This window comes from Oncorhynchus masou, chromosome 5 (assembly GCF_036934945.1).
Source record: "Oncorhynchus masou masou isolate Uvic2021 chromosome 5, UVic_Omas_1.1, whole genome shotgun sequence".
Classification (NCBI taxonomy): domain Eukaryota; kingdom Metazoa; phylum Chordata; class Actinopteri; order Salmoniformes; family Salmonidae; genus Oncorhynchus; species Oncorhynchus masou.
In genome coordinates this window covers 81,714,494-81,777,600 of record NC_088216.1, presented here as the reverse complement: position 1 = coordinate 81,777,600, position 63,107 = coordinate 81,714,494, and the positions used below count along the sequence as shown (strand labels likewise).

Below are 63,107 nucleotides of genomic sequence, written 5' to 3'. Positions count from 1 at the left end.
TGGCCCAAGCAAATATCTTCTTAATATTGGTGTCCTTTAGTAGTGGTTTCTTTGCAGCAATTTGACCATGGAGGCCTGATTCACGCAGTCTCCACTGAACAGTTAATGTTGAGATGTGTCTGTTACTTGAACTCTGTGAAGCATTTATCTGGGCTGCAATCTGAGGTGTAGTTAACTAGTGAACTTATCCTCTGCAGCAGAGGTAACTTTGGGTCTTCCTTTCCTGTGGCGGTCCTCATGAGAGCCAGTTTCATCATTTTGCTTGATGGTTTTTGTGACTGCACTTGAAAACTTTGAAAGTTATTGAATGTTTTGCATTGACTGACCTTCATGTCTTAAAGTAATGATGGACTGTCGTTTCACTTTGCATATTTGAGCTGTTCTTGCCATAATATGGACTTGGTCTTTTAGCAAATAGGGCTATCTTCTGTATACCACCCCTGTATACCACCCCTTCCACAAATGAACTTTCAACAAAGCATCCCTTATTATTGAAATGCATTCCAGGTGACTTCCTCATGAAGCTAGTTGAGAGAATGCCAAGAGTGTGCAAAGCTGTCATCAAGGCAAAGGGTGGCTACTTTGAATAATCTGTTTAACACTGTTTTGGTTACGGCATGATTCCATTTATGTTATTTTATAGTTGATGTTTTTCACTACTGGGCAATCGCACACAAAAAAATCCGTAGGCTATTATAGTCCTCCCTAGTAGAATACCTAAATATGTAATATAATTTAAAATTAGAGTAGGCCTAGATAATGGTGATGTTATACCTTACAGGTATGTTTGATTAGGCTACATGTTATGTTGTGCATATACACACAGCACACAAGCCCTTTATTGAAAACATAAACGATGCAGTATATGTCTTCTGTCTGATGCCATTATTTTTACAGTCTATGGTCGAATCCTTTTAACGACGCTGAGAGAAGTAGCCGAACACGGAACCCAAACCGGCTGCACGCGTGCACATCGTGCGCTATCGTGCATAAATGTATTTTGTCACACCAAACGCAAGCACTATTGTAAAGTGGCTGTTCCACTGGATGTCAGAAGGTGAATTCACCAATTTGTAAGTCGCTCTGGATAAGAGCGTCTGCTAAATGACTTAAATGTAAATGTAAATCACGACACGCAGGTTAAAATATCAAAACAAACTCTGAACCAATGAAATTAATTTGGGGACAGGTCGAAAAGCATTAAACATGTATGGCAATTTAGCTAGTTAGCTTGCACTTGCTAGCTAATTTATCCTGGGATATAAACATTGAGTTGTTATTTTATCTGAAATGCACAAGGTCCTTTACTCTGACAATTAATCCAGTCATTCTAGTCATCTCTCCTCCTGCCTTTTGTTCTTAATTGGTCCTGAATGTGTCCACCAGAGGGAGCCACCTGATAAATCAGGCCTTTTGGCTCCTACACATTCCCTTTGGACCTTTTTATGATTAGTATTTTTTTTTTTTATGTGCAAAATATAAACTAAATCAAAATGCAGTCAAAATAAAAACATTTCATCTTCAAGTCAAGACTGGTTTTATCTCAAATATTGATAAATGAATAAAATAGACGACGTTGAAAACGTTAAAGTAATGTATCTATCATGACGTTTACAGCACAAACTAAACCTGAGGGAAATGGATCACCGTAGGCCCTGGATGAATACAGCAAGGAAGAATGACAGAGCAGACAGGCCAGTTCTGAAAAATAAAAGCTTTTATTTTCTAACAGTGGTATTAACATGTGACATTACCTGCTCTCACGGTTCTGAATGTAGGGAATCATTAAAATACAAAGTAAACATGGTCTGTCTGTTAAAAACATATAAATCAAATAAACAACCATAACAATAGCAAAATAAGGTAACCAATACTCATTGCATGATCAGCCAGATTATAAATAGTAATTTAACTTTATCCTGCAGGATAATTGCTGTGACAGATCGAGACAGACAGAGAGACAGACCGAGACAGACAGACAGACAGACAGAGACAGACAGACCGAGACAGACAGACAGACAGACAGACAGACCGACCGAGAGAGACAGACAGACAGACCGAGACAGACAGACAGACCGAGACAGACAGACAGACCGAGACAGACAGACAGACCGAGACAGACAGACAGACCGAGAGAGAGAGAGAAAGAGAGAGACAGACAGACCGAGAGAGAGTGAGAGAGACAGACCGAGAGAGAGAGAGAGAGACCGAGAGACAGAGAGAGAGACCGAGAGACAGAGAGAGAGACCGAGAGAGAGAGAGACCGAGAGAGAGAGAAGACCGAGAGAGAGAGAAGACCGAGAGAGACAGAAGACCGAGAGAGACAGAAGACCGAGAGAGACAGACAGCGAGAGACAGACAGAGAGAGAGAGAGAGAGAGAGACAGAGAGAGACAGACAGAGAGAGAGAGACAGACAGAGAGCTGGCTGGAGGATAGTAACCTAACTATGTTACTGTGTCAATACAATGTTTGAGGTTTCTGTGTTACCCCTCTAGCATCCTGCTGCTGTAAACATGAAAACACAAGGCTGTATCACAAAGCAGGATCAATGGGTCAGGTAACAAACGTTACTACATGATCAGAAATATCTTTCCAACATTAAGACTTGAAATGGGCATGCTATAACTGACTTGACAGTCCCAACAACTCTTAGCTTTTTAAATGAGCCAGACAATCAAGAGCTGCGGTCTAATCATGAATCCAAACAGTTGCGTTTTGCAACGAAAACAAGAGTTTCTATTAGACAAACTCAGGTAGGTCCCGCCCCGTTTCGTTTGCTTCCGTTACAGTTTTGTATTTTATTTTTAAAACCGAACCGGCGTAATGAATACGCCCCAGCTGTAGGCCTCTCTGTTAGTGATCCTGCTATGATACAGCCCTCAAGTGGACACTCACTGATTTACACAGAAAGACCACAGCTCTGTATGTCACGAGTCTATGTTCAGAATGCAGCAAATGGTAAAAAAACACATTTTGAAACATGCCATTAGAAAGCCCATTTGTTTCAAAAACGTTTTCTCCTGTTTTTATGCCTAATGAACACAGAGAGACAGCTGTGGGAAGAGCTCGCGATGGGTTCAAGTCCATTTGAAATAAATTGAATGCCTTTGACACCAGCACTGATTTGATAGGTCATCTACGGCTTCACAGAGCCAGAAACCCCCACACCATGAGCAGTCATAATAATAATAGTAAATAAAAAGTAGTTACTGTGTTAAGATTCGGGCATTGCTTTGTCTTGAACTGGAAGAGATTCTGAATATTGTCTGGTTTGAGCGCTGTACTGTATAAATTAGAAGAGATAAATATGGTGATCGCTCTACGGGAATAATCACAGTACATCCTATACGGCAACATATTCCCTATTTAGTGCACTACTTTTCAACAGGGCCCTATGAGATCTGGTCCAAAATAGTGCACTACTTTTCAACAGGGCCCTATGAGATCTGGTCCAAAATAGTGCACTACTTTTCAACAGGGCCCTATGAGATCTGGTCCAAAATAGTGCACTACTTTTCAACAGGGCCCTATGAGATCTGGTCCAAAATAGTGCACTTTATAAGGAATGATGTGCTATTTTGGCATGCACTCAAGAGACTCCCATGTACACATTAAAAGATAAAAAGGGCTTAAACACAGTAGGGGGTGCGAGCATCCCACACATTTAATAGAACAGAATAACAAGATACATCTACGGACATACAGTTATTTTAAAATACATTTGAATATGATTGAAATCACATTGTCAACAACCAGGAGTGGGAATCCAGTGATTTCTGAAGACTTCCTCTATAGATTCCTAGAATGTTATGTTATTAATTGGATCTCTATGTCTATATAGCTATCTAATGGAAGCTCCAACTCTGAACCTCAAAGCACTCCACAGAGCAGACACTATGGATACCTGGGACAACCCCATTCTGATTTCAGCATCAGTCTAGTGATACGGGGTTGGAGGACTTTAAATACATTCTATTAAATAACATTTTGTGACAGTCACATTACCTCTCCACTCATTTTTACTCAGACTACACAGAGGACAGGACAGTGCTCAAGGAGGCAATGATACAACAACGGAGTGAAAAAACAAACAGACAAGAGACGGGTAGAAAAATAGATAAGTTAAGAGGCAGGATAAGCGAATAAACTACCAAGCCCCTCCCCCCTCCCTCTTTCTGGGTGATTGACTTAGAGAGAAAAGATGTATGTCAAAACTTCACTATGATTAAAGTTAAACCTGGTGTACATTCTAATGGAATACTATTCAATAACAATCCCTCTGAGTATGGAACCTGCCAGTCTCTCCTAACGGAATGCGAAGGGGCAACGTTCTAAGCCTTGAGGGTTCTATGTGCTCTATGATAATAGGGACTTCTAGGCAGTATTACTGTTGGTGCACAGTATCATTTATTTACAAGAGGGCAGCCTGATCTACACATCTAAAACCCTGACAGGCAGAACAACAGCGTACAGGTTGACCACGGAGACAAGGTTTGTCGTAGACGAGCAGGTCATGACCACTGTTGTATTTCCTACCGACTTCTATCCAAAAGGCTAAAAACTACAGACCATAAATAACGGCTCCATAAGTGCAGTGGTTTGTTGGTTAAACCATGTGATTGTTTTTGCGATATTGAACGTTAAAATCTGAGCACCTTTTCCAGGAATTTAGGTAGTTTTTGGCAAATAATGTGAGTTAATAAACTCTTAACACACAAACATTAGATAATATATTACAAAGTCATTTCCCCAATTCTTCCCAGGGACCCAATCAAAGACGATATAATACAGCAAGCAGGAGGAGGGTGTAGGGGGAGTCACCTTTGACCCTTGACCTCTAACCCCAGAAATGAATGACGGCAGGCACTTGAATGTTGTGGCTTCCTGTTTGTTTGTTTGAACTTGTCTGGTGAGTTGATAGTCCTCACACAAGGTTGCGTGCTCCGGATGCAAGTTGTATCTAAGTACAGATCTAGGATCAGCTTACCCCTAGATCCTAACCTAAACCATTAGGGGATGAAACACAAAACTGGCCCTAGATCAATGTCTACATGCAACTTCTTCCTCACAGTTCAGTAAGAGAAGGAGGCGGGATTAGCAATGACTTCACCCTCGTCCCCTCAGGACTCCATCTCGTCTCCATCGAATGGCAGGGGCTCAAAACTGCAAACCTCCTCATAAGTCAACCCTGGAAAACAAGAGAGTCAGAGGTCAGTAGACTTGTACAGCGCCGAGTTAAATAACAGTATCTTGTCATGTCCACCTACTTTTCCACTCCTCTATCTCCAGCTCTCTGCTCTCGAAGCTCTGGTCGTATGGCTCGGACTCTGGCTCATCGTCAGGGTCGTGGTACTGGGAGAAGTAGGGGTGGGCCAGGGCCTCGGACGCTGTGATTCGCTTATCAGTGTCCAGAACCAGCATCTTCTCTAACAGATCCACCGCTAGTGGCAGAGAAGGGGGTGGGAGAATGGGAAAGGGATTGTATACAGAGTGCGTCTGATTAGACAGTGTGAGTGACTGTGAACATCCCACTAGACAGACAGACTTCTTTCTGACTGGGTAATATCAAAAGATGGACAGTATAAATTAAATGCTGTGTGTTAAACAGTGTGTGTGTGTGTATATATTACACTACACAGACTAGCCCATTATTACCTAATGGGTTAGCGCCAACAAACACATCAGCAAAGTTCCTCTTGAGCATCTGGGGAAGGGAGTTGATGTAGTTTCTGGCCTGTCAAAGATACACACATAGTGGCTCAAAAACACACTGGAGAGAAAACACAGAATTGACTTCAACTCTTCCTGAAATCAAGTGATCCCACAGGACGGCTGTGAAGATAGCTTTCTGTACACTTAGGGCCAAAACTTGATCAGAATGCGTAAATCATGCATTGATGCCAACGGGAGGAGGACATGTCAGTTACGGGCACAGTGGATGAACGGGTAACTGCCAAAATAAAAAGGAAACACTTGAGTAAACAAAGGGATAAAAAGTATATTGAAAGCAGGTGCTTCCACACAGGTGTGTTTCCTGAGTTAATTAAGCAATTAACATCCCATCATGCTTAGGGTCATCTATTAAAAAATAAATCACCTAAATCATATTTAATGAAATGTTTATCTACATTGAAAATTCTTATAACACATTTCCAAACTTTTTAGGAGATCATGTCAACAACTTCCTTGTTCTGTTTTATACTTGGAGATTACTTTTTGGAACTTCGTGCTCCATTTTGCCTGACTGCTGCCTCAAACACTCACTGCTCAAAATGATAAGTGCATCTTCTCTTTGGGCATGCTTGGAATCCAATAGTATATGCATGGACTATACTTTTTCTGGGCAGGTATGCATATTGAAGTATCAACTCAACCTTAAAAAGATTTACTGATAAAAAAACAAAACAAACTGAGATCTCAGTGACTTTAAAACAGAGGTCTCAAAGGAGCACAGGGGGTTTAAAGGGTGTGTGTGTGTGTGTGTGTGTGTGTCTCAGTCACCAGATCTCAACCCAATTGAAGACTAATGGAAGAATCTGGAAGCAGTGCCTGAGACAGCGTTTTCCACCACCATCAACAAAACACCAAATTATGAAATTTCTCATGGAAGAATGGTGTCACATCCCTCCAATAGAGTTCCAGACACTTGTAAAATATATGCCACTGTGCATTGAAGCTGTTCTGGTGGTTCGTGGTGAGCCGACGCCCTATTAAGACACTATACTAATAAAGTACTAATAAATACTAATAAATAATACTAATAATACTAATATAATAATAATACTAATACTAATAAAATTAAGACACTTTATGTTGGTGTTTCCTTTATTTTTTGACAGTTACCAGGAATTAGGTCTTTCAAAGCACTCTGGGAAGTGGTGAGATTACATCAGAGACAAAAGGCAGACTTGTGCAGAGAGAGGGTGGGAAGAGCTCTGCAGAGTGGAACGAAATTCTAGGGGAATAGTCGTCAAACAAAAAAATAGCAAGGTTGATTGGCTTTCAGAGGGAAAAGGGCATTGTTTGATGAGGGCATTGGTTGATTCTGTTTCTGTCTGAGTTCCGTGGACAGACAGCAATATCAAAATCAGAGTTTGTCACATGACAGAATACAACAGGTGTAAACCATACAGTGAAATGCTTACGTACAAGCCCTTCCTCAACAATAAAGAGTTCAAGATCAAAAGGTGAGAAAAAAAATCAATTGTAAGACATGCTACGTGCTATTGTTAAACATCCCACTTCGGTCTGGATGTGTCAAGGTGTAGTTCACACACGCATCATCTATGAGCGGAATTACTGTCTTACCTCAATTAGCCACGAAATCCCTAGTTTGAAAGAGTGTTTTCTGGAATCTGTGCGGTGTCATTTCCCCCCACATGGGCCAGCCCCCTAGCAATTAGTTTCAACCAATGAGCTTCAGCCGCTCGCAATCTGAGCGACAGCTAGCAAGACACACACACAGCAGAGTGAGAGAGCATTGACGTGGTGCACATACAGTGTCTATAGAAAATCTACACCCCCTTGAACTTTTTTCACATTTTGTTGCGTTGCAAAGTGGGATTGAAATAGATTTAATTGCAATTCTTTTGTCATTGATCTACACAAAATACTCCAAGTCAAAGTGAAAGAAAATACTACACACTTTTACAAATTAAATAACTAAAATATAGTTTTGTTTAGGCAAGAAAATAAACAGGCACCAGCAAAATCCTACAGCAAATCTTCAGTCTGCTTTACACCAGACACTGGGAGATTAATTTACCAGTACAATAACCTACAACACAAAGCCACATCTACACTGGAGTTGCTTACCAAGAAGACAGTGAATGTTCCTGAGTGGCCAAGTTACAGTTTGACTTAAATCTGCTTGAGAATCTATGGCAAGACTTGAAGAATTTAGAAAAGAATAACAGGCAAATATTGCACAATCCAGAATCAAAGCTCTTATGAGACTTACCCAAGAGTACTTATCTAATCAAGGTATAATAGCATTTTAATTTTCATTCATATTTATTTATTTTTTAAATCTATTTTTCTTCCATTTTGACAAGAGTATTTTGTGTAGATTGTCATTTTTTTTGTCAACAATGAAATACATTTTCATCCCACTAATTAAGACAATAAAATGTGAATAAATCCAAGGGGGATGTAGACTTTCTATGAGAACTGTATCGGCACATATGTGGCGTAGTACGCAATTTCCGGGGACCACGTTTGCCCCGTGAGCTTTCAGAACTACTCGCTAAAAAGTATACAAAAGTACTTTTTAAAAAAAGGCACGGAGAATCTCTTTTAAAAAAGGACACGGAGAATCTCTTTTAAAAAAAGGCACGGAGAATCTCTTTTAAAAAAGGCACGGAGAATCTCTTTAAAAAAGGAAACAACATGGGACTTGTGGGAAGGCCTGCTGCAGCTTGGATGAAGTGGACGGACCTGGGAAGGACATGTCGTAGTGCCTCACCTCGTGGCTGGGCATCTGGCTAATGAGACAGGCCGGGGGCGTTCCTGTCAGCCTCATGATCTGCTGCAGCTGGTTTATATCTTTCAGGCTCAAGGTCAAGGGTCACACATTCTGTCACACAGGTTAAAGTGTCCCTAAACTACAGTTGAAGTCAAGAGGTTTACATACACTTAGGTTGGAGTCATTAAAAAACTCATTTTCAACCACTCCACAAATATCTTGTTAACAAACTATAGTCTACTTTGTGAATGACACAAGTCATATTTTCCAACAATTGTTTACAGACATATTATTTCCCTTATAATTCATTGTATCACAATTCCAGTGGGTCAGAAGTTTACATACACTAAGTTGACTGTGCCTTTAAACATCTTGGAAAATTCCAGAATATGATGCCATGGCTTTAGAAACTTCTGATAGGCTAATTGACAAGTATAAACACCATGGGACCACACAGCCGTCATATCGCTCAGGAAGGAGATGCGTTCTGTCTTTTCGAGATGAATGCACTTTGGTGTGAAAAGTGCAAATCAATCCCAGAACAACAGCAAAGGACCTTGTGAAGATGCTGGAGGAAACAGGCACAAAAGTATCTATATCCACAGTAAAACAAGTCCTATATCGACATAACCTGAAAGGCCGCTGAGCAAGGAAGAAGCTGCTCCAAAACCTCCATAAAAAAAGCCAGACTACAGTTTGCAACTGCACATGGGGACAAAGATCGGACTTTTTGGAGAAATTTCCTCTGGTCTGATGAAACAAAAATTGAACTGTTTGGCCATAACAACCATCGTTATGTTTGGAGGAAAAAGGGGGATGCTTGCAAGCCCAAGAACACCATCCCAACCGTGAAGCACGGGGGCGGAGGCATCATGTCGTAGGGGTGCTTTTCTGCAGGAGGGACTGGTGCACTTCACATAATAGATGGCATCATGAGGGGGAAAATTACGTGGATATATTGAAGCAACGTCTCAAGACATCAGTCAGGAAGTTAAAGCTTGGTCGCAAATGGGTCTTCCAAATGGACAATGACCCCAAGCGTACTTCCAAAGTTGTGGCAAAATGGCTTTTAGGACAACACAGCCCTGACCTCAATCCTATAGAAAATTTGTGGCCAGAACTGGAAAAGTGTGTGTGAGCAAGGAGGCCTACTAACCTGACTCAGTTACACCAGCTCTGTCAGGAGGAATGGGCCAAAATTCACTTATTGTGGGAAGCTTGTGGAAGGCTACCCAAAATGTTTGACCCAAGTTAAACAATTTAAAGGCATATCTCTGTTTCACTGTGGGTGCCTCTCCTTGTATGCATATCTCTGTTTCACCGTGGGTGCCTCTCCTTGTATGCATATCTCTGTTTCACCGTGGGTGCCTCTCCTTGTATGCATATCTCTGTTTCACCGTGGGTGCCTCTCCTTGTATGCATATCTCTGTTTCACCGTGGGTGCCTCTCCTTGTATGCATATCTCTGTTTCACCATGGGTGCCTCTCCTTGTATGCATATCTGTTTCTGTTTGCATATCTCTGTTTCACCGTGGGTGCCTCTCCTTGTATGCATATCTCTGTTTGGGTGCCTGCATATCTGTTTCACCGTGGGTGCCTCTCCTTGTATGCATATCTCTGTTTATGCATATCTCTGTTTCACCGTGGGTGCCTCTCCTTGTATGCATATCTGTTTCACCGTGGGTGCCTCTCCTTGTATGCATATCTCTGTTTCACCGTGGGTGCCTCTCCTTGTATGCCTCTGTTTCCTGGGTGTCCTTGTATGCATATCTCTGTTTCACCGTGGGTGCCTCTCCTTGTATGCATATCTCTGTTTCACCGTGGGTGCCTCCTTGTATCATATCTCTGTTTATGCATATCTCTGTTTCACCGTGGGTATGAGGTGCCTCTCCTTGTATGCATATCTCTGTTTCACCATGGGTGCCTCTCCTTGTATGCATCTGTTTCACCGTGGGTATGAGGTGCCTCTCCTTGTATGCATATCTCTGTTTCACCGTGGGTGCCTCTCCTTGTATGTATCTCTGTTTCGACACCAAACATGCCGATGCTGTATCTGACCAAAACGTTCCATTTTGGTCTCATCTGACCAAAACGTTCCATTTTGGTCTCATCTGACCAGAGCACCTTCTTCCAGTCATAAGTTAAATGAGGTTTGGAAAACTCCAAGTGCCTGTGTCTTGGGGTCAGAAAGGGGTTTCTTCTAGCAGCCCTTCCAAAGAGCCTGTGGTTGTGAAGGTAGCGTCTGATGGTGCTTTTTGAAACCTGGTGTCCCCAAGACGCCACCAATGTCTGCAAATCTTTCAGTGATTCTTGGGGATTTTGTTGCTTCTCTCACGACCCTCCTCCCTGTCCTGGGGGGAAAAAAATGCATTTGCGTCCTCTACCCGTGAGGTTTTCCATATCTTTAGAATTTGTAAATAATTCCCCTGACAGTTCTCAGTGGAATAGTCAATCGTTTGTGGATCTTCTTGTAGCCATGACCAGATTTATGAAGGTCTACGACCATCTTTCTCTTTTCAACTGCCAGTTCTTTTGTTTTCTTCATGGTGTTGGACAACAAAGGGATATTGCATGTGTGTTCTAGTTTTTATACCCTAGTGAAACAGGAAGTGATGTAATGGCTCAATATAGTTCCTTAAGACTTCCTGGTTTAATTTTGGTAGATGTTATTTACAATAATCTTAAATGGTGCCATTAATTGTGAAACCTTGATTTGGAGGACATTGATTTTTAATTAAATGAATAAATTATTTTGGTTGGTTCCATTGAAACATTAATAAAGTGCGGTATTTCTCACGTTGGAATTTTGAGTCTCTCTATAATCATATTGTTTATATTTTTTAAGGATTGTTTGTGCATTGGCAGTCAGGGGTGCCAGTAATTTTGTAGGCCCATAAACTGTAGGCCCATAAACATGTATATGTATATATAGGCCCATTAAAATGTACACATACTTCCTATCTTGTTTTAGATGTTCAAGAGTGGGCTGATTTTCTCTCTATTTTTTTAACCCCCTTTTTCAATCTTGTTTCATCGTTGCAACTTTCCAATGGGCTCGGGAGGCGAAGATCGAGTCATGCGTCCTCCAAAACATGACCCGCTTAACCCGGAAGCCAGCCGCACCAATGTGTTGGAGGAAACACCATTCAGCTGACGACCAGGGATCAGCCTGCAGGCACCAGGCCCACCACAAGGAGTCGCTATGAGCCAAGTAAAGCCCCCCCCCCCCGGCCAAACACTCCCACACTGGGCCAATTGTACGCCGCCCTATGGGACTCCCAATCACGGCCGGTTGTGATATAGCCCCGGTTCGAACCCGGGTCTGTAGTGACACCTCTAGCACTGCAATGCCCCCAAAAATATTATTTTCCCCCAAATAATAATTTCCCAAACAAAACAAAACAATTAAACCTCCCGCAGGCCATATTGATTGGGCTCGCGGGCAAGATCCATATGTTACCCACCCTTGATGTAGGGGTTAGGGGTCAATATTGAATTTGTCCATTAGAACTTTTCTCCGTCACCATGACGACAGTGAAAGGATACGGTCGGTGCCAGGGAATAACGTCCGTCCAGTGAGCAGCTCTGCCATGATGCAACCGACTGACCAGATGTCCACTACAACAACAAAAACATTGTTACCATCCATTCATGTAGTTGTCGGTTTTCTTGTGTGTGTGTGTGTGTACTAGATGAGTATGTACCAGGTGTGTGTTGTATCTGTCATGTTGTAATGATAGTTAGTACATCATTACCTGTCATGTAGTAGTGATAGTTAGTACATCATTACCTGTCATGTTGTAGTGATAGTTTGTATATCATTACCTGTCATGTTGTAGTGATAGTTAGTATATCATTACCTGTCATGTAGTAGTGATAGTTAGTATATCATTACCTGTCATGTAGTAGTGATAGTTTGTGCATCATTACCTGTCATGTTGTAGTGATAGTTAGTATATCATTACCTGTCATGTTGTAGTGCTAGTTAGTATATCATTACCTGTCATGTTGTAATGCATCCAGTTCAGCATGATCTCTGGGGCGCGGTACCACCTGGTCGCTACATAACCAGTCATCTCATCATCAGTGTGTCGCGCCAAACCAAAGTCCAGGATCTGACGGATAAATGAAGAGATAGGGGTGTGTGTGTGTTGTATATGAAGATAGGGTTAGCTTTAAACAAACTCCACAGCAGATTAAATCCTACGCTTCTAACCTTGTGTGTGGGTGGAGTGTATTAAAGCCAATCTAATAATAATGAACACACAGTACTGTAAACAGTACCATCCAACAAGAACTATTACTGCTGGTACAAATTGTGTTATTACATGTTTTATGTTGCTGATCTGAATTTGGCAACTGTCAGGTGTTTAATTATTATTATATTTATTTTTTTTAAAGACAACTACAGTAACATATTGCTTTCTAGCTGGAGAAGAGGAGCTGATCAGAGCAGATGCTATATCTTGATTTGTCCCTGCTTCTCACAGCACCAAGATTATTCTGCAGCAACAGGAAATGTGAATTATTATGTGGATTATAATTAATGGACATTGTTGTAGAGGTTGATACATTTTTCGTTAGGTATAATCAAGCCTGACATTTTAAACCATTAATACACTACAACAGAGTGATCAGATTAAGACAGCAGATCTATAGGCACTAAGCAGGGTACAGTAGGCCAATAGTTTTATTTTTTTACCTTGAGCTCACAGTCCTCATTCACCGCCAGATTACTGGGCTTCAGATCCTGTGGCGAGAGGGAGGGAGGGAGAAGGGAGAGATGGAGTGAGGGAGAAGAGAGAGATGGAGGCAGACGAGAGAGACGAGAGAAGAGAGGGAGGGAGGAGATGTAAAGAGAGAGGGACGGAGGGGAGAATAAGGAAGGTATTGAGTAATATTCCCACCCTCCACCCCATGCAAGCATCTTGATTTAAATATGAAATGTAAATATGATGTAACTTACTCTGTGGATGATGTCTGCTGAATGGATATACTGCAAAACAAAACAACAATTAAGATCACTGCATACCTACGGAACCTTTACCTGCTGCAGCTATGGAAAAACACAGACCAGACAGACAGACAAACCTTGAGTCCCCTGAGGATCTGGTATATGAGGAATTGCACATGGTCGTCTGTCAGCTTCTGACACTTCACTATGTTGTTAAGGTCCGCCCCCATCAGGTGGGTCACCAGGTAACTGCCAATCAAAAAAAAAAAAAAAAAAAAGAAAAGAGGAAGACAAGTTGTCACCATGGCAACACAAGAGAGAGTATGAAAGAGAGAGAGCATGTCTCCTTTGCCAGCACTACGAATTTCAAGCCATAAACACTGCTAAAAGCTTTACATATCCTTTAGGGTGAACCAGGGAGAGTGTTGTGTGTGTGTGAAGTGATATGAAGTGAAGGATATTGCGTCAGTATTCTGCACACACACTGGCAGCCATGGAGAAAGTGGAATGGTTGTTACCATGGAAATAAGGAATAATGTGTGCATGTGGTAATCCTGCATGTTCCTTTAGTGAGATGAACCACACAACAAACCATACGAAATAAAGATCTGCAGAAATTGGTTTGTTTAAATAAACCATTATATTCCACATGCATATATGTGTGTGTGTGTGTGTGTGTGTGTGTGTGTGTATCCACGCATGCGTTCTGCTAGGCAATTCAAACTCCACGTGCTATACGAACTGACAGAGAGAGGGGGGGGGATAGAAGTGGAGGAAAGAGAAGGAGAGAAAGAAAGTTATTACTCACACGTCGTTGAATTCCTCTAGGCTGGTGGCAGGCGTGAACACATCCAACAGACCAATCACCTAACAGCAAAGGTCAAAAGGTTACACAACATTCTACACACAACAGACACAACTCACACTACAGATAAAAGGTCACACTAGAAAAAAAATATTGTCCGTGTCTGAATAACCGTACTTGCGTTCTAAATTTCAAGCAGACCACCATAGTCCCTGTGCCCAAAGAAGCGAAGGTAACCTGCCTGAGTTATTAAGTGCTTTGATAAGTGCTTTGATAGGCTGGTCATGGCTCACATCAACAGCATCCTCCCGGACACCCTAGACCCACTCCAATATGCATACATACCACCCCAACAGATCCACAGATGATGCAATCGCACTCCACACTGCCCTTTCCCACCTGGACAAAAGGAACACCCATGTGAGAATGCTGTTCATTGACTACAGCTCAGTGTTCAACACCATAGTGCCCATGAAGCTCATCACTAAGCTAAGGACCCTGGGACTAAACACCTCCCTCTGCAACTGGATCCTGGACTTCCTGACAGGCCGCCCCCAGGTGGTAAGAGTAGGCAACTACACGTCTGCCACGCTGATCCTCAACACTGGGGCCCCTCAAGGGTGTGTACTTGGTCCCCTCCTGTATTCCCTGTTCACCCACGACTGCATGGCCAAACGACTCCAACACCATCATTAAGTTTGACGACACAGCTGTGGTAGGCCTGATCACCGACAACGATGAGACTGACTATAGAGAGGAGGTCAGAGTAGTGTGGTGCCAGGACAACAACTTCTCTCTCAAAGTGAGCAAGACAAAGGAGCTGATCGTGGACTACAGGAAAAGGCGGGTCGAACAGGCCCCCATTAACATCGACGGGGCTGTTAGTGGAGCGGGGAGAGCTTCAAGTTCCTTGGTGTCCACATCACCAGCGAACTATCATGGTCCAAACACACCAAGACAGTTGTGAAGATGACAGTCGTGAAGAGGACACGACAAAACCTTTTCCCCCTCAGTAGACTGAAAAGATTTGGCATGGGTCCCCAGATCCTCAAAAGGTCCTACAGCTGCAACATTGAGAGCATCCTGCCCGGTTGCATCACTGCCTGGTACGGAAACTGCTCGGCATCTGACTGTAAGGCGCTACAAGAGGATAGTGCGAATGGCCCAGTACATCACTGGGGCCAAGTTCCCTGCCATCCAGGACCTATATAACAGGCGGTGTCAGAGGAAAGCCCATAAAATTGTCAGAGACTCTAGTCACCCAAGTTAGACTGTTTTCACTGCTACCGCACGGCAAGTGGTACCGAAGCGCCAAGTCTAGGACCAAAAGGCTCCTCAACAGCTTCTACCCCCATGCCATAAGACTGATGAACAATTCATAAAATTGCCACCGGACAATTTACATTGACCCCCCCCCCCCTTCAGTACACTTCTGCTACTTGCTGTTTATTATCTATGCATGGTCACTTCACCCCCACCTACATGTACAAATTACCTCAACTAGCCCGTACTACTGTTTATTATCTATGCATAGTCACGTCACCCCCACCTACATGTACGGGCTAGTTGAGGTAATTTGTACTACTGTTTATTATCTATGCATGGTCATTTCACCCCCACCTAACCTTTACCCCTGCACCCTGCTGTATATTGACTCGTTATTGTTATTCTTATTGTGTTACTTGTTATCATTACTTTTTATTTTAGTCTACTTGGTAAATATTTTCTTAACTCTTCTTGAACTGCAGTTGGTTTAGGGCTCGTAAGTAAAGCATTTCACAGTAAGGTCTACACTTGTTGTATTCGGCGCATGTGACAAATAAAGTTTGATTTGAATAGTAGGCTGATTGGTTATGCGAAAATAGAACATTTTCTATTTTCTAAACTGTAGCATGATTTAAAATGCCAGGATGTCATACTCATAGCTTGCATGCTATTGAGGAAGAGATGAGTATTTTCTGATCTAGGTGTGTTTGACAACAGCTAATAAAATCTGCTGATAATAACAGAATGGGACCAGCTGTAGCAAAATGGAGCACGGGCGGAAAACAAAGCAATTCCACAGTAGATTATGTATTCTCAGTATGGGTGAGTAGAAGTTTGATGTTTGTTGCTTAGTACGTAGTGAGTATTTTTGGACAAGAAGATTCCTTTGGGAAATCCATTTGTAATATCGAGGACTGTGAAGAAAGCAGTGGGAAAGGTGGATTTTAAATCAAGGTGACTAGAAGCAGCCTTGTTTTGGTTAATTGTGTTAATGAAGAACAGAAGAAGCGTGTACTGGATCTGGATAAATTGTCCACATCAGAAGTAACATGTATTGAACTTCGGAGCAAGGCGCCTGCCAAAGGAGTTATAGCTGGAGTCTCGTTGGATATAGATGATTGGTACCTTAGTCAGAAAATCCCAGGAGTAGTCAGTGCACATCATCTGACCCATATGGTAGATGGAAGGAAGGAGAAACGCCTGTCGATACACTGCATTTGTGTCCAAACCTGATCTGGATAAACTCGTTGTGAAGAAAGTGGATTTTCTGTCATTTATAGCCACAACACAAGGGTTTAAGAAGTCCAGGAAGCTGGACATCATTATATCTGCAGCCAACATGTTTTTGGGTCTCCAAGACGTCACGGCAGAAGCACGACAAGGACTATTTGTTGCTAGGAAATGTTCCACTCTCACAGGTGGCTTCTGAGGCTGTGTTAGGACCCGATTAGAATTAGAATCAGAATTTTACCTGAATAGAAACAGCTTATTCTTTTCTTTTTCAACACAACTGATTGGCTCAAATGCAATAAGAAGGAAAGAAATTCCACAAATGAACTTTTTAACAAGGCACATCTGTTAATTGAAATGCATTCCAGGTGACTACCTCATGAAGCTGGTTGAGAGAAGGCCAAGAGAGTGCAAAGCTGTCAAGGCAAAGAGTGGCTACTTTGAAGAATCTCAAATATATTTAGATTTGTTTAACACTTTTTTGGTTACTACATGATTCCATGTGTTATTTCATAGTTTTGATGTCTTCACTATTATTCTACAATGTAGAAATAGTACAAATAAATAAAAACCCTTGAATGAGTAGGTGTGTCCAAACTTTTTGCTGGTACTGTATATTTTAGACTGCTTGTCGGATCTTGGTCGACCAACAGCCCATCGACCAGTTGACTAAATGGGGGGAGCCCTAAGGACGATTATCACACCCAGAGTCTCTGATGGCACAGCTGGCGCTGCAGTACAGCGCCCTTAACCACCCGGGAGGCCTAAGGACGATTATCACACCGTATGTAATTTTTGTAAGTAGTAGGCAAGACCGAGTCGGACATGGCCATTGACACTGACACAAAACAAACATGTGGTCTTCTTTCAATGGCTAAAACCCTTCAGGGTGAACGAGGCAATGTACAGAGTGCACAAATAGAGGGAATGGTTTCCAACTTTGTCTCTCAAGGAAAACAAGCAACGTCATGGTGGGACTGTGCTACCACCCGGTGTCCTTGACATCATCCATCACTTTGTTTTAACATTTGACAACCGAGAACATCACGTTTCATTTAACAAAGATGATGGATTTTAGACTGCAGTAACGTGGGGTTGTTCTCAAAGCTCTGGAACAGCTCTCCTCACGAGGCAGAACATCCAATCAAATGTTATCGTAGGTGCAGCGAAATGCTTACCTAGCAATACCTAGCAACACCTAGCAATACACACAACAGAACGAAATAGCAGAACGAGCAATGTCAGGAATATAAAACAGTATGTGGACACCCCTTCAAATGAGTGGATATGGCTATTTCAGCCACAACCTTTGCTGACAAGTGTATAAAATCAAGCACACAACCATACAAACTCCATAGACAAAAATTGGCAGAAGAATGGCCTTATGGAAAAGCTCAGTGACTTTCAAACTGCCCCTGGAAGCATCGTCAGCACAATAACTGTTTGTCGGGAACATCATGAAATGGGTTTCCATGGCTGAGCCTAAAATCACCATGCACAATGCCAAGCGTCGGCTGGAGTGGGGTTAAGCTCACTGCCACTGAACTGCCTTCTCTGGAGTGATGAATCACGCTTCACCCTCTAACAGTCAGACCGACGAATCCGTGTTTGGTGGATGCCAGGAGAACGCTACCTGCCCCAATGTATAGTGCCAACTGTAAAGTTTGGTAGAGGAAGAATAATGGTCTGGGGCTGTTTTTCATGGTTCGGGCTAGGCCCCTCAGTTCCAGTGAAGGGAAATGTTACACTACAACATACAATGACATTCTAGACGATTCTGTGCTTCCAACTTTGTGGCAACAGTTTGGGGATTGCCCTTTCCTGTTTAAGCATGACAATGCTTAAACAGATCTGTGTGGAAGAACTTGACTGGCCTGCACAGAGCCCTGACCTCAACCCCATCGAACACCTTTGGGATTCTTTGGAACGCAGACTGCGAGCCAGGACTAATCACCCATCATCAGTGCCCAACCTCACTCAGCAATGTTCCAACATCTAGTAGAAAGCCTTCCTAGAAGAGTGGAGGCTGTTATAGCAGAAAAAGGAGGGACCAACTCCAAATTAATGTTCATGATTTTGGTGGCAGGTTTCATAGTTTTGGCCATGTATATAAACAAAATATAAACAAATAAATATAAAGGCAACATGTAAAGTGTTGGTTACATGTTTCATGACCTGAAATAAATTATCACAGAAATGTTCCATACGCACAAAAAATGTATTTCTCTCAAATTCTGGGAACAAATTTGTTTACATTCCCTGACAGGTGTGGCATATCAAGAAGCTGATTAAACAGCATGATCCTTACACAGGTGCACTTTGTGCTGGCGACAATAAAAGGCCACTCTAAAATGCACAGTTATCACACTAAACAATGCCACAGACACCTCAAGTTGAGGGATCGTGTAATTGGCATGCTGACTGTATGAATGTCCACCAGAGCTGTTGCCAGAGAATTGAATGTTCACTTTCTATCATAAGCCACTTCTGTCATTTTTGAAAATTTGGTGGTACGTCCAACCTGCCTTACAACCGCAGATCACATGTGACCACTCTAGCCAGGGATCTCCACATCCTGCTTCTTCACTTGCTGGATCATCTGAGACCAGCCTCCTGGATAGCTGATGCAACTAAAGAGTATTTCTGTCTGTAATAAAGCCCTTTTGTGGGGAAAAATGAATTCTGATTGGCTCCCCAGTGGGTGGGCCTGGCTCGCAAGTGGGCGGGCCTTGGCTCCCCAGTGGGTGGGCCTGGCTCGCAAGTGGGCGGGCCTTGGCTCCCCAGTGGGTGGGCCTGGCTCGCAAGTGGGCGGGCCTGGCTCGCAAGTGGGCGGGCCTGGCTCGCAAGTGGGTGGGCCTGGCTCGCAAGTGGGCGGGCCTGGCTCGCAAGTGGGCGGGCCTGGCTCGCAAGTGGGTGGGCCTTGGCTTGCAAGTGGGTGGGCCTTGGCTCGCAAGTGGGTGGGCCTGGCTCGCAAGTGGGTGGGCCTTGGCTCGCAAGTGGGTGGGCCTGGCTCCCCAGTGGGTGGGCCTATGTACTCTCACTCTCCTATGCACCACCCATGGCTGGGCACCTTCCCAGTCATGTGAAATCTATAAGTTAGAGGCAAATGAATTTATTTCAATTTTCTGATTTCCTTATATGAACTGTAACTTAGTACAATTGTTGAATATACATGTTTGTTCAGGATAGTATTATTGTGTGTAGATTTGAATCTATAATGGATTAAATTAAAAAGTGTTCCTCATCAATCTACACAAAACATATAACCCAAAACAGGTTCTGAAATTTATATATAAAAAAAAAAAATACCTTATATAAATATGCAGACCCTTTGCTATGAGACTCAAAATTGAGCTCAGGTGCATCCTGCTTCCATTGATCGTCCTTGAGATGTTTCTACATCTTGATTGGAGTCCACCTGTGGTAAATCCAATTGATTGGACATGATTTGAAAAGGCACACACCTGTCTATAAGGTCCCACAGTTGACAGTGCATGTCAGAGAAAAAACCAAGACATGAGGTTGAAGGAATTGTCCGTAGAGCTCTGAGACAGGATTGTGTCGAGCCACAGATCTGGGGAAGGGTACTAACAAATTTCTGCAGGATTGAAGGTCCCAAAGAACACAGTGGCCTCCATCATTCTTAAATGGAAGAAGTTTGGAACCACCAAGACTATTCCTAGAGCTGGCCATCCGGCAATACTGAACAATCGGGAGAGAAGGGCCTTTATCAGGGAGGTGACCAAGAACCCGATGGTCACTCTGACAGATCTCCAGAATTCCTCTGTGGAGATGAGAGAACCTTCCAGAAGGACAACCACCTCTGCAGCACTCCACCAATCAGGCCTTTACGATAGAGTGGGCAGGCGGAAGCCACTCCTCAGTAAAAGGCACATAACAGGCTGCTTGGAGTTTGCCAAAAGGCACCTAAAGACTACCAGATCATAAGAAACATTCTCTGGTCTGATGAAACCAAGATTGAACTTTCGCCTGAATGCCAAGTCTCATGTCTGGAGGAAACCTGGCACCATCCCTATGGTGAAGCATGGTGGTGGCAGTATCATGCTGTTGGAGGCGTGGCCACGCACACCTCCAACTCAATCATCAAGTTTGCGGACGACACAACAGTGGTAGGCTTGATTACCAACAACGACGAGACGGCCTACAGGGAGGAGGTGAGGGCCCTCGGAGTGTGGTGTCAGGAAAATAACCTCACACTCAACGTCAACAAAACTAAGGAGATAATTGTGGACTTCAGGAAACAGCAGAGGGAACACCCCCCTATCCACATCGATGGAACAGTAGTGGAGAGAGTAGCAAGTTTTAAGTTCCTCGGCATACACATCACAGACAAACTGAATTGGTCCACTCACACAGACAGCATCGTGAAGAAGGCGCAGCAGCGCCTCTTCAACCTCAGGAGGCTGAAGAAATTCGGCTTGTCACCAAAAGCACTCACAAACTTCTACAGATGCACAATCAAGAGCATCCTGGCGGGCTGTATCACCGTCTGGTACGGCAACTGCTCCGCCCTCAACCGTAAGGCTCTCCAGAGGGTAGTGAGGTCTGCACAACGCATCACCGGGGGCAAACTACCTGCCCTCCAGGACACCTACACCACCCGATGTTACAGGAAGGCCATAAAGATCATCAAGGACATCAACCACCCGAGCCACTGCCTCTTCACCCCACTATCATCCAGAAGGCGAGGTCAGTACAGGTGCATCAAAGCTGGGACCGAGAGACTGAAAAACAGCTTCTATCTCAAGGCCATCAGACTGTTAAACAGCCACCACTAACATTGAGTGGCTGCTGCCAACACACTGACTCAACTCCAGCCACTTTAATAATGGGAATTGATGGGAAATGATGTAAATATATCACTAGCCACTTTAAACAATGCTACCTTATATAATGTTACTTACCCTACATTATTCATCTCATATGCATACGTATATACTGTACTCTATATCATCGACTGCATCCTTATGTAATACATGTATCACTAGCCACTTTAACTATGCCACTTTGTTTACATACTCATCTCATATGTATATACTGTACTCGATACCATCTACTGTATCTTGCCTATGCTGCTCTGTACCATCACTCATTCATATATCCTTATGTACATATTCTTTATCCCCTTACACTGTGTATAAGACAGTAGTTTAGGAATTGTTAGTTAGATTACTTGTTGGTTATTACTGCATTGTCGGAACTAGAAGCACAAGCATTTCGCTACACTCGCATTAACATCTGCTAACCATGTGTATGTGACAAATAAAATTTGATTTGATTTGATGTTTTTCAGCAGCAGGGACTGGGAGACTAGTCTGGATCGAGGGAAAGATGAACGGAGCAAAGTACTGAGAGATCCTTGATAAAAACCTGCTCCAGAGTGCTCAGGACCGTAGACTGGGGTGAAGGTTCACCTTCCAACAGGACAAGTACCCTAAGCACACAGCCAAGAAAAACGCAGGGGAGGCTTCGGGACAAGTCTCTGAATGTCCTTGAGTGGCCCAGCCAGAGCTCAGACTTGAACCCAATAAAATATCTCTGGAGACCTGAAAATAGCTGGGCAGCGAGGCTCCCCAGCCAACCTGACAGCGCTTGAGAGGATCTACAGAGAAAAATGAGAGAAACTCCCCAAATACAGGTGTGCCAAGCTTGAAGCGTCAAGAAGACTCAAGGCTGTAATCGCTGCCAAAGGTGCTTCAACAAAGCACTGAGTAAAGGTTCTGAATAATTATGTATTATAGGGTATTGTGTGTAGATTGATAAGGGATTGATAAGGGATTAAACAAAAAAAATTAATCCATTCTACAATAAGGCTGTAATGTAACAAAATGTGGAAAAAGTCAAGGGGTCTGAATACTTTCTGAATGCACTGTGTGTGTGTATGTGTGTGTGTATATATATATATATATATATATATTATAAATAAAATGTATATATATTATAAATAAAATGTATGGACAGTATGTGAATAGAAAAGGTGTGTACAGCAGTAGTTATATAGGAAGAGTCTTGACTAGAATACAGTATACACATATGAAGTGGGTAAAACAGTATGTAAACATTATTAAAGTAACCAGTGCTCCATGTTTATGTATATAGGGCAGCAGCCTCTAAGGTGCAGGGTTGAGTAACCGGGTGGTAACCGGCTAGTAACAGTGACTAAGATTCAGGGCAGGGGACTGGGTGGAGGCCGGCTAGAGGGGAGTATTTAACCGTCTGATTGCCTTGATTGATTAACAGCTTCTATCTCTCTGTCCCGGCTTTGATGCACCTGTACTGTCTCCGCCTTCTAGATGGCAGCGGGATGAACAAGCTGTGGCTCGAGAGGCTGAGGTCCTTGATGATCTTCTTGGCCTTCATGTGACATCGGGTGTGTGCCCCCCGGTGATGTGTTGGGCTGACCGCACCACCCTCTGGAGAGCCCTGCGGCTGCAGACGGTGCAATTGCCGTACCAGGCGGCGAAACAGCCCGGCAGGATAATCTCAATGGTGGATCTCTAGAAGTGTGTGATGGTCTTAGGGGCAGAGCCAAACCTCTTTAGCCTCCTGAGGTTGTAGAGGAGCTGTTGCATCTTCTTCACCACACTGTCAATGTGGAGGGAACATTTCAGGTCCTCAATGATGTGCACACAGAGGAACGTGAAGCTCTTGACCCTCTACACTGCGGCTCCGTAGATGTGGATGGGGGCGTGCTCTCTCTCTCGTCTCCTGTCGTCCACGATCAGCTCCTTTATTTTGTTGACTTTGAGGGAGAGGTTATTTTCCTGGCACCACCTTGCCAGGGCCCTCACCTCCTCCCTGTAGGCAGTCTCATCATTGTTGGTAATATGGCCTACTAATGTTGTGTTGACAGCAAACTTGATGATTGAGTTGGAGATGTGAAGTAAATGTTTGCTGTGTGTGTGGACGTGTGTAACTACTCTTGTGGGGACCAAAAGTTAGGAGCTACGGTTAGTTTTAGAGTTAGGAGCTGGGTTAAGGTTAAGTTTTTTGTTTAGGGTTAAGAGTACAGGTTAGGGTAACTAGGTTTTGAATGGGACTGAATTATGTGTGAGGCTGTTAAGTGATGGGAAAGTGATGAATGAACTCTGAACAGGAAAATCATCCAGAATGCAATTAGAGACAGAGGCCTAGGAGAGAGAAAAAGACATGGGGAGAGTGTGTGAGCAGAGCTAGCATGCAGGCAGTGTGTGAGCAGAGCGAGCATGCAGGCAGTGTGTGGGTGACTAGAGAGGGGGGGAGAAAAGGAGACACGTGCCAGACCCAGTGTGCCCCCTTCTAGAGAAAGGGACTGCGGTGGGTGGGTTTCATAACAACACGACTCCACACCGCCCACGCAGGGCAGTGACCGCTGCGATTGGTGGACTCCAGCCAAAGCAAACAGTGATTGGCCGACTCAGGCTTTCCAAAAAAGCAAAACGTGTAAGCAGGCAACAGTGGGGAAATCAGCTCAAAGAATAACCGGGTCAAGAGCTGCGTCAGGTAGATCAGTGTTTTGTACTGTTACCTCACCCTGCTGCTGCTGAGAGAGTTACCTCACCCTGCTGCTGCTGAGAGAGTTACCTCACCCCCTGCTGCTGCTGAGAGATTTACCTCACCCTGCTGCTGCTGCTGAGAGAGTTACCTCACCCCCTGCTGCTGCTGAGAGAGTTACCTCACCCCCTGCTGCTGCTGAGAGAGTTACCTCACCCCCTGCTGCTGCTGAGAGAGTTACCTCACCCCTGCTGCTGCTGAGAGTTACCTCACCCCCTGCTGCTGCTGAGAGAGTTACCTCACCCCCTGCTGCTGCTGAGAGAGTTACCTCACCCCCTGCTGCTGCTGAGAGAGTTACCTCACCCCCTGCTGCTGCTGAGAGAGTTACCTCACCCTGCTGCTGCTGAGAGAGTTACCTCACCCTGCTGCTGCTGAGAGAGTTACCTCACCCCCTGCTGCTGCTGAGAGAGTTACCTCACCCTGCTGCTGCTGAGAGAGTTACCTCACCCCCTGCTGCTGCTGAGAGAGTTACCTCACCCCCTGCTGCTGCTGAGAGAGTTACCTCACCCCCTGCTGCTGTTACCTCACCCTGCTGCTGCTGAGAGAGTTACCTCACCCCCTGCTGCTGCTGAGAGAGTTACCTCACCCTGCTGCTGCTGAGAGTTACCTCACCCCCCTGCTGCTGCTGAGAGAGTTACCTCACCCCCTGCTGCTGAGAGAGTTACCTCACCCTGCTGCTGCTGCTGAGAGATTTACCTCACCCCCTGCTGCTGCTGAGAGAGTTACCTCACCCCCTGCTGCTGCTGAGAGAGTTACCTCACCCCCTGCTGCTGCTGAGAGAGTTACCTCACCCCCTGCTGCTGCTGAGAGAGTTACCTCACCCCCTGCTGCTGCTGAGAGAGTTACCTCACCCCTGCTGCTGCTGAGAGAGTTACCTCACCCCCTGCTGCTGCTGAGAGTTACCTCACCCCTGCTGCTGCTGAGAGAGTTACCTCCCCTGCTGCTGCTGAGAGAGTTACCTCACCCTGCTGCTGCTGAGAGAGTTACCTCACCCTGCTGCTGCTGAGAGAGTTACCTCACCCTGCTGCTGCTGAGAGAGTTACCTCACCCTGCTGCTGCTGAGAGAGTTACCTCACCCTGCTGCTGCTGAGAGAGCTACCTCACCCCCTGCTGCTGCTGAGAGAGCTACCTCACCCCCTGCTGCTGCTGAGAGAGCTACCTCACCCCCTGCTGCTGCTGAGAGAGCTACCTCACCCCCTGCTGCTGCTGAGAGAGTTACCTCACCCCCTGCTGCTGCTGAGAGAGTTACCTCACCCTGCTGCTGCTGCTGACCTAGTGTGTTACCGTTGTAAACACCCCTGAATCATTCAGTGAAACCACACACCCCTGAAGGAAGAGAATGGTGTTGTTTACTCCTGATCTACAGAAAACTTCCCTTCACACCAGAAGCTCGGCTTTAACAGGGCTGAGGGGGCTTTGTCGGTTCTAGTGATTGTGGTTCTATGGATGTGACACAGACCTGTTGACGGCTGAGAGAAGCTACACTGTTAGAAGCTAGAGGATTATGTAACAGCTCTGAGAGAAGCTACACTGTTAGAAGCTAGAGGATCATGTAACAGCTCTGAGAGAAGCTACACTGTTAGAAGCTAGAGGATCATGTACCAGCTCTGAGAGAAGCTACACTGTTAGAAGCTAGAGGATCATGTAACAGCTCTGAGAGAAGCTACACTGTTAGAAGCTAGAGGATCATGTAACAAACTTGTTACAAAGACATCGTACACTTGACCCCCTTCACACACACACACTCAGGTGCACACACACTTCTCCATCTGCTCTTTAGTTTAAGAGACAGCGATCAATAGCCTTTTTTATAGAACACAGACATTCAGTACCACAGTCAGATACAATTCCTCTCACTCTTGAGGTCAGGTCAGCTTGCTCAAGAGTGAAGGCATGTCCACTCATGCAAGCACGTGCACACGACAGATTCCCCCCCCGAAATCTCGGTTGGAGGACTCTTGGAAGGCTCAAAATGGGATTCGTGAAAACCTGGGAACTTTGGAAAAGTTTCTAGAATTTCTTCACCCCAGTGATGGATCAGTAAAAGGTCATGGAGGGGTTAACTCATACGTGTGTGTGTGTGTGTGTGTGTGTGTGCGTCTGTGTGTGTGTGTTGGGGTTAACTCATACATGTGTGTGTGTGTGTGTGTTGGGGTTAACTCATACGTGTGTGTGTGTGTGTGTGTGTGTGTGTTGGGGTTAACTCACATTCTCGTGTTTCATGTGTTTCAGAAGCCTGAGTTCTCTGTAGGTCCTCTTAGCGTGGATAATTGACTGGAACGGCCTGGACAGCTTCTTCACCGCCATCTTCTGCCCAGACTTCACGTCATACGACGAGCTGCATTATTGAAGAGCACACACACACACACACACACACACACACACACACACACACACACGATACCTTACGACGTGGTAATGACAACATTCATATCATTCCTGATATCACATTCATGACATGATGCACATCAATAATTCAACACTAACATTGCTTTTATTCCGTGTGTGTATGCTACTTTCAACCAAACTTTTAATTCAACAATGATGTAATATTGTGTGAAGTTGCGCTGTAAACATGGGACCTGGAGAGGTCACGCCCAGAAATATGCTCCTTTTATTCTCTGTCCCCAACGCACTAGACGACCAGTCCGTATAGCCTTTAGCCATACCCTTATCCTACGCTGTTCCTCTGGTGATGTAGAGGTTAACCCAGGCCCTGTAGCCCCCAGTTCCACCCCTATTCCCCAGGCGCTATCATTTGTTGACTTCTGTAACCGTAAAAGCCTTGGTTTCATGCATGTTAACATCAGAAGCCTCCTCCCTAAGTTTATTTTACTCACTGCTTTAGCACACTCTGCAAACCCTGATGTCCTAGCCATGTCTGAATCCTGGCTTAGGAAGGCCACCAACAATTCTAAAATTTCCATCCCCAACTACAACATTTTCCCTGCCAAAGGGGGTGGAGTTGCAATCTACTGCAGAGACAGCCTGCAGAGTTCTGTCATGCTATCCAGGTCTGTGCCCAAACAGTCGAACTTCTACTTTTAAAAACCCATCTCTCCAGAAATAAGTCTCTCACTGTTGCTGCTTGTTATAGACGCCCCCTTAGCTCACAGCTGTGCCCTAGACACCATATGTGAATTAATTGCCCCCCATTTATCTTCAGAGTTTGTACTGTTAGGTGACCTAAACTGGGATATGCTTAACACCCCGGCCGTCCTACAGTCTAAGCTAGATACCCTCAATCTCATACAAATGATCAAGGAACCTACCAAGTGCAACCCTAAATCCGTAAACAGTCACCCTCATAGATAGATATAAAAGAGCTTTCCTCACCAGCTTACACAAGCATGCCCCATTCAAAAGTGTAGAACTAAGAACAGATATAACTCTTGGTTCACTCCAGACTTGACTGCCCTTGAACAGCACAAAAACATACTGTGCAGCAGTCTTCATCGACCTGGCCAAGGCTTTCGACTCTGTCAATCACTGCTTTCTTATCGGCAGACTCAATAGCCTTGGTTTCTCAAATGACTGCCTCGCCTGGTTCACCAACTACTTCTCAGACAAAGTTCAGTGTGACCAATCGAAGGGCCTGTTGTCCAGGCCTCTGGCAGTCTCTCTTGGGGTGCCACAGGGTTCAATTCTCGGGCCGACTCTTTTCTCTGTATACATCAATGTTGTTGCTCTTGCTGTTGGTGATTCTCTGATCCACCTCTACGCAGACAACACCATTCTGTATACTTCTGGCCCTCTTTGGACACTGTTAGCAAACCTCCAGACGAGCTTCAATGCCATACAACTCTCCTTCCGCTGCCTCCAACTGCTCTTAAATACAAGTAAAACTAAATGCATGCTCTTCAACCGATCGCTGTGCGCACCTGCCCACCTGTCCAGCATCACTACTCTGGACAGTTCTGATTTAGAATATGTGGACAACTACAAATACCTAGGTGTCTGGTGAGACTGTAAACTCTCCTAGCCTCCAACACTCTACTCAGCAAATTGGATGCAGTCTATCACAGTGCCATCCGTTTTGTCACCAAAGCCCCATATACTACCCACCACTGCGACCTGTATGCTCTCGTTGGCTGGCCCTCGCTTCATATTTGTTGCCTAACCCACTGGCTCCAGGTCATTTATAAGTCTTTGCTAGGTAAAACCCCGCCTTATCTCAGCTCACTGGTCACCATAGCAATACCCACCCATAGCACGCGCTCCAGCAGGTATATTTCACTGGTCGTCCCCAAAGCCAACTCCTCGTTTGGCCGCCTTTCCTTCAGTTCTCTGCTGCCAATGACTGGAACGAATTGCAAAAATCACCAAAGCTGGAGACTTATATCTCCCTCGCTAACTTTAAGCACCAGCTGTCAGAGCAACTTACCGATCATTGCACCTGTACATAGCCCATCTGTAAATAGTCCACCCAACTACCTCATCCCCCATATTGTTATTTATTTCTTTGCTCCTGTACACACGTGTCTCCACTTGAACATTCATCTTCTGCTCATCTATCACTCCAGTGTTTAATTGCTAAATTGTAATTATTTCGCAACTATGGCCTATTTATTGCCTTACCTCCCTAATCTTACTACATTTGCACACACTGTATATAGATTTTTCTATTGTGTTATTGACTGTACATTTGTCTATCCCATAACTCTGTGTTTGTGTCGCACTGCTTTGATTTATCTTGGCCAGGTCGCAGTTGTAAATGAGAACTTGTTCTCAACTGGCCGACCTGGTTAAATAAACATGGGACCTGGAGAGGTGCTGTACACAGTTTCTCAAAACTCCCCTGATTTCTCCCCCGTCTACCACCTACACAGTCTCTTCCCCAACCCACCTCCCGACTGATCTTGGATACAACAATGGGTCTCCCTACTAGGTTGCCATGGCAGCAGGAGCTGGCGTGGTCAGAATTCTGTGAAATGTTTTTTTTTCTTCCAGGAAGTCATAAGTAGGGCAGTAGTTGTAACATTCAGAGTGCCTTAAACACCATAAACACACTTCTACCGCACACTAGAGCAAACAAACATTGGCTACAAAACCCAGGCAACAACATTTTAGGGAGTCAGACTCTGGTAGGCCAGGAGAGAGATATGCTTCTGGCTGGTCCCTTTCCTAATTCTGTCCTGCTTATGGCCTATATTCGTGGAGGCTCGTTATTGCACTTAGGGTAATGAGATCGTACGTCCAGACCGGCCTGTTAGTTCTGCAGATTGCCTACTGCTTTGTAGATGGATGGTGTCCTCTGTGTGCCAGACTCTCAGCATTGTTGTCTGTATCCTGCAGTCTCCTCAGCCATTAAGCAGGCTAAAGAAGGCAGTGCCACTCAGCCAGCATGCAGTGAAACACCAAACACCAAACGCTGTTAGATTATCTGAGAAGGTTGATCATGTTGTATGTTTATGTTTCAAAGAACATGTCTGACCGTCTGTAGGGGAGATTCTTGGGGCAACCTTTGCCCTTCCAACTGACAGATGAGATACAACATGGTCTATCAACACATGGTTTTAGTATATGTTAAACAGCTAATACAGCTGCTGCACCCTTCTCATAACAATCCCATCAGCTCCTGACCATCCGGTTCCTATAGCAGCTGACTGTTAACAGATTACAGCACCACTGTAACAGGAAATACAGTGATGTCACTATCCATGGGGAGCTAGAGCTGACAATCTGGCAGTCAGTGTCTCTAGAAGTTCCTACTTTACTGGTCTCAAATGGGGCCAATCCTAACTTGCACCTAAGTCACATTTTTCACTCACCTAGTCTCCCATTGACAGTGATGCCTTAGGATTTGCCCCTGTTATGTTACTGTCTGCTAAGAGGTGGATGTGACCGATAGTGACTCCGCTTCATCACGACAGTGCTGAAACATCTGTCCATATGTACAACAGTAACAAGGCTTGGCTGTAACACACACACACACGGGGCTTGGCTGTACACACACACACACACACGGGGCTTGGCTGTAACACACACGGGGCTTGGCTGTAACACACACGGGGCTTGGCTGTGCTCCCTGCTACAGTAATTCCTCAGCATGTCCACACCCTGAGACTGAACAGAGAGTACAGAGAGCAGAGGTTGAGTGGGTGTTAAACCTGCCCTGCCCATCTGAGTCTCACACACACACACACATCTGATTTGTATCAGTGATATATTGGGGCAGTGACAGCTATGGCATATCTCCTGACAAACACTTTTCTATACATTCCCTCTCTATACATACACCATGTTGCCACATACAGACACTGTTGTGTTTCCCCTTCCAATACTTGGGAAGCAAGTTCCTACGAAGAAGTCTGACATGTATAGGAGCTGCTTTCTTTTCTGAGAGTAAACTTGCTACCACAACTACACGCCCATGTGGTCATGTTCAAGAAAGCAGGCCCATCATGGGTTGTCTCGTCTCCACTGTTTAGTTTACACAATAAATGCATGTGTGTTTGGGAAGCTTGGTTTTGTAGCTGGCTCTGAATGCCATAGCTCTCCTCACTGTACCTACAGACAACTAATGATTTACAACTGTTAAAGAATGATTTTATACATATACATTTCTATGACCTTTGAACTTTACAAGGGGTGTCTTAAAGTACATGTATCAATACAGAGTGTACAAAACATTAAGAACACCTGCTCTTTCCATGACAGACTGACGAGGTGAAAACTATGATCCCTTATTGATGTCACCTGTTAAATCCACTTCAATCAGTGTAGATGAAGGGGAGGAGACAGGTTAAAAGAAGGATTTTTAAGCCTTGAGACAATTGAGACATGTATTGTGTATGTGTGCCACTTAAAGGCTGAATGGGCAAGACAAAATATTTAAGTGTCTTTGAACAGGGTATGGTAGTAGGTACCAGGCGTACCGGTTTGTGTCAAGAACTGCAATGCTGCCGGTTTTTCACACTCAACAGTTTCCTGTGTGTATCAAGAATGGTCCACCACCCAAAGGACATCCAGTCAAATTAACTGTGGGAAGCATTGGAGTCAACATGGGCCAGCATTCCTGTGGAACGCTTTCAACACCTTGTAGAGTCAACATGGGCCAGCATTGCTGTGGAACGCTTTCAACACCTTGTAGAGTCAACATGGGCCAGCATCCCTGTGGAACGCTTTCAACACCTTGTAGAGTCAACATGGGCCAGCAGCATTCAACACCTAGAGTCATCATGGAGCATCCCGCTTTCAACACCTTGTAGAGTCAACATGGGCCAGCATTCACCTGTGGAACGCTTTCAACACCTTGTAGAGTCCATGGGCCAGCATCCCGCTTTCAACAAATCAACATGGGCCAGTCTGTTCTGAAGACAGCAAGTGTGGATGGGGTGCAAGTCATCATAGCATCCCTGTGGAACGCTTTCAACACCTTGTAGAGAAAGTGTCATGAATAACTCTGAGTCCACACAAATTGAGTCTGTTTGAAGACAGAATAAACTTAAGAAAGTGTCATGAATAAGCCAACAACCAATTCCTGGATGGCTTCCACCTTCTAAAGAACAGATCAGGAATAAGGTGAGGTCTGAGGTGGGAGTGGGTTTTCTCAGGAAGAGTGACAGATGGGGTAAAGTATAGCATGCTTAACATGGTGCTTTTACATTCCTCCAGCAGGCAGAGGTCAAACTAAGGCCTGGGGGGGGGGGGGGGGACAGCCTAGCGGCAGGAACAAAGGCATCCATACATTAACTATGACTGGCGAGATGGTTGACTGCCTGAAAGGCTGGCATGCCTCGTTACCCCGTTGTTGTGTTGTGCAGTCGTGCTGCGCATACGATAAGATCACTACAATGTGTTAAAGTGGTTCCTGGTTTGTTAGATCACCCCAGGCGATGTGAGATCTGATCATCTGAGTAGCAGGACGGCAAAAAAAGAAACCCTGGAACACAGCCACAGAGTGACTGACCAACAGTCTGGCAGGGCGACCAACTGACTGACTGACAACTGAGTGGAGACAGGACGACAGGGACTGACCCATGGAAGAAGTTTAATGTTACATGCACACATAGTGAAAAATGCCTTTCTTGCAAACTCAAACCCAACAATATAATTTTTTATTTTTTTTAACCTTTATTTAACTAGGCAAGTCAGTTAAGAACAAATTCTTATTTTCAATGACGGCCTAGGAACAGTGTGTTAACTGCCTGTTCAGGGGCAGAACGACAGATTTGTACCTTGTCAGCTCGGGGGTTTGAACTTGCAACCTTCCGGTTACTAGTCCAACGCTCTAACCACTAGGCTACCCTGCCGCCCCAATAATAATAATAATAATCAAATCAAACTGTCACATGCGCCAAATGCAACAGGTATTTGTGAAAGGCTTACTGACAAGCCCTGAACCAACAATGGAGTTCAAGAAAGAGTTAAGAAAATATTTACCAAATTAACTAAAGTAAAAAATAACAAAAAGTAACACAATAAAATAACAATAAGGAGGTACAGGGGGTACCGGTTAGTAATGAGGTTATATACAGGGGGTATGGGTACTGAGTCAATGTGCGGGGGTACAGGTTAGTAATGAGACTATATACAGGGGGTATGGGTACTGAGTCAGTGTGCAGGGGGTACAGGTTAGTAATGAGACTATATACAGGGGGTACAGGTTAGTAATGAGTCAGTGTGCAGGGGGTACAGGTTAGTAATGAGACTATATACAGGGGTATGGGTACTGAGTCAATGTGCAGGGTACAGGTTAGTAATGAGACTATATACAGGGGGTATGGGTACTGAGTCAATGTGCAGGGGGTACAGGTTAGTAATGAGACTATATACAGGGGGTATGTGTACTGAGTCAATGTGCAGGGGGTACAGGTTAGTAATGAGACTATATACAGGGGGTACCGGTACTGAGTCAATGTGCGGGGACAGGTTAGTCGAGGTAATTTGTACATGTAGGAAGGGGTGAAGTGACTATGCATAGATAATAAACAGGGAGTAGCAGCAGTGTAAAAATAAGTGTGTGTGTGTTGGGGAGGGGGGGGGCAATGTAAATAGTCTGGGTGGCCATTTGATTAATTGTTCAGCAGTCTTCTGGCTTGGGGGTAGAAGCTGTGAGGCACTGCAAGCTGTGCCACTAGAGATTCTGGATTTGAGTCCAGGCTCTGGCGCAGCCGGAAGAGCCATGGGGTGGCGCACAATTGGCCCAGCGCCGTGCGGGTTACTGGAGGGTTACGCCGGCAGGGAGTCCTTGGCCCATCGGACACTAGCGTGGCCCATCGGACGCTCCTGTGGTGGGCCGGGCACAGTGCACGCTGACACGGTCGCCAGGTGTACGGTGTTTCCTCCAACACATTGGTGCGGCTGGTTAAGTGAACATTGTGTTTCGACCTTCGCCTCTCCCGAGTCCATACAGGAGTTGCAGCGATGAGATGAGACTGTAACTACCAATTGGAAACCACAACATTGGGGAGAAAAAGGGGTCAAATGAAAGAAGAAGCTGTTAAGGAGCCTGTTGGTCCTAGACTTGGCGCTCTGGTACAGCTTGCCTTGTGGTAGCAGAGCCTTGTGGTAGCAGCAGTATTATAGCTTGGGGGTAGAAGCTGTTAAGGAGCCTTTTGGTCCTAGACTTGGCGCTCTGGTACAGCTTGCCTTGTGGTAGCAGAGCCTTGTGGTAGCAGCAGTATTATAGCTTGGGGGTAGAAGCTGTTAAGGAGCCTTTTGGTCCTAGACTTGGCGCTGCCTTGTGGTACCTTGTTGCCTTGTGGTAGCAGCAGTATTAACAGAGCCTTGTGGTAGCAGAGCCTTGTGGTAGCAGAGCCTTGTGGTAGCAGAGCCTTGTGGTAGCAGCAGTATTATAGCTTGGGGGTAGAAGCTGTTAAGGAGCCTTTTGGTCCTAGACTTGGCGCTCTGGTACCGCTTGCCTTGTGGTAACAGAGTCTTGTGGTAGCAGCAGTATTATAGCTTGGGGGTAGAAGCTGTTAAGGAGCCTTTTGGTCCTAGACTTGGCGCTCTGGTACCGCTTGCCTTGTGGTAACAGAGCCTTGTGGTAGCAGTATTATAGCTTGGGGGTAGAAGCTGTTAAGGAGCCTTTTGGTCCTAGACTTGGCGCTCTGGTACCGCTTGCCTTGTGGTAGCAGAGCCTTGTGGTAGCAGAGCCTTGTGGTAGCAGAGCCTTGTGGTAGCAGCAGTATTATAGCTTGGGGGTAGAAGCTGTTAAGGAGCCTTTTGGTCCTCGACTTGGCGCTCTGGTACCGCTTGCCTTGTGGTAGCAGAGCCTTGTGGTAGCAGAGCCTTGTGGTAGAAGCAGTATTATAGCTTGGGGGTAGAAGCTGTTAAGGAGCCTTTTGGTCCTCGACTTGGCACTCTGGTACCGCTTGCCATATAACAAGGTAGAATAAAACACACCAGATTTAAAAATAAGAACACAAAGTATGTAAGCATACTTCATACAGGGTCAGTTTCAGTAGCATATTTACAATGTGCAGAGATATTGGTTAATATGTATAGAGGCAAGGTGACTTGGCATCAGGATATATGATAAACAGAACACCATGATGATTGTATGCGAGTGGGTGTGTGTAGAGTCGGTATAAATGTTGGTGCATATTATGTGTGTGTGAGCAAATGATGGAGTGAGTGTTTGTGTGTATGAGTGAGTGTTTGTGTGCAGGGTCGTGCGGGGTGTGCAGGGCAGTGTGAGGTGTGCAGGGTCGTGCGGGGTGTGCAGGGTCGTGCGGGGTGTGCAGGGCAGTGTGAGGTGTGCAGGGCAGTGTGAGGTGTGCAGGGCCGTGTGAGGTGTGCGAGGTGTGCAGGGCCGTGTGAGGTGTGCGAGGTGTGCAGGGCCGTGTGAGGTGTGCAGGGCCGTGTGAGGTGTGCAGGGCCGTGTGAGGTGTGCGAGGTGTGCAGGGCAGTGTGAGGTGTGCAGGGCCGTGTGAGGTGTGCAGGGCCGTGTGAGGTGTGCAGGGCCGTGTGAGGTGTGCAGGGCCGTGTGAGGTGTGCAGGGCAGTGTGAGGTGTGCAGGGCAGTGTGAGGTGTGCAGGGCAGTGTGAGGTGTGCGAGGTGTGCAGGGCCGTGTGAGGTGTGCGAGGTGTGCAGGGCCGTGTGAGGTGTGCGAGGTGTGCAGGGCCGTGTGAGGTGTGCAGGGCCGTGTGAGGTGTGCAGGGCCGTGTGAGGTGTGCAGGGCAGTGTGAGGTGTGCAGGGCAGTGTGAGGTGTGCAGGGCAGTGTGAGGTGTGCAGGGCCGTGTGAGGTGTGCAGGGCCGTGTGAGGTGTGCAGGGCCGTGTGAGGTGTGCAGGGCCGTGTGAGGTGTGCAGGGCCGTGTGAGGTGTGCAGGGCCGTGTGAGGTGTGCAGGGCAGTGTGAGGTGTGCAGGGTCGTGTGAGGTGTGCAAGGCCGTGCGAGTGTGTAAGGCCGTGCGAGTGTGTAAGGCCATGTGAGTGTGCACAGAGACTAATAAAATACCAAGGTCAACTCAGAAAGTCTCTGAAAGCCATTTGTTAGCTATTTAGTAGCCTTATGGCTTGGAGATAGAAGCTGTTCAGGAGCCTGTTGGTGTCAGACTTAATACACCGGTACCGCTTGCCGTGCGGAAGCAGAGAGAACAATCTATGGCTTGGGTGGCTGGAGTCTCACGATTTCCCCCAGGCCTTCCTTTCACACCGCCTGATATAGAGGTCCTGGATGAGGCAGGGAGCTGTCTGCACTCCTCTCTGTAGTGCCATGCGATCGAGGGCGGTGTTATTGCCATACCAAGCGGTGATGCAGCCATTCAAGATGCTCTCAGTGGTGTAGCTGGATAACCTTTTGAGGATTTGAGGGCCCGAGCCAAACCTTTTCAACATCCTGAGGGGGAAGAAGCACGGTCACACCTTCTGTGCGCGTGGATCCTTTTAAGTTCTTAGTGATTTGAACAGCCAAGACAACTGGGAGTGGGTAGAGTTAGTCTATTAATACCTTACGACTCTCCCATTATACTGTTTCCTGCTGCCTCTCTCACCACTGCTTTAAATCACTATACATCTGTGGTGTCCAGGAGAGCAGAGAGATGCAGCAGGTCATCAATATGTGGTTATCATACTGAGAGAGACATTCTGAGGTTAGCTAACCTAACATTAAATTAAGCCTTGCAGCTACCCTTACAACTAGCCCTAAACATCTCATATATTTGCTAATCAGTTCAGTTGCTTCTCACTTTCTGATGATAAATCGCCCTTAACATAGTCCTTTATAGAATGACCACCCAGTGGCAGACGTTCAAAGCATCATTCTCCAACTGAAAGCAAAATGAGACATCTGCAGCTGCTACTGTACACAACAACCCAGTAGTGACACACACACTTATCCTGTCCAGAAGAGAAAATAACTATTCTCGAAGGGCACGAGGATTAAGTAATAATAGTACATAATAATAATGAGGTCTTCTTGTCAAAGGGACAATGAATAGGATGACTAAACTAAACCAGTGCTGAGGAGTGGAGGCTACCTAAGCTTGAGGCTATGACTCATCCCTGTAGACACAATGGGTAATTATGACATCATTCTAGAATCCCCCCCAAAGTCTGAGCCAAATGTTTCTTAAATGTTGTATTACTATTGGACATCAACGACTAAAAACACTAGGAAATCAGCTCCAAGTCATTTTAATTTAGGAAATCTTTTCAAGTATTCCCACGCATAACAGGGTGACTTGATTGTATACTAATGTAAGCCTCTGCCCGAATACCATGTGACTTACTGTCAGTCACACACACTGCTGGCTTGGAGTGGAGTACTCGAACGAACATGCATGGATGTTAAGGAGGCAAAGGGCTATTGGGCACAGGGGTGATGTAACTAGAAGCTTAAGTTCAGCTTCAGTCACTTTAAGCTTACATACAGGCGCAAAAAGCACAATGAATTAGCCAAGATCAAGAAACCTAATGTGGGACAAATCTAATAGCCTATGTATAGCTTGTAAAAACCATGCAGAAAATGTTTTTCCATTTAGAATACTAATCATTTTTATGACCCTAGTCATTTAGCAGACGCTCTTATATGGAACAATTTACAGGAGCAATTAGGGTTAAGTGCCATGCTCAAAGAGCACGCACACCGGCAGATGTTTCATCAAGTCGGCTCGGGGATTCGAACCAGCAAGATACAGACGTCACAGTTGAAAACACACATATTGTTATCCAACATCTTGGAGATAGACGCCAGAACCATATAGGCTACACATTCTGATTCTACAATCTTGACAGATGATGCATTAGCTTTGTTGTTTATGTGCTGCTGGCAACTACATGCGATACGTGCGTGCACTCACTGGCACGCTGCGTTCTCGCCGATAAGTAGGCTGCGTTAACAATAACAGTCTGCACCATTTAACAAATTCCTCGAAAACTATTTCGATTGTGCCTTAATGTTTACTTGAGAGTCAACAGTGACTAACTTCTCGCTAACTTCAGCTAACTTCCCGCAAATGACAATCTATTTTTGTTTACAGGATGTTGTGCACCATGAACAACATCCCCGTCAAACAAAAATGTTTCGATCAACACAAAAACAAAGATAATCCGAGACAAACCCGAGGCACCCCGAAACGTGCGTAGGACAACAATCTGGTTTGAGTAACATTAGTCTAATAATTTGTTACACTGGCTGAAACTTTGTAGATTTCCTGCACGATTTGTGATTTGTTGCATTTGCATATTGCTACACTGATGCTATCGTTTATTGGTAGATCATCACAGTAGATTGAGCAAGCTTTGAATTTCCCCAGGCCCTATAACTATGGGGTTGGGCGTTAGGTTAAACCTCAGCCAACTCTGATATTTGTTATGCAACATTCAACTCTATAGTCCTCTGAGATATTGTTATAATGCACGGTATTTACCAGACTGATCCATAGGCTCCAGAGCCGACCGGGGACAGGGATTGATACCGCTCCGGGACCTCCCATATCGTTTTGTTCAGCTCCTGTCTGTAGAAAGTGGGTCTCTCCTTGTGAGACATTCCTGCAGAATTCAGAGACTACGAGACAAACAAGCAAGTCGTAACTTCGGTTTCCTCCTTCGCGTGGCAGTAGAGCCTCTCTGAAAACTAAAAACTCAATACAACGAGAACTATTGTTGACCCAACCGATACATAAATTGGATCTCGCGCATTCCGGGCAGTGCAACTGTGCAAACGTTATCCCGTGCACTATATATGAGGACGTCTCTGAGGACAGCAGACTCCTACAACAACACGTTCGATCAGCGAGCTACAGTAGATTTCACCTCTATGCAGATTCTAATCTGTTTCTTGTGTTGAAGAGGACCTAAACTGAACATAAATCTCGCTCCGTCAAAGACTAAGCGCGCTCCCGTCCCGATTCCCACTTCTCGCGCGATTGAGTTTAGTAGCTGGGGAAATCCCGCTGTGGGGATTCCTAATCTCTTTTTACTGCAGGCTACGTAATATGTTGACATTAATTAAATAGCCCTGTGAAATAGAGTGATTGATATTTGCGCGTTGCCACATATATATATATATATATATATATATATATTAAATCACAAATCTTATGATGACCAAACCCTTCAAAGTGTATGATTCCTTACTATCGTGATGGTCCTCCTATATTTTGAATTGCCCCGGGACAAGCATTCTGCATTCATTTTTACTTGCAGTAAGAGTAGGTATTAACTGTTCGTTTAAATCGGTAACAAGTACTGATTAGCCTATGTATCCTATACGTTTATATCAAATACACTCATTACACCCTATTTCTATATATACTGAACAAAAATATAAACGCAACCTGTAAAGTGTTGGTCCCATGTTTCACGAGCTGAAATAAAAGATCCCAGAAATGTTCCATATGCACACAAAGCTGGTTTCTCTCCAATTGTGTTTACATCCCTGTTAGTGAGCGTTTCTCCTTTGCCAAGACAATCATCCACCTTCTTATTCTTTGGTATAATGGCGTTCACAACAATTATATGTGCATTCAGCCACCTAGTGTACAGGTGGATAATAAACATCCCAAAAGGAAATCGATCCACCTGATAGGTGTGTCATATCAGCAAGCTGATTAAACAGCATGATCATTACACAGGTGCACTTTGTGCTGAGGACAATAGAAGCCCCTGAAAAACCCAACATTATGCCACAGTTTTTGAGGGAGCGTGCAACTGGCATGCTGACTGTAGGAATGTCCAACAGAGCTCTTGCCAGAGAATTGAACGTTCAAATCTCTAACTTAAGCCGCCTCCAATGTAATTTTAGATAATTTGGCAGTACGTCCGAGACCTTGAAGTAGTAGTTCCCCTTTGCTCTGCGAGGGCCGCGGCTTTTGTGGAGCGATGCGTCGTGGTGTGACTGTTGTTCATGTGTGCAGGAGGGTCCCTGGTTCGCGCCCGGGTATGAGTGAGGGTACGGTCTGAAGTTACACTGTTATACACTGTTACACACACAAGCCCTGGACCTCCACATCCGGCTTCTTCACCTCTCCATAATGTCTGTAATAAAGCCCTTTTGTGGGGAAAATGAAGTCTGATTGGCTGGGCCTGGCTCCCCAGTGGCTGTACCCCTGCCCTGCCATGTGAAATCCATTAGCATCTAATGAATTTATTTCAATTGACTGATTTCCTTATATTGAACTCAGTAAAATCATTGAAATTGTGGCAGGTTGCGTTTATATTTGATACACAACTGGCTGGGACATAAGACCACCTTTGAGGTCTGAAACCATTTGACAAACTTTGATTTTGGAGTGAATTGTCCCTTTTAATGTTTTAACATCGATTACAAATTCAAATTTTGAAATACATTAAAACATTAAACACACAGTTGGCCTCTGTTCCTAACAATATCCGAGTTCCATTGCTCTGTCCTGATGAATCCGGATACGTCGCTTGATTGGTCATCCTGGCTGCTGCCTGTCACAGGGAAGGGAGGACACCATCTAACAACATGGATGATTGAAAATACCTGAGAATTCGACACAGTCTTGGATAACAGCAAACTGCAAACATGACAAATGGTCAGTTTGATGAGACGTGTGTCATTTTATAGATAATCTTGCAGGAGATGCACTGTTTTGAAAGCAAAGAAGTAGACATTGGCTGGCTGGACGGACGTCAGTTAGCTCTGATTCCATTTCTGCTACTTTTGTAACTAGCATAGATTTCTGGTGACGTGGCTGCAGACCGTCGCCAGCCAACATCAATTAGCTAACGTTTGGATTCATGAACATAAAAAGTGCATGGTCAATTTGGAACCAAAAACGAGTTATGGGCAAGGATACGTCCAGTTGGTGGCTATCTAACGTTAGCTATAGGCCAGTATTGGAGGAAAGGAGCCTAATGGGACCTTACATGTTCTGTTTTTAAATGGCGAATTGGCTCTGGAAGCCTAAACAGCCGAATACTCCCATCTAAACGGGAATGATTCTAGAAACAACCCTCTAATTTCATATCACATACATCCTCAACAAAACAAAAAAAAATTAAGCGGTTACTGTACACTGCTTTAACAGTTGCAGTCAACACTATTTTACATTTCCAACACATTTATGGTGTCTGTCTTCCGTTGACACAAAGGTATCCGGAGAAGCAGATAACGAATTAGCACAGGTACAATAGTCCACTCACGTCCTCTCCGTAAACAAGCGCTGTAACATGGACATATGGGAACCCTACTCCTATAAAGCTGTGTGTCAATATTTAGTTTTTTGAAAATGATTTCTCGCCCATATTATAGATACGATCCATATGCCCCCAAACCTTACCGCAAGCGATGCGTGTTAATGTTCAGATTGAACATTTAGGCTCTTACCAAAACCTTTTACAGAAGACTCGTTTGTCCAATGACGCTTGTGTAATGGAACTGAGAGATTTGATCAAGGGCTAGCTGTATCTGGCTAGTTTGCTATCTACCTACCTATCTATGTGATGTTTGGTGGCCAGTTTACTGGCTCCTACAGCCATCTATGCAACACTGCTTTTGTACATTATATTAACATACGTGACAATTGTTTGTAATGGTATCTAGCTGTGGTTCCACACAGGTATCAAGTGTAGCCTAGCTGTCGAACAGGTTTAATTGGCAATGTTTATTTTATTTTTACCATTGCTGTAGACCTCAACACGTTATTGTGTGCTAGCTACATCAAGATGCAATCTGTCAAACTATTGTTGTCATTGAAATATTCAACTATCCTAAGTAATGCTAGTTAATCTTTGAATATTGAATGACCAGCCATGTCAACAGATGTCATCTTCAAACCAAATTATTATTATTTTCTCTTCTCCACCCGTCAGTGTACTCGTTCGATGGGATTGTGGTGTTTGGGCTTCTGTACATCTGTACGTGTGCGTACCTACTAGCATAGTGAAGCAGAGAGGTCCACTACTACAGCTTCACCATAGTGAAGCAGAGTGGTTCACTACTACAAGAAGGAGAGGTGCCTCGCTTAAACAGTTGGCTACTTTCTGAGAAGAAGGGAGTGTGGGGGGTGTTCTATAAAGGTAAGACATCAATCAATCAATCTGTCAATGGTTCATCTATGTAATAGAACAATGGAATATAAATATTGGTTACCATAGTGTGTACAGCTTCACCATAGTGAAGCAGAGAATCAAAGAAGCTATGTTCACTACTACAGCTTCACCTACAGTTCACTACTACAGCTTCACCTTCACCTACAGCTTCACCATAGTCTGAAGCAGAGAGGTCCACTACTACAGCTTCACCATAGTGAAGCAGAGAGGTCCACTACTACAGCTTCACCATAGTGAAGCAGAGAGGTTCACTACTACAGCTTCACCATAGTCTGAAGGAGAGAGGTTCACTACTACAGCTTCACCATAGTGAAGCAGAGAGGTTCACTACTACAGCTTCACCATAGTCTGAAGCAGGTTCACTACTACAGCTTCACCATAGTCTGAAGCAGAGAGGTTCACTACTACAGCTTCACCATAGTTCACTACTACAGCTTCACCATAGGTTCACTACTGAAGCAGAGAGGTCCACTACTACAGCTTCACTACTACAGCTTCACCACAGTGAAGCAGAGAGGTTCACTACTACAGCTTCACCATAGTCTGAATCATAGTCTGTCTTTTTTTCAACCTTGTTCTCTCTCCCACTCTATCTTCCTGTTTCTCTCTGTCCATCTCTCCACTCTGTATCCCTCTCCTCAATCTCACTCTTCCTCTCTCCCCCTCTATCTTCCTCTGACTCTCTCTCTCTCTCTCTCTCTCTCTGTCTTTCTGCCTCTCAGCTGCAGTGATTGGGACGAGACTCCACCATGCTGTGGCTGTAACCTGTCTGTCGATGGCATTGTACCTTGTCTTCTTAAAGTGACAGCGTCAGTCTGGACTGGACTGAGATGGACTGATCCAGGGCAGGCTTGGCTGTGCTTTGCAGAGCTGGATTGGGCTGTACTGGGTTGCCACCCATGGAAACTTAGGACCGTGTGCCCCCAGAACACCAATTCATTCACCCAGTAACCTCAAAGGACATGTATAAAGGACAAGCTAATACTGCCCCCAGGTGGTGATAAAGATCCCAGTCACTCTGCACTCTTCTACACCTGCGTGCGTCCCAATAACATCTCCTTTCTCCTGAAGTGAGCACTCGTTCGCTACACCCCACATATAAAAGCATTGGATTGGGGTTGGCATGGGGCTAGGAAGTTTCCATATACCAGTGATTTCTGTTCAGAGATTATGAAGGGGAGTGTTCAAGTGCACACTTGGGGAGAAAGGAGAGACGACTGGGACGCAGGTGTTGTATCCATCCCTGCACGACACCACCGTCACCCAGTTTAACCTGTGTTTACTGTACACATCCCATTAGAACACGGTTTGGCAATCTATTCTCCAGGGGCACATTTTTGTCTTAGCTCAGCACTAACACATCATTTCCCTCCATTCTTTCCCCCACACCAAATACACACACAACAATTTATAGACAAACACAAACTACTACATTTCCCCTGCCCAGACCCGCATGCTCACACACCCATCCCTAGTGCCTGCATTGTTTGCCATATGGCCTGAAAAGGCACCATTTTGTTTCTCTGTAGCCCACGCACTTTCAATATTGAAATAATAAATCATCGATTTTTCCATTGTGTTAATGATGGTGGATTGATTCATTTCCAAGTTTTTAGTATGTGTTTTTCAAGATGAGAATTGCCGAACCCATCGGGTATCTCACTAAACCCCCAAATGCCATATCTTGAAATATGCAGACAGACACATTCAAAGTATTTAACAATATTTAACAATTTTTTTACTAGGTAAGTCAGTTAAGAACAAATTCTTATTTACAATGACTGCCTACCCCCTCGGCCAAACCTTCCCCTAACCCGGGACGACGCTGTGCCAATTGTGCGCTGCCCTATGGGACTCACAGGTGGTTGTGACACAGCCTGGGAACAAACCAGGGTCTGTAGTGATGCCTCTACCACTGCAGTGACTTAGACCGGTGCGCCACTCGGGAGGCCTGGGAGGCGTTTAATGAGGAGTGGCTTCCGTCAGGCCACTCTACCATAAAGGGCTGATTGGTGGAGATGGTTGTCCATCTGGAAAATTTCATGGCTTCAGATGGGAGTGCTACAGGTCGATAATAATTTAGACAGGTTACCTTGGCGTTCTTGGGCACAGGGACTATGGTGGTCTGCTTGAAACGTAGGTATTACAGACTTGGTCAGGGAGAGGTTGAAAATGATCAGTGAAGACACTTGCCAGCTGGTCAGCGTATGCTCTGAGTATGCGTCCTTGTAATCTGTCTGGCCCCGCAACCTTGTAAATGTTAACCTGTTTAAAGGTCTTACATCGGCTACGGAGAGCGAGATCACACAGTTGTCTGGAACAGCTGGTGTTCTCATGCATGTTTCAGTGTTGCTTTTTTTTGTTATTCTGATATTATGTATTACCACTATGCTGTAATTTATATTATGTATTACCATGCATGTTCACAATAACTGATAAATGTGTGTATTTTTAACATATAACTGTGACCCTCTGGATATGCATGATTATCAGTCATGATAGCTGATGTCGGTGGTTTATGACAACTAACTTAACTCTGCCATCATGGCACGAACCAGTTATATGTGGCCGTAAGCCAGCTGGAGGTCAGCCATCAGTGTGTCAAGCCAATTAGCTGACCCAAACAATGGTTTGTACAGGGACAGTGTCAAGTCAGTGGCTTTTTTTCTCATTCTGATATTATGTTTTACCAGGCTCACAATATACTATACTTATAAGAATTAATTTGTCCTGTCTCTCTCTGAGCAGTTGCCACACCAGTTTCCCTTGAAGAGAGAGGGAGGGATGGAGGGAGGGATGATTAGATGTAATCACATTTGACCTGCATAGGGCTGTAAACTGCACCTGTTCACATGTCACTACATTCACTGCTGCTGCTGCTCAAAGCTACTGCCGAGTCCACTCTCAGAGGAGAGAGCTTCTTCTGAAGACAATACCAAGATTTTGCTTTGAAGTGTGTGCATGTCTGTTTGAAAGAGAACGTGTACCAGAATTAAGATCTATCAAGACAGTACATGCTTTCTTCTCTCAGAGCAGCAGTCTATCTAAAATGTGACTGTAAAACTGCGCACAGATAAGGATGTTCTTTTAGGAAGTACTGTATGGTGCATTCAGAAAGTATTCAGACCCCTTGACTTTTTTACACATTTTGTTACGTTACAAACTTATTCTAAAATTGATCAAATAAAAAATTGTTCCTCATCAATCTACACACAATACCCCATAATGACCAAGTGCTAAGTTTTTAGAAATGTTTGCAAATGTATTTAAAAAATAACAAATACCTTATTTACATAAGTATTCAGACCCTTTGCTATGAGACTCGAAATTGGTCTCAGGTGTATCCTGTTTCCATTGATCATCCTTGAGATGTTTCTACAACTTGATTGGAGTCTACCTGTGGTAAATTATATTGACTGGACATGATTTGGAAAGACACACATCTGTCTATATAAGGTCCCACTGTTGAGAGTGCATGTCAGAGCAAAAACCAAGCCATGAGGTCGAAGGAATTGTCCTTAGAGTTCTGAGACAGGATTTTGTCGAGGCACATATCTGGGGAAGGGAACCAAAACATTTCTGCAGCATTGAAGGTTCCCAAGAACACACTGGCCTCAATCATTCTTAAATGGAAGAAATTTGGAACCACCAAGACTCCTAGAGCTGGCCGCCCGGCCAAACTGAGCAATTGGGGGAGAAGGGCCTTGGTCAGGGAGGTGACCATGAACCCGATGATCACTGACAGAGTTCCTCTGTGGAGATGGGAGAATCTTCCAGAAGGACAACCATCTCTGCAGCACTCCACCAATCAGGCCTCTATGGTAGAGTGGCCAGACAGAAGCCACTCCTCAGTAAAAGGAACATGACAGCCCGCTTGGAGTTTGCCAAAAGGCACCTAAAGACTGACTATGAGAAACAAGACTCTCTGGTCTGATGAAACCAAGATTGAACTTTTTGGCCTGAATGCCAAGCGTCATGTCTGGAGGAAACCTGGCACCATACCTACGGTGAAGCATGGTGGTGTTAGCATCATGCTGTGGAGATGTTTTTCAGCGGCAGGGATTGGGAGATTAGTCAGGATCAAGGGAACAATGAAGGGAGCAAAGTACAGAGAGATCCTTGATAAAAACCTGCTCCAAAGCGCTCAGGACCTCAGACTGGTGCGAAGGTTCACCTTCCAACAGGATAACGACCCTAAGCACACAACCAAGACAATGCAGGAGTGGCTTCGGAACAAGTCTCTGAATGTGTTTGAGTGGCCCAGCCAGACTCCAGACTTGAACCCGATCAAATATCTCTGGAGAGACCTGAAAATAGCTGTGCAGCAACGCTCCCCATCCAATTTGACAGAGCTTTAGAGGATCTGCAGAGAATGGGAGAAGTACCCAGAACCAGGTGTGTCAAGTTTGTAGCGTCATACCCAAGAAGATTCTAGGCTGTAATCACTGCCAAAGGTGCAAAGTACTGAATAAAGGGTCTGAATACTTATGTAAATGTGATGTTTCCATTTCTTTATTTTATATATTCGCAAGAAAAAGCTATACTTTTTTTGCTTCGTCATTATGGAGTATAGTGTGTAGAATGATGAGGGGGAAAAAACAATTTAATTCATTTTAAAATAAGGCTGTAACGTAACAAACTGTCAAGGGTTCTGAACACTTTCCGAATGCACAGTATGTGTGGGGTTTGATCATGATACAGTGTGTTTTGTGTGGGTTCAAAGGAGAGTAGAACGAGAAATCTTGCGACTTCATTACTGTTGTGTGTACTCTAACATAATGCTTCTCTACAACTCTACAAGATGCTACAGAAGCCAAAGGAGAGGTGAGTTGGATTCTTGATCATAAACTGTTAATATTGGCAATAACAGTAAAACTTGCCAAAGAGCATGGCCAGTAATGTAAAACAAAAATGTATTATGTTAAATATGACCGATACCTTGTTCCAATATGAAATGTAGTGTCCCATTCTTCCCCCCAGCAATTACTATTTACTAAATAATAACGATTTATCAGTAAAAATACCACGTCAGAATGAAACATCTCTTCTTCCTCGAGCAGGGAGCTACGGCTGCCAGAAGGCCCTGCCCGGGAAGGCCCGGGCAGGGCTACACTGGACGGACAGATGACCAAACCCATCCTGGAGTCTCCCTACACTGTGACCTTCGCATCTGCTGTGGAAGGTGGCTGAGCTACAGCAGTGTTTGTCAGACCAGGAGACGTACCGAAAATCAAACGGCCAACAATATGAACCCTCTTTGGAAAGATGAGACTCATGATGGTGTTCTGTTTTGCTCTACAACACCCACAAGCATCACAGGACCTGTCTGAAGTCGGTTCCGCCGATCTGCCAACTTCTGTCTGTAGCATCTGAACAGTTTGGGCATCCGAACAGTTTGGGCATCCGAACAGTTTGGGCATCCGAACAGTTTGGGCATCCGAACAGTTTGGGCATCCGAACAGTTTGGGCATCTGAACAGTTTGGGCATCTGAACAGTCTGGGCTACCGAACAGTTTGGGCATCTGAACAGTTTGGGCTACCGAACAGTTTGGGCATCTGAACAGTTTGGGCATCTGAACAGTTTGGGCATCTGAACAGTCTGGGCATCTGAACAGTTTGGGCATCTGAACAGTTTGGGCATCTGAACAGTTTGGGCATCCGAACAGTTTGGGCATCCGAACAGTTTGGGCATCCGAACAGTTTGGGCATCCGAACAGTTTGGGCTACCGAACAGTTTGGGCATCTGAACAGTTTGGGCTACCGAACAGTTTGGGCATCTGAACAGTTTGGGCATCTGAACAGTTTGGGCATCCGAACAGTTTGGGCATCCGAACAGTTTGGGCTACCGAACAGTTTGGGCTACTGAACAGTTTGGGCATCTGAACAGTTTGGGCTACCGAACAGTTTGGGCATCTGAACAGTTTGGGCATCTGAACAGTTTGGCCTCCACACTAATATGAACCCACCATCGAAAGGTGAGACTCACAAAGACGTACATATCGGTTGTTTGCTCTAGAGCCTCACAAAACACGTCAATGTATCCCGTTACCAGTTTATTTTGTTTTATTATGGAAGTATACACTGAGTGTACAAAACATTATGAACACCTCTTTCTATGACATACAGTAGACTGATCATGTGAAAGCTAAGATCCCTTATTGATGTCACCGGTTAAATCCACTTCAATCAGTGTAGATGAAGGGGAGGAGACAGGTTTAAGAAGGATTTTTAAGTCTTGAGACATTTGAGACATGGATTGTGTGTGTGCCTTTCAGAGGATGAATGGGCAAGACAAAAGATTGAAATACCTTTGAATGGGGTATGGTAGTAGGTGCTAAGCCGGGTGTGAAGAACTGCAACTCTGCTGGGTTTTTCACGCTCAACGGTTTCCCGTGTGTATCCAGAATGGGCCATCACCCAAAGGACATTCAGGCAACTTAGCACAGACTGTGGGAAGCATTGGCGTCAACATGGACCAGCATACCTGAGGGAACCCTTTTGACACCTTGTAGAGTCCATACCTCGGTGAATTGAGGCTGTTCTGAGGGCAGCGTGTTCTAGAACAGAGACAGAGCGGATCCTCCGACCGCCCTCTGACTTGGATCGGGAACTACACAAGAGGCAGCACAGAATACACATTGTATGTACACTGCTCAAAAAAATAAAGGGAACACTAAAATAACACATCCTAGATCTGAATGAATGAAATATTCTTATTAAATATTTTTTTCTTTACATAGTTGAATGTGCTGACAACAAAATAACACAAAAATGATCAATGGAAATCAAATTTATCAACCCATGGAGGTCTGGATTTGGAGTCACACTCAAAATTAAAGTGGAAAACCACACTACAAGCTGATCCAACTTTGATATAATGTCGTTAAAACAAGTCAAAATGAGGCTCAGTAGTGTGTGTGGCCTCCACATGCCTCTATGACCTCCCTACAATGCCTGGGCATGCTCCTAATGAGGTGGCGGGTGGTCTCCTGAGGGATCTCCTCCCAGACCTGGACTAAAGCATCCGCCAACTCCTGGACAGTCTGTGGTGCAACGTGGCGTTGGTGGATGGAGCGAGACATGATGTCCCAGATGTGCTCAATTGGATTCTTGTCTGGGGAACGGGCAGGCCAGTCCATAGCATCAATGCCTTCCTCTTGCAGGAAATGCTGACACACTCCAGCCACATGAGGTCTAGTATTGTCTTGCATTAGGAGGAACCAGGGCCAACCGCACCAGCATATGGTCTCACAAGGGGTCTGAGGATCTCATCTCGGTACCTAATGGCAGTCAGGCTACCTCTGGCGAGCACATGGAGGGCTGTGCGGCCCCCCAAAGAAATGCCACCCCACACCATGACTGACCCACCGCCAAACCGTTCATGCTGGAGGATGTTGCAGGCATCAGAACGTTCTCCACGGCGTCTCCAGACTGTCACGTCTTTCACATGTGCTCAGTGTGAACCTGCTTTCATCTGTGAAGAGCACAGGGCGCCAGTGGCAAATTTGCCAATCTTGGTGTTCTCTGGCAAATGAAAAACGTCCTGCACGGTGTTGGGCTGTAAGCACATCCCCTCACCTGTGGACGTCGGGCCCTCATACCACCCTCATTTGTGGCCTGCTGGAGGTCATTTTGCAGGGCTCTGGCAGTGCTCCTCCTGCTCCTCCTTGCACAAAGGCGGAGGTAGTGGTCCTGCTGCTGGGTTCTTGCCCTCCTACGGCCTCCTGTCTCCTGGTAGCGCCTCCATGCTCTGGACACTACGCTGACAGACAGCTCGCATTGATGTTCCATCCTGGATGAACTGCACTACCTGAGCCACTTGTGTGGGTTGTAAGACTCCGTCTCATGCTACCACTAGAGTGAAAGCACCGCCAGCATTCAAAAGTGACCAAAACATCAGCCAGAAAGCATAGGAACTGAGAAGTGGTCTGTGGTCCCCACCTGCAGAACCACTACTTTATTGGGGGTCTCTTACTAATTGCCTATAATTTCCACCTGTGATTGACTTGGAGTTACATTGTGTTGTTTAAGTGTTCCCTTTATTTTTATTGAGCAGTGTATATAGGCTGACCTACTGCCCCATCACAACACCTCCATAGGAAACACAGGAGCTTGCCAAATGTGTCATATTGCCCAAGCCTGGTGAGGTGACGGAGGACAGGATAGATGCCTAAAAACCCAAACACTAATCACCTGTTAATATACAATGGCTATGAGGTGATTGGGAAACTGCTATTGACTATGCATGATGATACTTTAAGAGTCGCACAAGGTGTATGCTTTGTAAACAGCTGGATGTGAGGAAGTGTGTCTGTTTAATCTTTTCCTGAGATGGGGATATAATGCTCGGAACAATATCGAAGACCGTGAAGGGAAGACATGCTGAGAGATCCAAAGTCAGGAAACTGGTATGTTACTTCTCACATTGGTTCTGGGAACAACCAATCAGACACGTATTGCCTCTAAAAAAAACATTGATAAGTAGCCTGAGGCTCTGCTTGCAAAAAGGCTATTGTTTGAGGTCAAACAGTTGCTTTAGGGATTATTAGGCTACTGTTGGGGAACCCTGCTGCAGGGGTATTAGAGTACTGTGGGTGAGGATTGGTGAACCCTGCTGTAGGGGTATTAGGGTACTGTGGGTGGGGATTGGGGAACCCTGCTGTAGGGGTATTAGGGTACTGTGGGTGGGGATTGGGGAACCCTGCTGTAGGGGTATTAGGGTACTGTGGGTGGGGATTGGGGAACCCTGCTGTAGGGGTATTAGGGTACTGTGGGTGGGGATTGGTGAACCCTGCTGTAGGGGTATTAGGGTACTGTGGGTGGGGATTGGGAACCCTGCTGTAGGGGTATTAGGGTACTGTGGGTGGGGATTGGTGAACCCTGCTGTAGGGGTATTAGGGTACTGTGGGTGGGGATTGGTGAACCCTGCTGTAGGGGTATTAGGGTACTGTGGGTGGGGATTGGGGAACCCTGCTGTAGGGGTATTAGGGTACTGTGGGTGGGGATTGGGGAATCCTGTTGTATGGGGCATTAGGGTTGAGGAACCCCTGTTGGGGGCATTAGGGTTGAGGAATCCTGCTGTAGGAGGTATTAGGGTGGAGGAACCCCTGTTGGGGGTATTAGGGTTGAGGAACCCTGCTATAGGAGGTATTAGGGTGGAGGAACCCCTGTTGGGGGTATTAGGGTTGAGGAACCCTGCTATAGGAGGTATTAGGGTTGAGGAACCCCTGTTGGGGGTATTAGAGTTGAGTAATCCTGCTGTAGGAGGTATTAGGGTGGAGGAACCCCTGTTGGGGGTATTAGGGTTGAGGAACCCTGCTATAGGAGGTATTAGGGTTGAGGAACCCCTGTTGGGGGTATTAGGGTTGAAGAACCCTGCTGTAGGGGGTATTAGGGTTGAGGAACCCCTGTTGGGGTATTAGGGTTGAAGAACCCTGCTGTAGGGGGTATTAGGGTTGAGGAACCCTGCTGTAGGGGGTATTAGGGTTGAGGAACCCTGCTGTAGGGGGTATTAGGGTTGAGGAACCCTGCTGTAGGAGGTATTAGGCTTGAGGAACCCTGCTGTAGGAGGTATTAGGGTTGAGGAACCATGCTGTAGGGGGTATTAGGGTGGAGGAACCCTGCTGTAGGAGGTATTAGGGTTGAGGAACCCCTGCTGGGGGTATTAGGGTTGAGGAACCCTGCTGTAGGGATTATTAGGGTGTAGGAACCCCGCTGTAGGAGGTATTAGGGTTGGTGAACCCTGCTGTAGGGGGTATTAGGGTTGAGGAACCCCTGTTAGGGGTATTAGGGTTGAGGAATCCTGCTGTAGGAGGTATTAGGGTTGAGGAACCCCTGTTGGGGGTATTAGGGTTGAAGAACCCTGCTGTAGGAGGTATTGGGGTTGAGGAACCCCTGTTGGGGGTATTAGGGTTGAGGAACCCCTGTTGGGGGTATTAGGGTTGAGGAACCCCTGTTGGGGGTATTAGGGTTGAGGAACCCCTGTTGGGGGTATTAGGGTTGAGGAACCCTGCTGTAGGAGTATTAGGGTTAAGGAAACCTGCTGTAGGAGGTATTAGGGTTGAGGAACCCCTGTTGGGGTATTAGGGTTGAAGAACCCTGCTGTAGAGGGTATTATAGGGTTGAGGAACCCTGCTGTAGGAGGTATTAGGGTTGAGGAACCCTGTTGTAGGGGGTATGAGGGTTGAGGAACCCTGCTGTAGGAGGTATTAGGGTTGAGGAACCCTGCTGTATGGATTATTAGGGTTGAGTAACCCTGCTGTAGGGGGTATTAGGGTGGAGGAACCCTGCTGTAGGAGGTATTAGGGTTGAGGAACCCCTGTTGGGGTATGAGGGTGGAGGAACCTTGCTGTAGGGATTATTAGGGTGGAGGAACCCTGCTGTAGGAGTTATTAGGGTTTAGTAACCCTGCTGTAGTGGGAATTAGGGTTGAGGAACCCTGTGGTAGGAGGTATTAGGGTTGAGGAACCCTGCTGTAGGGGGTATTAGGGTTGAGGAACCCTGCTGTAGGAGGTATTAGGGTTGAGGAACCCTGCTGTAGGGATTATTAGGGTTGAGTAACCCTGTGGTAGGAGGTATTAGGGTTGAGGAACCCTGCTGTAGGGGGTATTAGGGTGGAGGAATCCTGCTGTAGGAGGTATTAGGGTTGAGGAACCCCTGCTGGGGGTATTAGGGTTGAGGAACCCTGCTGTAGGGATTATTAGGGTGTAGGAACCCCGCTGTAGGGGGTAATAGGGTTGAGGAACCCCTGCTGGGGGTATTAGGGTTGAGGAACCCTGCTGTAGGGGGTATTAGGGTTGAGGAACCCTGCTGTAGTGGTTATTAGGGTTAAGGAAACCTGCTGTAGGAGGTATTAGGGTTGAGGAACCCCTGTTGGGGTATTAGGGTTGAAGAACCCTGCTGTAGAGGGTATTATAGGGTTGAGGAACCCTGCTGTAGGAGGTATTAGGGTTGAGGAACCCTGTTGTAGGGGGTATGAGGGTTGAGGAACCCTGCTGTAGGAGGTATTAGGGTTGAGGAACCCTGCTGTATGGATTATTAGGGTTGAGTAACCCTGCTGTAGGGATTATTAGGGTGGAGGAACCCTGCTGTAGGAGGTATTAGGGTTGAGGAACCCCTGTTGGGGTATGAGGGTGGAGGAACCTTGCTGTAGGGATTATTAGGGTGGAGGAACCCTGCTGTAGGAGTTATTAGGGTTTAGTAACCCTGCTGTAGTGGGAATTAGGGTTGAGGAACCCTGTGGTAGGAGGTATTAGGGTTGAGGAACCCTGCTGTAGGGGGTATTAGGGTTGAGGAACCCTGCTGTAGGAGGTATTAGGGTTGAGGAACCCTGCTGTAGGGATTATTAGGGTTGAGTAACCCTGCTGTAGGGGGTATTAGGGTGGAGGAATCCTGCTGTAGGAGGTATTAGGGTTGAGGAACCCCTGCTGGGGGTATTAGGGTTGAGGAACCCTGCTGTAGGGATTATTAGGGTGTAGGAACCCCGCTGTAGGGGTTATTAGGGTTGAGGAACCCCTGCTGGGGGTATTAGGGTTGAGGAACCCTGCTGTAGGGGTATTAGGGTTGAGGAACCCTGCTGTAGTGGTTATTAGGGTATTGGGGGGGGGGGTACAATAGGTATTTTTCTTCTGTGTTTATACCCATTTTAGTCAAATATTTTTCACAAAAATACATGTTTCAAAAACATTTTAATAGGTCCAAATATTTTAAACATTCATATTGAAGTAGTTTGACAGTAGGTTTAAAACAACACTGGTGATGAGGACACGGTCAAAGTCAGTCACACAATAATACAACGGTTGGTTTCTTCAACGACATTAACAGAAGCAGTCTTCACCGAATATCAGCTGGAAAATTGCCCGTAGAGTTGCTCAGCTGAACACAAACAGCTCTGTTGACCATCACTGCACTTAGTAAATACGTCAACCAAACACAGACAGCAGATAGGGTAAATCTCCCAACTGAACAGAACTCTCAGTAAGCAGGGGAGAGAGAGGCCTACAATATTACACATTGTCTCAATGCAACTCCAAATACCACCAACCCATGACTGGCTCATTCTGTACCATTGATCTGAAGCAATACACCCCATTTTCATATCAAGAGAATCACTTCCATCTCATTCATAAATAGGGCCACTTGCACTTAAAGAGAGTCTCCAGGACATTTTAAACAGATTCAGGAATGACTCGAGTCTTTTCATTGTCCAACCAGAAAGCGGAATACTGGTTCCTTTTAAGTACACTTTCTCCCAACATACATGTGCTGTTATTAATAAACGATGGTCTCCTGTTGTGTGGCTGCACCCAGTCAGGTCCACTCTCCCAGTCCTGTACCAGTGTGCTTTAGGACAGTCAGCAAAGGCTCCAGAATAAATAAATAAATAAACATATAGAAAAAGGGAATGGGGATCAGTGTTTTCCTCAGGTCTTTTCATAGGCGGGCTGCCATAACAGACATCTTCTATGGAGGTCAACTGAAGGCAGCACAATATTTTACAGGGAGGGGGGGGGGGGGGCACCACAGAACGGAGTAAGGCTTTTAGGGGGAGCACCACACCGCCTGGGTAACCGTAGTAGGGGAAACACTGATGAGAATTACATGGGTGGACAGAGTGAGGAAGGTTAGGGGTTATAGGTCAGGGTATTCCATCCTTCCTCTGGCAGCACTGTGAGGGCGGGACACTCCAGTCGTACACGTAGCTCAGGCGGAGTTTAACCTCTTCCTTACACAGCCTCCCGTCTCTCTGCAGCGTCTGCTGTTTCTCCAACATATCCTCCAGGCTCTGCTTGTGAGTCACCATGTATTTATTACTACACCCCCGAGACTTGTACTCCGTGTCGAATCGAGGGTCGTGTGTCCGTTTGACGTCCACCGGGGCTAGCCACGCCCCCAGTGACACGTCCTCGCTCTGCCACACCTTGAGGTAGGCCGTGTTGATTCGGATGTAGTGTACGAGGTCGCAGGAGAGCAGGTAGCCTCCACCCAGGGCGTAGGGTAGGTAGTAGTCACACAGCTCCCAGGCCGACTCCCTCCACTTCCCTGCTGTCTTCACGCGACCGCGGCCTGAGAAGAAGCCCCAGTACAGCCGGCTGGGTTCTTTAGTCTTCAGCTCCTCCTATAAGATTAGGAGAGATTATACGTTATTGGCTGTTTGCACATACAGTTTTACAGCACAAGCTCTATATATAAGCAATAAGGGCCGAAGGGGTGTGGTACATGGCCAAAAAAACACCGCTCAGGGCCATTTTTAAGCACGTAATTAGAGCAGGAAAAGTACATGTTTTGTCATACACCTGGTATACAGTCTGATATAGCACAGCTTTCAGCCAATCAGCAATGAAGGCTCAAACCATCCAGTTTACAATAAACATTATGTTCCAAATGGCACCCTATTCCATATGGACCCTTGTCAAAAAAATAGTGCACTACATAGTGAAGAGGGTGCCATTTGGGATGCATCCCATATCAAACACATACCTTCAACAGGTCCAGACGAGCAAAAGTGTCATCGTCCGCTTTTAACACAAACTTAAAGTCTACGTTGTGATCTAGCCAGGAATACATATGCAGCAGCTTCAGGGTCAGGTTCTCATACGAGTCTCTCAGCGCGGGGAGTAAGAGCAGGTCTTTGTGCCGCCCCTGCTCTGTGTTGATGTTCTGCATATCCTCTGCGGGCAGACCCTCGGTTCCCACCACGAACATAGCTAGAACCTCCGGATCCTTCTTAGCCAGCCAGGTACTACGGATGATGCTCCTGCGCTCTGTGTACTTGGGTCCTGTGGTGATGAGGACCACCAGGAAGGCCGAGAGGTCTTTGGGGCGTGAGGGGAGCTCAGGGTGCTCTGCTCGGGGCTGGGAGTGGGCAGCGTGGGGTGCTAGGCCTGGAGGGTCGGCCTGGCCCTGTTTTAGGGTCTCAGAGGTACACTTGGCGAGGAAAAGGAGGACAACAGCAAAGAGGCACACTCCTCCGATGGCCAGGGCCGTCTTGTGACGACACACGACGCGGACCAGGCTCATGGTGCTGAGACTGAGAAGGAGAGAGATGGGAGAGAGACGGGATGGAGAGATGGGGGGGCAAGAGAGATCTGTAAGCAACAATGCATGTCTGTTCATTCAGTTAACAATAAAGACAGCAGTCAATGAATGTCTCCCAGAGAAATGAGGTAGCTAGAGAGAAATACATTCTAAAGTTAATCAACAATTGAACAGACAGCTAACTTAACGTTACCTAATCGAACTCGGCAAACAAATCAGTGTTAAGCAGACCACCCACAGCTTGCCTGCAACCTGGTTAACGATAACATTACCCGATCAATCTCATTCCATGTAAGCAACGGAAAGCCTGCTCATTGCATCAAAACAAAGGCGGGAATATAGACTACAGTACCTGAATGTGTCACACAACGCTAGATGTTTAATGCATCGATGACAGTTACATGGACATTGCTTCTGTCTGTAGCTAGCTAGTTAGTTAGCTAGCCGAGATAGCACAAATGGGGAAACGTTAGCAGGCTCGCTAGCTAGCTTAATAGCTATCGAGGAATGAGGATTTGATTTACTGCTCACTTCACTAGCTACAAAATTACGCGAATGAATAAAATCATTAATCAAAAAGAGCAATCCTTTTGTGTAGCTAGATGAACAGCTCGCTCGTGAACTACCTCCGCTAGACGTTATTTTGGACTCAACTGGTGACACGCAGTAAATACAAGACCGACGGTGAGTTCAAGACAACACGGAAATCGGAAACATTGGACCTCAGACTTCAGTTTATTTAACACAAATGGAAAGTCGGAAGAAAATATTTTTTTACGTTCATAAAAATCGGAATTACAAATCGGAAACTCAGGCATCATCAGAGAGCTACAATTTCTCCAATCTGGACATCAATGACGTCTCCGTCACAAGTTTCTTCCTAGTCTGAGTTTGTTTTTTTCCGAGTTCCCAGTTGGTTTGAAGGCAGTATGTGATGACGCATACACTTCACTGCTGGAAAGACACGCCTTTGGTGCCTCCCAGTGGATACAATTAGAATGAGTTTAACATCTGAACTACAGCACAGCACTGATTTAAATCCTATGGAATGTACTGTGTGCAGTGGTGTAAAGTACTTTAAAAAAAATTCTTGAAAGTACTACTTAAGTATTTTTTCAAAACTTTACTATTTATATTTTTGACAACTTTTACTTTTACTTCAATACATTCCTACTTTTTACTCCATAGTTTTTCCTTGATACCCATAAGAAGTCGTTACATTTTTACAGGAAAATGATCTAATTCACACAGTTATCAAGAGAACATCCCTGGTCATCCCTACTCCCTCTGATCTGGTGGACTCACTAAACAGACTCACTAAACACATGCTTCATTTGTAAATTATGTCTGAGTGATGGAGCATGTCCCTGGCTATTTGTAAATAAAAAAGAACTGGAAAATGTGTCCATCTGCTTTGCTTAGTATAAGGAATTTGAAATGATTTATACTTGTACTTTTGGTTTTGATACTTCAGTATATTTTAGCAATTACAATTACTTTCGATACTTAAGTATGTTTAGAACCAAATACCTTTACTCAAGTAGTATTTAACTGGGTGACTTTCACTTTTACTTGAGTCGTTTTCTATTAAGGTATCTTTAATTTTACTCAAGTATGACAATTGGGTACTTTTTCCTTCCACTGATTGTGTCAAATGGAATGTGGAACCTCCCAACTGTTTGTTCTTGTTCTTTGTTAGTTTTGTGGGTAAGAAACCATAGAGATTTCTACCTCCAATTTCTACCTCCATTCTATGGCACATTCTATGTTCTACCTGTTCCAATTTTATGTTCTACATCTATGTAAAAGGAAGAGCCCCTCTGGTTGGTTGCTAGGACACCATTGTTAAATATTTCGTGACCAGGTATGATCAAGCATTCCATTAGATATAACATGTAGTGTGACATGACAGTGTTGTCCACTGTCAGGCTCTTGTTTCTACCAGTAGCAGACACAGCCAGACTGTCAGGCTCTTGTTTCTACCAGTAGCAGACACAACCAGACTGTCAGGCTCTTGTTTCTACCAGTAGCAGACACAGCCAGACTGTCAGGCTCTTGTTTCTACCAGTAGCAGACACAGCCAGACTGTCAGGCTCTTGTTTTCCAGCTGACACAGCCAGACTGCCAGGCTCTTGTTTCACAGCCAGACTGTCAGGCTCTTGTTTCTACCAGACTGCCAGGCTCTTGTTTCGAGTAGCAGACACAGCCAGACTGTCAGGCTCTTGTTTCTACCAGTAGCAGACACAGCCAGACTGCCAGGCTCTTGTTTCTACCAGTAGCAGACACAGCCAGACTGTCAGGCTCTTGTTTCTACCAGTAGCAGACACAGCCAGACTGTCAGGCTCTTGTTTCTACCAGTAGCAGACACAGCCAGACTGCCAGGCTCTTGTTTCTACCAGTAGCTGACACAGCCAGACTGTCAGGCTCTTGTTTCTACCAGTAGCAGACACAGCCAGACTGTCAGGCTCTTGTTTCTACCAGTAGCTGACACAGCCAGACTGTCAGGCTCTTGTTTCTACCAGTAGCTGACACAGCCAGACTGCCAGGCTCTTGTTTCGACCAGTAGCAGACACAGCCAGACTGTCAGGCTCTTGTTTCTACCAGTAGCAGACACAGCCAGACTGCCAGGCTCTTGTTTCTACCAGTAGCAGACACAGCCAGACTGCCAGGCTGACTGTCAGACATGGACAATAAAAAGGCAGCAGAGGATCTGACTGATTACTTGAAAACATTCTTTGGGAACAATCTTCAAAAAGAGCTACTGTAAGTGCACAAGTAGCATAGAACTTCGGCAGGATTTGTTTTTCCTTTGGGATACGCTCCTTTACCCCAAAAAAATTGCTGAAGGAAGCTGTACATTTACACAATAAATCACATTGAGTTGTTTCTGTGTTGTTGTTTATCAGGAAAGCTCCCCCATCCACTGATGATGTCTTGGCTCCCACCACTCACCTCATCAGGAAGAGAAGAGAGGAGCTGGACATACACGAGGCCATGGAGGCCCTTCAAGAGGTGATACGCACGCACACGCACACGCACTGACTTCTGACCCTTCACCCGCTCCTCCTGTGTCTGTGTCTATATACGATGTGAGCAAATGAGGTGAGATAAGGGACGCACATTTGCAGTGGAAGCGCACAGGAGCAAAATAAATAAAATAAATACACTGACTTCTGACCCTTCGCCCGCTCCTCCTGTGTCTGTGTCTATCAGGACTTTGCCATGACCCTGATGGCCCAGCGTGTCAGAGATAAAGAGCTGGAGGAGAGGGAGGTTAACTTTAAGGAACACCTCAGTAACTTCAACACATTTCTCCAGGTAAGTGGAGAGGTCTGATAGTAGGACCTTAGTAGTAGGACGTCTCAACCTATTGCCTGTTCTGACTCTTTCAACCAATCACATACTTTATTGGCTTATTTTAGGCTTGTGTATCAGTTAATATTTTCCATTGAACTCAGAGACAGTAGTTCCACATCACACAAACTGATTCCACTCAGCAATCCCCTCCTGCCTTTTTCAGGAGACTAAATTGAAAAACGTCCGTGCATTGAAGACAGCAGTGAAGGAGAGAGAGCTAGCTCGTCAGAAAGCAGCGAACCTACTCATCCTGAGACAGGAGCTCAAGGCTCTCACTAAAGAGAGAGAAAAGATTGCCGCTCTTGTAGAGAAACATGAAATCTACCCCCGCTTTCTAGATAAAGTGGTCAAAGCCAGCAAGCAGGTATTTTATTTATTTATTTATTTCACCTTTATTTAACCAGGTAGGCTAGTTGAGAACAAGTTATCATTTACAATTGCGACCTGGCCAAGATAAAGCAAAGCAGTTCGACACATACAACGACACAGAGTTACACATGGAGTAAAACAAACATACAGTCAATAATACAGTAGAAACAAGTCTATATACGATGTGAGCAAATGAGGTGAGATAAGGGAGGTAAAGGCAAAAAAAGGCCATGGTGGCAAAGTAAATACAATATAGCAAGTAAAACACTGGAATGGTAGATTTGCAGTGGAAGAATGTGCAAAGTAGAAATAAAAATAATGGGGTGCAAAGAAGCAAAATAAATAAAATAAATACAGTAGGGAAAGAGGTAGTTGTTTGAGCTAAATTATAGGTGGGCTACAGTGCCTTGCGAAAGTATTCGGCCCCCTTGAACTTTGTGACCTTTTGCCACATTTCAGGCTTCAAATATAAAGATATAAAGATATAACATAATTGAATTGAAATTTGCCGAAGTCAAGGATTGGTAGGATGGTCAGTTTTACAAGTGTATGTTTGACAGCATGAGTGAAGGATGATTTGTTGCGAAATAGGAAGCCAATTCTAGATTGAACTTTGGATTGGAGATGTTTGATGTGGGTCTGGAAGGAGAGTTTACAGTCTAACCAGACACCTAGGTATTTGTAGTTGTTCACGTATTCTAAGTCAGAGCCGTCCAGAGTAGTGATGTTGGACAGGCGGTCAGGTGCAGGCAGCGATCGGTTGAAGAGCATGCATTTAGTTTTACTTGTATTTAAGAGCAATTGGAGGCCACGGAAGGAGAGTTGTATGGCATTGAAGCTTGCCTGGAGGGTTGTTAACACAGTGTCCAAAGAAGGGCCAGAAGTATACAGAATGGTGTTGTCTGCGTAAAGGTGGATCAGAGACTCACCAGCAGCAAGAGCGACCTCATTGATGTATACAGAGAAGAGAGTCGGTCCAAGAATTGAACCCAGTGGCACCCCCATAGAGACTGCCAGAGGTCCGGACAGCAGACCCTCCGATTTGACACACTGAACTCTATCAGAGAAGTAGTTGGTGAACCAGGCGAGGCAATCATTAGAGAAACCAAGGCTGTCGAGTCTGCCAATGAGGGTGTGGTGATTGACAGAGTCGAAGGCCTTGGCCAGATCAATGAATACGGCTGCACAGTAATGTTTCTTATCGATGGCGGTTAAGATATCGTTTAGGACCTTGAGCGTGGCTGAGGTGCACCCATGACCAGCTCTGAAAACAGATTGCATAGTGGAGAAGGTATGGTGAGATTCGAAATGGTCGGTAATCTGTTTGTTGACTTGGCTTTCGAAGACCTTAGAAAGGCAGGGTAGGATAGATATAAGTCTGTAGCAGTTTGGGTCAAGGGTGTCCCCCCTTTAATGAGGGGGATGACCGCAGCTGCTTTCCAATCTTTGGGAATCTCAGATGACACGAAAGAGAGGTTGAACTGGCTAGTAATAGGGGTGGCAACAATTTCGGCAGATACTTTTAGAAAGAAAGGTTCCAGATTGTCTAGCCCGGCTGATTTGTAGGGGTCCAGATTTTGCAGCTCTTTCAGAACATCAGCTGACTGGATTTGGGAGAAGGAGAAATGGGGAAGGCTTGGGAGAGTTGCTGTGGGGGGTGCAGTGCTGTTGACCGGGGTAGGAGTAGCCAGGTGGAAAGCATGGCCAGCCGTAGAAAAATGCTTATTGAAATTCTCAATTATGGTGGATTTATCAGTGGTGACAGTGTTTCCTATCTTCAGTGCAGTGGGCAGCTGGGAGGAGGTGTTCTTATTCTCCATGGACTTTAGAGTGTCCCAGAACTTTTTTGAGTTAGTGTTGCAGGAAGCAAATTTCTGCTTGAAAAAGCTAGCCTTGGCTTTTCTAACTGCCTGTGTATAATGGTTTCTAGCTTCCCTGAACAGCTGCATATCACGGGGGCTGTTCGATGCTAATGCAGAACGCCATAGGATGTTTTTGTGTTGGTTAAGGGCAGTCAGGTCTGGGGAGAACCAAGGACTATATCTGTTCCTGGTTCTAAATTTCTTGAATGGGGCATGCTTATTTAAGATGGTTAGGAAGGCATTTAAAAAAAATACCCAGGCATCCTCTACTGACGGGATGAGATCAATATCCTTCCAGGATACCCCGGCCAGGTTGATTAGAAAGGCCTGTTCGCTGAAGTGTTTCAGGGAGCGTTTGACAGTGAAGAGTGGAGGTCGTTTGACCGCTGACCCATTACGGATGCAGGCAATGAGGCAGTGATCGCTGAGATCTTGGTTGAAGACAGCAGAGGTGTATTTAGAGGGAAAGTTGGTTAGGATGATATCTAAGAGGGTGTCCGTGTTTAAGGCTTTGGGGAGGTACCTGGTAGGTTCATTGATAATTTGTGTGAGATTGAGGGCATCGAGCTTAGATTGTAGGATGGCTGGGGTGTTAAACATGTCCCAGTTTAGGTCACCTAGTAGCACGAGCTCAGAAGATAGATGGGGGACAATCAATTCACATATGGTGTCCAGAGCACAGCTGGAGGCAGAGGGTGTTCTATAGCAGGCTGCAACGGTGAGAAACTTGTTTTTAGAGGTGGATTTTTAAAAGTAGAAGTTCAAATTGTTTGGGTACAGACCTGGATAGTAGGACAGAACTCTGCAGGTTATCTTTGCAGTAGATTGCAACACTGCCCCCTTTGGCAGTTCTATCTTGTCTGAAAATGTTGTAGTATGGGATTAAAATTTCAGAATTTTTGGTGGTCTTCCTAAGCCAGGATTCAGACACAGCTAGAACATCCGGGTTGGCAGTGTGCTAAAGCAGTGAATAGAACAAACTTAGGGAGGAGGCTTCTAATGTTAACATGCATGAAACCAAGGCTATTACGGTTACAGAAGTCATCAAAAGAGAACGCCTGGGGAATAGGAGTGGAGCTAGGCACTGCAGGGCCTGGATTCACCTCTACATCGCCAGAGGAACAGAGGAGGAGTAGGATAAGGGTATGGCTAAAAGCAATAAGAATTGGTCGTCTAGAACGTCTGGAACAGAGAGTAAAAGGAGGTTTCTGGGGGCGATAAAATAGCTTCAAGGTATAATGTACAGACAAAGGTATGGTAGGATGTGAATACAGTGGAGGTAAACCTAGGTATTGAGTGATGAAGAGAGAGATATTGTCTCTAGAAACATAATTGAAACCAGGAGATGTCATCGCATGTGTGGGTGGTGGAACTAATAGGTTGGATAAGGTATAGTGAGCAGGACTAGAGGCTCTACAGTGAAATAAGCCAATAAACACTAACCAGAACAGCAATGGACAAGGCGTATTGACATTAAGGAGAGGCATGCTTAGTCGAGTGATCAAAAGGGTCCAGTGAGTAGTGAGGTTGGTTGGGGTCACGGCGATTTAGACAGCTAGCCGGGCCATCGGTAGCAAGCTAGCATAGGATGGAGGTCTGTTATTAGCCACCTCGTGTGTTTCCGTCGGTAGGATTAGTGGGGTTCCGTGTGGTTGAGGGGATGAATCCAAATCACACAAAGGTAATGAGAGATATGATAAGATGGAAGAGACCATCTCCCCGTAGAGGGGGTTCCGGTT

The 63,107-nt window shown here is 45.3% G+C and overlaps 2 protein-coding genes and 1 long non-coding RNA gene across 5 annotated transcripts; 1 reads left to right on the top strand and 2 right to left on the bottom strand.

Annotated features, from left to right (window-relative positions):
* Positions 1-3,630: 3,630 nt before the first annotated feature.
* Positions 3,631-38,571, bottom strand: LOC135540373 (mitogen-activated protein kinase 14A-like). The gene is made up of 12 exons (XM_064966981.1): positions 38,092-38,571; positions 26,482-26,611; positions 14,227-14,285; positions 13,556-13,667; positions 13,431-13,460; positions 13,167-13,214; positions 12,465-12,579; positions 12,011-12,082; positions 8,466-8,545; positions 5,657-5,735; positions 5,269-5,442; positions 3,631-5,189 (listed from the first exon to the last, which is right to left on the bottom strand). The coding sequence occupies exons 1-12, from the start codon at positions 38,208-38,210 to the stop codon at positions 5,122-5,124; spliced, it is 1,086 nt and encodes a 361-aa protein (XP_064823053.1). The 5' UTR covers positions 38,211-38,571; the 3' UTR covers positions 3,631-5,121.
* A 3,072-nt stretch (positions 38,572-41,643) lies between these two features.
* Positions 41,644-43,326, top strand: LOC135540372 (uncharacterized). Its single transcript, XR_010455740.1, has 2 exons — positions 41,644-41,710; positions 42,466-43,326. It is a non-coding gene; the product is annotated as an uncharacterized LOC135540372 (long non-coding RNA).
* A 10,087-nt stretch (positions 43,327-53,413) lies between these two features.
* Positions 53,414-56,463, bottom strand: LOC135540371 (beta-1,3-galactosyltransferase 6-like). Of its 3 annotated transcripts, XM_064966978.1 has the most exons (4): positions 56,133-56,463; positions 55,974-56,032; positions 55,223-55,772; positions 53,414-54,860 (listed from the first exon to the last, which is right to left on the bottom strand). In XM_064966978.1, the coding sequence occupies exons 3-4, from the start codon at positions 55,760-55,762 to the stop codon at positions 54,381-54,383; spliced, it is 1,020 nt and encodes a 339-aa protein (XP_064823050.1). In that variant the 5' UTR covers positions 55,763-55,772; positions 55,974-56,032; positions 56,133-56,463; the 3' UTR covers positions 53,414-54,380. The 3 variants fall into 3 exon arrangements, with proteins under 3 accessions (XP_064823050.1, XP_064823051.1, XP_064823052.1); XM_064966979.1 differs by lacking the exon at positions 55,974-56,032; XM_064966980.1 differs by lacking the exon at positions 55,974-56,032 and having other exon boundaries at positions 56,407-56,440.
* Positions 56,464-63,107: the final 6,644 nt, after the last annotated feature.

Bases quoted from the DNA above. Each gene is read 5' to 3' on its own strand.
- LOC135540373 (XM_064966981.1), bottom strand. From the start codon at position 38,210: ATGTCTCACAAGGAGAGACCCACTTTCTACAGACAGGAGCTGAACAAA. The intron at 12,580-13,166 runs GTAAAAAAATAA...TTTATCCGTCAG, and splicing joins ATGAGGACTGTGAGCTCAAG to ATCCTGGACTTTGGTTTGGC. The intron at 12,083-12,464 runs GTAATGATATAC...TTGTTGTTGTAG, and splicing joins GATGCATTACAACATGACAG to TGGACATCTGGTCAGTCGGT.
- LOC135540371 (XM_064966978.1), bottom strand. From the start codon at position 55,762: ATGAGCCTGGTCCGCGTCGTGTGTCGTCACAAGACGGCCCTGGCCATC. The intron at 54,861-55,222 runs GTATGTGTTTGA...CTAATCTTATAG, and splicing joins CTCGTCTGGACCTGTTGAAG to GAGGAGCTGAAGACTAAAGA.